The sequence below is a fragment of the Lissotriton vulgaris genome, chromosome 5, assembly GCF_964263255.1.
Source record: "Lissotriton vulgaris chromosome 5, aLisVul1.2, whole genome shotgun sequence".
NCBI lineage: Eukaryota > Metazoa > Chordata > Amphibia > Caudata > Salamandridae > Lissotriton > Lissotriton vulgaris.
Genome location: NC_141693.1, coordinates 786847290 through 786919378, shown reverse-complemented (window position 1 = coordinate 786919378; position 72089 = coordinate 786847290). Strand labels below are relative to the sequence as shown.

Below are 72089 nucleotides of genomic sequence, written 5' to 3'. Positions count from 1 at the left end.
AACCCAGACAAGACGGAAGTGTTGCCCATTTCCATCACGGGCAACGCCTGGAGCGAGAAATTCTGGCCTGTGGAGCTGGGTGTGCCACCGAAACCGGCGACCGCAGTCAAAAGTCTGGGCCTGTATGTGGATGATAAACTCTCCATGGAAAAACAAGTCACTATGGTGGTGGGTACCTGTATAGGCCTGATGCGTCAACTGAGGAAGATCTCTGCATTACTCTCATTTTCCACCTTGAGACACGTGGTCTCAGCCACAATCCTGGCTAGGCTGGACTACGGGAACTCCCTGTATATAGGTCTACCCCAGCGGCTGCTGGACAAGCTACAGGGCGTTATGAATGATGCAGCCAGGCTGATCTATAAGAAACCCAGGACTGCCCACTCTTCCCCTCTGATGCAGGAGCTACATTGGCTCCCGATTCGGCAGAGGGTTGTATTTAAAGGATTGTGTATCGTACATAAGGCGCTGTATGGTAATGCACCAAAATATTTGAAATCCCGCCTATCCCCATATACACCGAGTAGGACTTTGCGCTCGTCGGACGCTACCCTCTTGTCCCAATCCCGTTTCAAACTGGCCACGGTGGGGGGACGTGCTTTTTCCAACACACTCCCAGCTTTGTGGAACAAACTGGCCCCAGAACTAAGGAAGGAATGCAATCTGTTATCCTTTAGAAAAAAGTTAAAAACTGTATTGTTCAAGCAAGCATGGAGCAGCCTCTAGGCGCACTGCTAAGATCAAGTAATGCCAAACCCCACTACGTAATCTGGACAAACAGCGCTTAGAGACCCCGGTGGTTATAACGCGCTATATAAGTTAAATAAATAAAATAAATAAATAAATAAAATAAATTACAATTCTTTTTTAAGTGTAACAAAATTTGACAATCCCTTGGAATATTTACCACCCCATGCAGGAATATTGTAAAACATTGTGGATGTTGTGCACATTGGAAGCTTAATGTCAGCCTCTAACAATGTTTACTAGCCTCAGTTTCTCTAATTTTGCATATGTGTGGGTCACGCTTGTGCACTCCCCAACATTTCATTCTTACTAAACACAGAGGGATTATGTTACGGTAAATGTACCTTTCTTCTCATGCCGCGAGGACCCATAACTACAGGCTGTCAAATCCATGCATTATTTCCTACAACCCCCGAGCAGTTGTCTCCTTTTTAGGAATGAATTTAGTGTGTGTAAAGTATTTTGTGCACATTTCTAAATAATGAGACTGCCTCATGATATGATTAAAATTATGGCTCGCAAAGGAAAAACAAATATATTTAAAAGGTTCCTGAAAAATACATTTATAATAATCTACTTTTTTATTAACTATGTTTACGAACGATACAATTTAGTATAGTGCTCTTCCTACACTACAGCTGCGTAAAGTGCCAGAAGAGTTGTCTCCAGTGACCATGTGTGTCACGCCGAAGGGCGCAGGGGTCCCTTGAGTGAGTTGGGCTTAAAAAAAATAATAATCAGACCGCTTGCGAATTCGCGAATTTTCGGCAATTTCGCGAGATTCGCGGATTGCGAAATTGCCGAAAATCCGCAAATTTCGCGGGCGTAACGGATTTTTGGCCCATGCTTAGTTCTTTCCTCACACTTCAACAAACGGTGTGACCTGATTAATTCAGCGAAACACATTGTCTTTTATGGCATGGTATTTTTTAACTATTTCTCGAAGAGGCTTGGGGCCTAAAACTGCTTGAAAGCTTTGTGTGGAAGTTGCAGGCCTCAACTCTGTGTGTGTTTGGATATAAAGTATCCTATTTTTCCCTACATCAGAGGTACTATTCATATGCTTCAGCTCATCTGTGAGAGAGAGAGAGTAAAGCTTGCATGGGTGCTGTTTGTACAATACCTGTTCCATTTACATGAGAGAAACGCTTGCTCTGAGGATGGCCTTTATTCAGTTACTCTATATCAGTTCTCCCATGTGCTATCATATATGAAAATAGCACAGTGGAAGCTTTTGATTCCAGCAAAGTCACCCAAGCTATTGGACATCACGCGCTGGAAAACTTATGCTGCTGACATTAACCCAAACAGGATCTATAAGAACTTATAAGAACTGATAGCAGTGATGAACACTGCGAGATCTCATGAGGTCTCGTGCAGCTTGATCTAATTATAGTCAAACTCCAAGTCTAGAGTCGTAAAATACTTAGCATCTGACATTGTAGACAACATTTTCACAAGATTGGTATAGGAAACTTGCCAGTCACAAAATCTTTGTTAAAGACCCTAAGTCCATTAGACAACCCTTTGTCCCAACTGGATTTGCAGACCACAGGAGCCAATCACTTGGTTCTTTCCACTGCTAATATACAGGTAGATTCATCAAAGACCCGTTTTGCGAGTCTTTAATAGCGATTCATAAGGAATCGCTATTACAGACTCGAAAAACGGGATTCATGTAGGAATCGCAAAATAAATTGCGATTCCTACACATTCCTTATTTGCGATTAGCAATTTGCTAATCGGAAATAAGATAGCGATTTCAAGGGTGCCAGGGGTGTCGAAAGGACACCCTGTAGCACCCCTGAAATGCAAATTTACACAGGTGTTGCGCACACACATGTCCAAAGGACATGTGTGTGTGTAACACGCAGCAGAGAAAAATGCACTAAAGGGCTTTTTTCTATTTTTCGCAATTTACCACGAAGTCTGACCAAATATTGCGAATTCGCAATTTCAAATTGGTTAATGAATTGCATTTAAGGAATCTCTAATAGAGATTCCTTCAATCCAATTCCTCGCAAATATGCGATTTCGCAAATAGCCATTTTTGCATTTGGGATGATGAATCCCAAATGCAAAAATTGCACTCGCAAAGGGCCAGATTCTAAGAATCTGCCCCTTTGCGAGCACAATTTAGCTTGATGAATCTACCTGATAATGCCTTGTTTATAATGTTTTGTCAATTCACCCTTGGCACTCACCTGAACAATTACTGGCATATGTTTCACTCTTGTAACAACGGATGAAGTTCTCTTCTTTACGTTTATCTGGTGGGTATAGTTTTTAAGACATCCCAAACCGAATAGAAAACACTAGAATATTCCTTGGGAGAATACTCACACCTGTCAATTACTTGATTGACACACTTACTGTTACTCATTCAGATTATGGTAAACTCCAAACTCCTTCTGATGCTGCCATCATAAAATGTTGCCCATTTTGACCCCCACATACAACTGCCTTGGGTTATACTGACCTTGTGTTCAATAAGTGCAACAAAGAAACCAATCATTTTAATGGAATGGCTTCCATACCCACCAGGACAAATATCTATTCTCATCAGGATCGCACAACTTTTACTAAATTTCTGGAAAATATTTTGCAAGATAATGTTTAAACATCAACATGAGCCAAATCTAACTTCCACCGTAACGTCTTCAAATCTGACCTTGTCAGCATGATTAACCACAGACCTTTACCAACCTGAACAACTACTTCTTCACACACATCCTTGATGTTCTCTTTTACTCTAACGTCACTCCCGCAACAGTTCAGAAAAATGTATTTACCGCTAAATAATTGCAAACAACTTTTAATCCAGAGCAATTCATGCTATTTGTTATGTGACCACGCAACCCACAGCAGAAACAGCTGCCTTTGACACAGGAGAAGACGTATGTATCTTCATGCTACCCTCCCAATAGACCAACATCAGCTTTATCATTTGCTTCTTTTTTCAAATCCCCCACGCAGCACATCATGTGTTCTATGCCTTTTGCAGTGGCAATCACACTAGGGTAGCTTGTCCTCAAAACACAATTTTTTTTCACTCATCTTTCAAAGAGAAATGTTTATAATACAGTACTCAGTCTTGGAAGATAATGTAAATCAAGTGTTTTGACAATATATTAAGTTATTCCACCCTTGCACATTCTCCGGTTCAAAATCAGGTAGGTTTTCCAACGCCTCTTGCCCTTCAGCTCCTAAATAATGGATTAGAAGGGCAAGCTCTCTTTCTGCACTCAGGCTGGACCCACTTAACTCAAACAGTACTGGTTCACCAGACTATGAAAGCAAAACCTGAGGAGGAGACATGGTTTGCATGTTTGCTTGCATCATTGAATTTTTGAACACTTGCACAAAAAATAAATATCTCATGAATCCCTAGACTAATGGAATAGTTAACAGAGGTCAGATACAACCAAACATGAAAAGCATCAGGTGGTAACTACAAAAATGTCAAGGTCAAAATTGTGAATTCTCAAATACAGTTGATAAATAAAAACAATTGTTACATCCACACTTTAGTGCATTTCAAACACTTGTTCAGTTGCGTATTATTGGTGCATTGAACTTAAAACAAAGACAACAGGATCTCTGAACTCTTAAAATTAACGAAAATTCAACAGAGTAAATTGCTGGTCAATTCCCTTCATCAATTAAAAGTATTCACAGTTTTGTTGTATTCTTTCAAAACTGCACAGTGCATTAATCAGTGAGTTAAATTATAGCTGGAGACTAGCCGGGAAAGTTGTTGTCCTTTAGATCCAGTGACAGTCACTCACATTTCAACTTGACTTCCTCTATCACAATACCTGGACCGCAGAAAGTGAATACACTGAATTTCAAGCTCTCCAGTCATGACTGTGAATCAGTACCATATGCCTGGAACTCATTGTGTGTTGCTCCACTGCAACTCTGAATATACTATTTTGGCTTACTGTATGGCAACGTGCTTCCGCCTTACTGTGTGCTGTATACTACTGAAGACGAGAATATTGCGGTTACATTTTACATTCGGATCTCTAGCTTGTGCTACAAAAAAATCATCACACTTCTCCAAATCCACACCAAGATGCTTCTAATCGAGTTCTCAGTCGTGTTGATTGTTCCTTTCCACTCCTCGCCATTGTAAAGAAGTCAGAACAGGATGCATGCAGGTGCTCAAAAGAGACGTTGTGTAATCACCCCAGCCACCAACAGATCTCGGCCAACTGTTGCCACACTCTATCAGGGATCACCAACCTAGATAACATGGCATGGGATGATTCTGGTGTTCTGCATCAAGATAGTAAAAGGCCAGAAGAATAATTTGTAATTTCATAGCAACTCATAATTAAAAAATATCATTTGAAGAATAACGCACGAGACAAAAATAACTGATGAATAACAAACTGGTAGGATCAACAATATGAAGACGGGTGCCATTGTTTTTAACCAAGTTAAATAGTTGCATTATACATTTATTTACTGAATTGTTTACGTATTACTGACTTGTGACTGGGATTTACTTTGTATCCCAATGAATTATCAGATATCGGGATGAGTTGCCCATTTGTTCCAAGCGAATAAAAGTTGTAAAATCTCAGAACAGGGATGTTCACTTATTTTCACAGCTAGTCCTCGAAATATTTGGTCTGTGATTCTGTCTGAATCATCCTAGTGGCGGCTAGATTTGAAAAGATTATTTCCCTAAATTTTTTAGACATCATCTGGTTGAATTGGAAACTCTTGTGTGGGTGAAATCAGTCCCAGAGTTAGGGTTCTATGACCAGGAGAATTTTGCCTCCGAATTTTTCATATGAACATTGGTTATGTGGGCAGATGCACTCTGATATGATGATCAAGTATGATGATGAGGGTCTGGTGTCCACCCCCTTATTCTCTAGAGCTCTAGGGAGGGAGACGTTACAATTTGCAAAGGTGACGTAGGCTTTTGTACTTTTAGCCTCGCTTCTCAGCATATTCTGGGTTGTGAGCAGTGAGTGTCTCTAAACTTTCATGGTGCTATTCTTCGCCCCCTCAAAGTCCTTCTATTGATGAGGGTTCCTCCAGAAGTTTAACATCAGCATTAATCGTGTATCTGGATTACACCAGTGCCTCCTAATAACCAAGGGGGCATATCATCAAGGGGCGACAATAATATCATCGCTGCTTTAGAGCCCATTTTTGGGCGAAAAGCAGCGATAATATCGCATTATCATCAAGGACACGCTAGCGCGTGATTCCTTGACTTATCACCCGTTTTTCACACGCCTCGCATCGATAATGAGATGCAAAGGAGGCGTGGCTGTGAAAACAACATGGGATAATATCGCAAAGGCAGCTTTGCGATATTATCAAGGAGGGTTATTAATATATAAAATCGCGTACAGTATGCCTTAACGCAGGAATTTAACAACTGTTAACTTCCTGACTAAGGCATACCTAACATGGCAGGGGGGATTGTGTGGCTGAAACCACAGGCCCTATCATCTAGGATATCGCCGTTTTCCACGGAACATCACTGGAAAACTAGAGATGTTCCATGGAAAATCGCAATATCCCCACTATCTCTGGAATTTTTATTGCCTCGGTGATGGGCGTTGTTGATAACGCGCTAACCAGGTAATAAATTCCAGAGATAGCCGGCGATAAATATGTAAGCGCTAAGCACGCTTTGCGATATTTATTGCCGGCCCTTGATGATATGCCCCCAAATGTTTCAAGAGTTTGCTCTGGGGTGGGTGATGATGTCCCCCCATGCTGAGGACTCTATTTGTCGCCTTTCTAAGATTTGCTTGAGTGTCTCCTCTTCTGACCTTCATCTTTTGACTATGTGTGCATGTTCGTATGCTTAGTTGTATAGTGTGAAGCCGCCAGAGAACGTTGCCATGCTAAACAAGGGAAGTAGCCCAGAGACACCATTGCAGATCATTAAAAAACAAAAAAAACGAAAATAGTCAGTAGTTATATTTCTTGTCCTTTTGAAATCCAGTGATAGATATATTATTTCTCAGTGCAGTGCAGAAACCAAATTTCTTCTGATCTGTTGCGCAATGGCGAGAGAGCAGTGCAGAGCCTTGTTAAATAAAATATATTATGCTGCTGTCATTGCTTATGCAGGCTCAAAAACAGGCTTTTTAGTGCCATGCACAACCTTTCCAGCATGGTGTGTGATGTATACTGGTGTATACCTTTCCAGTACAAAATCCTACAATGAGACAATTTCTATCGCCTTCACACTTTGAATGTGTGCTGTAGCATATATGAAATATGTGGAATGTTTGGAGACGTATAAACATCTCTCAAAATCTGCACCTGTTTTTAGAAGGCGTTATTTTGTTATGCAAATAATGATCTACTTCAGTAGATTTAACTATGCGTCAAAAAGTATGGGTGTTTGTACTGATCTACTCAGGTACCACCTGTTTATACAAAATGACGCTGAGCAGCACAAACTGCAATTTGTATTGAGAAAAGTGCACCTTCCCTGCACAAATACCTTTTTTTGCTAGAAAGTAAATACTCTTACCATTATCTGCATCCATTTGCTTCACTTGCACTGGTACAAAGTCTTGGTACATATACCCGTATTTTCCACTCAAGGGGTGAATCTTTAGCTCTTTGAGAAGAGTTGGGGTAGTTGTGATGTTGTGATGGGAATGTTATGTTTCTCAGAGCAGAGATTCCAATCCCTCCATAAAATCTAAATTCTGTTGGTCTGTGATAAAAGTGCATCTCCTAGAGTGTCAGCAACACCGGGCAGTAATATTAAAAAATAAGCTAAACCCAATCTAGATAATGTAGGAGCATCTAAACTACAGGATGTACAAAGCCCGAACTGATATCTTGAAATTAAATAAAGATACGCAACTCTCAGAGTTACGTTTAACAGCAACTGGTAACGTTAATCTGTATTGCTTTAGTCTTTTCTCTTTCTCTATTGTTTGTGTTCAGTGCATGAGCATGGATACTTGTTTGTAGGATGGAATGTGAGTTTCGTCTGTAAGCATTTGCTTTGCATTTTCTGTGGGCACTTTTTGAAACTTGTATCTGCCTTTGTAGTTGCATGACATACTGCCTTAAAAAAAACCACTCTTTTCGCAATACTGTTATTTCAAAGATTCTCTTCCTTCTTGAAACACCCACCTGGGAAGAAGTATCTATTAATCACTTATATTATCCATCTTGCCAATCACATATGAATTTATGGACTTGGAACTAGTAATCCAACAGGGATGGGTAGACATATCCAGGCATATCCTATCAATTTCTTTAAAATTTCGCGTTTTTCCATGAAAATATGACTCGATGTCTGCTTTCAAACTTGCACTCAGAAGATGTTCCTACGCACTCCATTGACAATGTCTTGCTTTCTCAAATGCACCCCCTGAATAGTGCGGGAAATTACAGACAATTGACCTGTAGTAGACCAACTGAGGGTAGGGCTCTCTCTGCCGTTGTTTGGTGACCAGTAGAGGAAAAGGCAAGGTTGTATTTTGGTGCAATTTCTGTTTACATTGTATATTAATATTTTGAAAAGATTTTTATTGGAAATAGCAAAGGATATGCCACAAGTAGGATTTCGCCCACTACCAATACTTCTGTATGCAGATGACTCTGTCCTGATGGCTTGTATGGAATTTGCCCTTCAGTGTTAAATTGTGCCTTTTTCTTTTTTTATTGAAAATGTGGGTATGCCTGTGAATTGTGGGAAATCCTTTAAAATGTGCATTGGACATGGAAAGAAGAAGGCGGGTGCTCAATTCTTGAAGGGTAACAAAATAGGATCTACAAATATGTTTTCTTATCTAGGTTTGCTATTGAGTACCCAAAACATCTGGAAACCTTTGTTGGAGAATAGAAGGTTGTACTTTGATAACTGTACTTCTTTGGTGTTTAGATTTACTCCAAGACTGGGCACCAAGGGCTAGATGTAGGTAAATAGTATTTACCGATTCGTAAATACCGAATTTTACCGATTCGGTATTTACGAATCAGTAAATGCTATATAGCTAAAAATTCGGTAAAAATTACTGAATCGTTAAGATTCGGTATTTATTCGGTAATTGCCATTCATTCCTATGGGCCTGGAGGTCCATAGGAATGAATGTCAATTACTGAATCGGTAAATACCGATTCAATTAAAGGGGGAAAACATTGAAGAGTGGCAGGGTGTCACTTTGACACCCAGTTGCACCCCTCAATTGTTTATGGGTGCACATGTTTCAGACATACATGCCCTAAGGGCATGTATGTCTGCAACATGGCACTGAAGCAATTTGCATTAAATTGCTTTTTGGGGGGTTTAACCCTTTCGATGCTGATGACGAGCTCAGCTCGTCATGATGCACAGTTGAGCTGTGCTGATGACGAGCTGAGCTCGTCATGAATACATAGTAAGAGCAATTTCCAGCACAGGGGGGGAAAACGCCTAGCAGCCAAGGTGTTAAGTTATTTACCACCAACTTGTAGTTGGTGGTAAATAACGAATCCTAACATGGGATAAGCACGCATTTAAATGCTCCCTACATTAGGAATTCGGTAATTTACTGAATCGGTATTTAAGAAATCGGTAATTTACTGATTCCTTAAATTACCGATTCGATAAATTACCAAATCCTTAATTTCGGCCCCCTACATAAGAAAAGCCTATTAGCGGTCGGTAACGGCCGAAATCCATTGATTTTGGCCGTTACCGACCGGTAATGGGCCACCTACATCTGGCCCTAAGCCTCTAAAAGAAGTAATTACCATATATAAAAGTAAATGTGTAGAGGGGGCAAACTATGGGAAAGGCATCTGGGGGTGGTCCAATGGGGTTGTGATTCAGCATGTTGAAAATAGGTGCCTGAAAAGGATGCTTTCACTCCCCTTTAGCTGCTCAAATTACTTGCAGACCTCGGTGTTCCTTTATTAGAAGATAAAATCCATGCTGCTCCCACTCATTGTGAAGAGCAGTTTGGATAACACAGGCTGCCTAGTTGAACGGGAAGATAATAGGAGACGTTTTGGCCTTGGAAGACTTGTTGCAAATTCCTTGGCTGAATTACATCACGATCTTAAGCAAAAGATTTGGTCCGCCTACCTTCTTTGAGAACCCAGAATCACTGAGGGGAATTAATAAAAGGGTTCTCTCAACTAGGATCATTAAGATGAGAATTGAAGAGAGGGAAGTTAGGGAATTTAGCAAGGTGACTGTGGTAGCACACAGTCCTTCGATAATAGTGCCTGGTCTACATTCCTACCTTAATCGATTCAGAATGTGCAACATCGTTTTTTATTGACCAAATTTAGCCTAAGCACTATTTATTATTTGTATGCATTTAGGGGGGGAAACAGGAACAGTAGGCAACTACCACAGTGTCCTTGTGATAATTTCTCAATGCAAACTACTCTCCAACTTACCTTTTTGTGATTTTTATGTAGCACTGAGGAAAAGAAACATTCTGCAAATGATAACATCTTAAAAATGTGTGGGGGCGTGGCTTGGACGCCGATCGGGATGGCGGCGTGAGCTCGCAGCTCCGCGCGGAATCCCACTAATTCTCCTGATTTTTGCACCCTGGGCGACCCGTGGTCGACACTCCTGCCCTACGAAGTATAGGGGGGCCTCTGGGCATCGATAAGAGGTGGCTGGGGGACCGCTGGCCCCGAGGAGACCCTGATGAAAGACGGCCGAGGTGTCGCCGAGAGTGAGAAGAAAATGGCGGCGGAGCGGACCGGCGGCTCCGGACATCGACATTGAGCAGCTTTGGCACCAACTGGTGGGGGGTCCTGCAGCCGTGAGATAGATGCTGTGGGGACTGTGGCAACAGTCCTGAAGTTCGGGGGACAGGGACCCCGGCGCCGCTCGGACATCGGGGATAATAGCTGGCTGCTATCCCTCCTCCTTCCCCTCCTCCTCCGGACACCGGAGGGAGCTGATCGGACAGTGCTAACCCACTTGGCCCTTGGAGCTGCGGCATCGGCGGTGGCATTTGATCCTGTTCAATATTGGGAGGTTTGCGCTGTCCCAGAAGTGCCGGGACCAGACGGTTTTCTTGGCCTGTGACGCAGTACCCTAAGATGGCGGCTACGGGAGGACCGGTGGCCACGGAGCACGGACTGGGAGACCTGGCTGCGTTGTCCCAGGTGGGCGAGACCCCTCCGCCGGTGCTGGACCAGGAGCAACGACTGAATCGGCGCCTGGATGCTATACTGGACGCAATCACCTCGACTAAGGAGGCGTTGCAGCAGGACATTGCCCAAGTAGCCACGGGGCTGGGGCTATTGCGAGCGGACCATGCGAAACTGGCGGATAAGGTCAAGGACCATGATCAGCTACTATTGGACCTGAAACTGTCAGTGGTGACCGCAGAGCATAAAATCACGGACATCCTAGCCCGGTTGGATTCGCTGGAGCGTCGTGCGGAGGATGCCGAAGGCCGCAATAGGAGGAATAACGTGCGGGCCGTAGGCCTGCCGGAACGAATTGAAGGGGAGGATGCGGTGGCCTACATGGAGGACTGGTTCCGAACTGTGGTGGCACCGGAGGGGCTTACTCCTTTCTTTACCCTGGAACGAGCATACAGGGTGCCGGCTCGCCCGCAGGGGCTTGGCTGCCCCCCACGGCCAATGGTGGTGCGGCTCCTCCATTATAAGGACCGGGACCTCCTCATCCAGAGGGCTCGGTCATCGGGCCCGTTTGAGGTGGAGAACAGCAGGGTTACAATATTCCCGGACTACACCCAGGCGGTCCAAAAAAATAGAGCATCGTTCCTGGCGGTGAAGAAGGAGCTGCGAGAGGAGGGCATTCAATACTCCTTGCTCTTCCCGGCCAAGCTGCGGGTCATTTTGGATGAGACCACGCACTTCTTTCAGACTCCAGATGAAGCATGGCAGTGGCTGGAGTCCTACAGAGCGGGGACGGACAGGTCTCACAAGAGCAGGTGAGATCGGCCTAAACCGCCTCAGGTCAGACAATCGCAACGCATCCGGTCCCGCAATAGGCGCCAGCGGGAGAAACGGGAAGCCCAAATGGCGGCGGACAAGAGGGACGCGCTAGCAGCGACGGCGGCCATCACGAGGTCGCAGCAAGGAAGTGAACTGGCTGAGACGGACTCTGGCGGCGAAGGCAGCAGGACGGGAGAGGACCTTTCGGAAGTGGAGAGCTCCAAGGGGCCGGTGGTGACCCCTCAGACTTCTGATGGGATATTCCACGGTTAGGGCTGTGTTGGGACTTGGTCAAGCTCTGCTGGTAGGGCGGTATCCTGTTGGCGATGGGGGGGTTGCCGGGTAGGGTGCAGCGTTGGCAGGATGGGATGGGAGCGCGGGGTGTGGGCTCCGCTAGCTGGGGTCGGCGATAACTCACCCCCTCAGGGCCCTTAAGGCCATCTGTGGTGGCGACCACAGGTTAGGACAATGCGTGGTTTGTTCAAGGTTTGGATCGGGGCTGACACTGGGTTTGTAGGCTCTGTCCTGGGGAGTGGGGTTTGGGGTGTTTTTCTTTTCAGAGTTCGTTTCGGGGGGGGCAACTGCTTTGGTGGGGATGTGAACTGGCACTGTTTGACCTGGACTGTTCTCTGTTGGTATGGGGACGTTACCTAGCTTAAAATGCCTAACGTGGAATGTCCGGGGGCTACGAACCATGATCAAGCGCCATAAGGTGCACGCATATCTGGTGCGGAGGGGGGTCCAGATCGCTATGTTGCAGGAGACCCATCTGGCAGAAAAGATGGAGGGGCCAGGTGTTCGGCACCACTTACTCAGCGTACGCCAGGGGGGTATTGATTTGGGTGAGAGCGGGGATACCGTTTCAGGTGCTGAACCAAGTGGTGGATCCTGAGGGCAGGTTTGTGGCGGTGGAGGGACGGTTGCATGGTAGGGATGTGGTACTCTGCTGTGTGTATGCGCCAAATGCTGAGCAGGCCCGATTTTTCGATGGCCTTTCCGGGTCCTTGGCCTCTTTCCTAGCGGGCCCGGTGATACTGGGGGGGGGATTTTAACTCGATTACGGATGTGGTCTTGGACAGGTCTCACCCTCCCCTTGTTGATTCCCCGGTACGCAAGTTAGCCATGCACAGGAAGGATTAGTAGGATAGGTGGGGGTTGCTGGATGTGTGGCGGGAACAGCACAGGGACACTAGGGACTATTCCTTTTACTCAGCTCTCCATGCACTACACGTGAGGATTGATTCGGTGCTCTGTGGCGGATCCCTGGCTCCATTGATCTCGCACTCGGAATACCTAGCTAGAACCATATCGGACCATAATCCCCTACTAGTACATGTCCAGTGGCAACGGGAGCGCTCGGCGATTCCAACATGGCGGCTTCGGCCAGACACGTTGGCGGACCCGGTGTTTAGTGCAGCTGTCCAACAGGGCATCGATAATTATTTCGGCGAGAACGAGGGTACTGCCTCGTGTAGGTCCACTGAATGGGATGCGATGAAAGTGGTGGTGAGAGGGGTGTGCCTGGGTCGGTTTTCGAATGCCCGTACGACTGTGTTGAATGCACTTGCGAAAGCGGAAGAGAAACTAAGAGATTTGGAGCGGGGCAGGCCGGCCAGACCGGACTTGCAGGCCCAGTTGCTGGAGGCGAAGGACGTAGTCGCTACCGAAACAGAACGGTTGCGGGGCTACGACTATAAGCAATACGCCATTAGAGCGCATGCGGAACGGGATAAGGTGGGCACGCTCCTGGCCAGACTTGCTAACCCTGAAATTAGAGGCTGCCCGGTCCTTAGCATCAACAACGCACTGGGGGAGACGGTATATTCTCAGGCAGCAGTGTTGGAGTGCTTTCGAGTGTACTATGAGGAATTGTACCGGAGTCAGCTGGGAGTGGAGGCCCACGACATTGTGGAGTACCTAGAGGCGAGGCAGCTTCCGGTCCTGGACGAGGAGGACGCGAAAGAGCTGGGCGGGCCGATCACGCTTACTGAAATAAGGGCAGCCATTAAACATATGGCTCGGAATAAAACACCCGGAGTGGACGGGTTACCAATAGAGTTCTACCAGCAAGTTTGTAGATAGCTTGGCACCCAGACTGCTAGTGGTGTACACAGAGGCCTATGAGTCAGGGGGTTTGCCCGGGTCCATGAGGGAAGCTTTGATCGTGCCGCTCCTAAAACCCGGCAGGGATGCGACGGATGTGAGGTCCTATCGCCCGTTGTCCATGTTAACGGTGGACTACAAGATCCTGAGCCGGATTCTGGCCACCAGGCTAGCGCCACACATGACTGGCCTGGTGCACAGGGATCAGGCGGGGTTTATCCCCACGAGGAGCACGGCGTCAAATATCCAGCGACTGGTTGGGATTATGGACGCTGCCCTGGATGAGGGTGGGTCCCAGGCGGTCCTATCAGTGGACATTGAGAAGGCGTTCGACAGTCTGGAGTGGGTTTTTCTGGATGGAGTGATGGAGAGGTTTGGCATAGGTGAAGGGTTCCGCCGGTGGACGAAGGTTCTATATTCCTCGGCGACGGCGCGAGTACGCTTGGGTGGTTTGGTGTCTGCGGCTTACCCGGTGGGCAGGGGCACGAGACAGGGGTGCTCCCTTTCCCCCCTCTTGTTTGCCCTGGCGATGGAACCCCTGGCGGCCCATGCTAGGACGGGAGACAGATATGCGGGGATAGACAGTGGCGGGCGGCTACATCATATCTCGCTGTATGCCGATGATCTGTTGCTGTATTTAGACGATACGGAGCACGCCTTGGAAGGAGCGATGGACTTGTTGTCGGAGTTTGGCCAGTTGTCGGGCCTTAAGGTTAATTGGGCGAAGACCTGTGTGTTCCCGCTGAGGCCGGAGTCGCCCTGCCCTGCTCGCGACTTAGGGGTAGTTTGGGAGCCATCTTGCTTCACCTATTTGGGAGTCCGGGTCTACCACGTGACCGCGGACCTATTAGAAGGCAATATTGGAAGGTGCATACTGGCACTGAGAGGCAGTATGTCCTTTTGGTCGACCCTCCCGCTCACGGTATTGGGTAGGATTGCTCTTTTGAAAATGGTGGCGCTCCCCCGACTCCTGTACTACTTCCGGACACTACCCATTTGGATCCCTCAGAGGATCTTTAGGGACCTGAGGACGATGGTTATTGGCTTCTTGTGGGGACATGGCCGCCGTAGAGTGGCCTTGAGCACGTTGCTACGCCCCAAGATTGAGGGGGGGATGGCTGTTCCTGATTTTGAACTATATTACTTGGCGGCGCAACTCCAGGTTCTCACGCAGCATGTGGCCCGGGTGTTTAGGGGTCCGGAGTGTGATCGTGAGTTGGGAATACAGCGCCATGTGCTGTCCTATATCGTTATGCAGCAGAGGTTGGAGATACGGGGCCTCACTATGGAGGAACGGACGCTCAGGTTGTGCTGGCAGAGGAGTCTCAGGAGGGCGAGGGCGACTCGGCCTTATGCGCCGGAAATTCCGATTGGCATGCTGACAGCCCTGCCGCATGGGGGCGATTGGTCCCCATTGCTGGAATGGGAAGAGGCGGGACTTCAGGTGGTGGGAGACCTGTATGTTGATGGGACTTTGGTGCCCTACGGAGTACTTCAGGATCAGTTCGGGCTGTCGGACGGGGGTTTTCTCTTGCATGCGGCGGTGGTAGCGGCCATACAGAAGCATTGGAAGGGAGGGCTCATTGAACCAGACACTACCATGGCATGCCAGTATGTGGTGATGGCAGCGGGCACCTTTAAGGCGGTGACCTGCCTCCATAACAGGATTTTGCACGAGGGACTGGAACCGCTCCAGGGGCTCAAAGAGAAATGGGAGGAGAGTGTGGGTAGGCCCATTCCGGACACGGTATGGAGCCATATTTTACGGCGCACATGGAAAGGCACAAGGAATGCACGTTTCCAGCAAGTGCATTTCTTTGTGCTGCATAGGGCCTATCTGACTCCAGAAAAAATACGGCGGTACTTCCAGGTGCAGGACGCGAGGTGCCCGAGGTGTTCGTCACCAGCGGCGGACATGGACCACTTGTTTTGGGGTTGCCCGCACTTGGAGGCCTATTGGGCAGAGGTGGGGGACCTTCTGAACGAAGTGACTGATAGGGAGGTGGACTTCGACATGGCGGCGTGCTTGTTGCTCTGGTTCCCGCACACCAAACACACTAAGGTGACGAGCAAATTTATTGACCTGGGTTTGATACTGGCACAAAGAGAGATCTCATGGCATTGGAAGTCCAGGGGCGGGCCGTCTGTAAGGAGGTGGAAGAATGAATTGCTGCGGTGGTCTGAATGTGAGAGTGTGCTCCGAATGAGGCAGGCTGTCAAGCTTGGTAATGAGAAAGCCTTGGATACAACGCGTGCGTGGGAATTAGTGGTGCAAGCCTTGCGTGATTCCTTGGTGGAAGATGAGGATTGAGTGGATGGAACCTGTGGACACCGCGAGGCATACTAGCTCAGAGTTCTCATGGACGCTGTAGCCGGACCCATACTACATTTCAGAACAGGACACACACCATTAGCGGTTGCCGGGGAGGGGACACTGGGGGTTGTTTAGTGGGTGTTCGAGGTGGGTTGGGAGCCTGGGAGTTGATTGGCCGCGGTAGTGATTCTGGGCTGAGAAGGGCCTGTGGGGCGTAAGTAGCGAGCGGGAGGTACCAGAGGGAGCGGGCCAGGCATGGTGGGCCCCGCAGGGCAAGGAAGGGGCTCGGAAGCGGCTTGTAGCACTGACCTGCATATGTGGGATGGCTGATGTTGTCATTTGTTGTGGAAGGGGGGGTAAAACGCAGATACGTAAAACGCTCTTGTCGACCATTGTCCCATAGGGACACTCACCGTGATGCCTCCCTGCTACTCAGGGCACTACGCCGCCCGGCCTCCGGGATGCGGGCTGAATGGCTGTGTATGATACAAGTTTTAATGGTTGAAGCGGGGGGACACCATGAGTGGACTGGTTGATTAATTGTATTCTGTGGTTTCTAACTCTGCAATAAAAACAAATTAAAAAAAAAAAAAAAAATCTTAAAAATGTGTATAATATAGACCGGCCTTGCTGTACCTCCTGCAAATAACTTACTGATTAGTTGCTCTTCGAATGTGAATTTTTTCATGCAAGTTAAGAAAATTGGAAAGAGGCGTATTTTATTTTAAATTGAAAATGTTTATTTTTTTATATATTTTAGGATATAGTATGTATTTATGGTGGAACATTTATGAATGTGGGATGTCAATATTCTCTGAAATGTATTGAGATCTGTATGATTAGATATTGGTTGGTTGTACATACATTTTGTGGAAGGGTAAACAAGATATTTATATGCCATTGTTAAGTAAATTTCAAACTTTTATGAAATATGATCTTGATATGTGACTTGTATGACTAAGTTAGCTGAATTAAGTTTACTTGACTGACCAGTAGTGCACTCAGACTTGATTACGCACACTGAAACATGCAGGTGGTCACGGCCGAGAGAGTCGGAGGGCGGATAGAGAAGGGACAGGACCATTTTAAAGTGAGCAATGACTGCAAATCAGAAAATACACTGGATGGCAGCCTTTGCTTGATTTTCATTTACTTCTTAAATTTGCTTGTGTTACATGGAGTGGGAGTTGTCATGATTTGTTGATTGCTGTTTTCACTAATGCATAGGATGAGAGGGTGTCAGGCGGGCATGATACATTAAGGTACTTACCTCTGCTCCTGTTTAAAAGTGTACTCTGTAGGTTTTTCGTTTGTTGGTACTTTGTAACAGATTGCAGGGCTTGCTTGCACACTGTTTGGAAAATGTTCTATTGTAAAGAATATTTAACTTGTAGCACGGTCCTGCCTGTACTGTTTGTAATCGCATGAAAACTGAATAAAGAGTTGTTTTTTTAAAGTGTCTTGCTTCTCCTCTGAAAATAAATGGGCTCAATTTGACGTTTTTGACAATTAGGACATTTCCTTTTGAACAACAAGGAGGCAGTTTTGTTTTTATATCGATTTTATTGATATACCAAAATAAGCAAACGTGTTTCACAAATTTAACTTGATGCTACAACTGAAGATTACACATTTTCTGTAAATATCCATTTTACAAAATAAGAAAGATAAACGTTAACTACGTATAAAATATGATAAAATATGTTTCAAAAAGTGCTAACTCAAATAAGGGCGCACATCAAAAGGTCATTAGACACATTCTAGAGACAAATGCAAATGCATATCGTTATCGTCTTTTGTGTTAGTCTTACATTCTGTGTGTGTTTTTTTATTTAACAAAAATAACATTTTATGAGTTGGCAAATTTGAAATTTGGCAACATTAAAAAAAATTCTCCTTACCATTACTGACAAATGAGAATGTGTTGGTTTCAGTGACTGTAAACATTTTGTTACATTTGTATAAGGTGTTTCACTAAGGCATAAGCCCATTTCAAAGGGCTAATATGAAATATGAAACTACAGGAAATGCTAATACACATCAATATTTATTCACAGAATTAATGGTGGTGTATTCAGCACAGGTGGCAGCTCAGACAAACAAATTTATGAACTATGAAAGTCTTGAATTAATGTATGCAAGGTAATTCCTCACTTGTCTGTGCAATAAATAATACCATTAATGTATAGAAGGGGCTTGTATGTATGGGACAGGGATAAAACTAGTGATACAGAGTCTGTGTATTGCTGGAGGTGTTCAATGACACTTTGACTATGCCACAGGATGGATTTAGTTAGGCTGGTTTCCATAACAACAGATTTAAGTGCATTGGCTAATATATTTCTTTGTAGATATTTGAATTTTGAATTCTGTATGATTTCTGCCTATCGGTGAAGACGAAACAGACCAATAAATATTTACCTCAGCATTATGGCTTACATTTAATATTGTGTTCAATCTTTGATGAGTAGATCAGCTTTTTTTCAAAGAATTATGCTGCAACATCAATTCTGCTGAAAAATGTAAATGTATAGGCATTTATATAGCGCACTACTTACCCGTAGGGTCCCAAGGCGCTTCGACCGCTGCAAAACCCTTCCTGGCTTCCCTGAGAGATGGTCCCTTAATGGGTATCTCCAGGGTGAGACCAGGCATCCCCGGCGGTCTGGTGGGGCCGTTAGTGAGGATGAGGCAAGCTAGTGCCCAGAGTTGCCGAGTGTGATTGCTGATCAGAGTGGGCACCGAGGCGAGAGAATTATCGAGTCCGCTGACCCTGGTCCAGAAACCTGCCGCGCCGGGAATCGAACCCTGGTCCCGGTCCAACCTCTGCTCTTGGGTCTGCCGCCTCTAACCAGTGAGCCACACTACCTCATGTACCTTACTGCTGCAATTTCTCATACAAATTAACTAGGAGGTAAGGGTTGTTGTCCCCTGATATTAGAATTACTTGTTAAGTCTTCATGAATAGCGACATCTAGAAATCTAACCACCAGGTCATCTAAAGCGGGGTCATTCAACATTGTTCTGTATTATTCAGGATATCCAAATAGGATTAATTTACGGACAGCAAATCTAAAGGTAAGTAATTTATATGTGAAGTAGTTTTACTGATTGCTCCCCCACTGACGCTTCCCCAATGGACCAAGACTAGAAAAACATCGTATAGAAATACCCCTCCTATGTGAAATACATGCACCTAAAGGAACTCTTTATCTTCTTAGAAAGCATTATCAACATACCTGGAACACTGACATGCTCGCTGCTGTCTCATGGCCCACTAACCTGTTTGTTATGCTTAAAGTTACATACAAGTAACTTACAAGTAACATACAAGGTTACTTATTTAAGTTTGCATATTTAAAACGTCTAAGGGGTGCCAGCCACAAGGACATTTGATAGAGTGCAATTTGACGTTTTAGGGATTGGTAAAAGGGAAATGGAACTTTTTAACATGAAAGCTGTTTAATAGGTTCCAAACCTACCAATTTTATTGAAATTGATTGGTAATTTCTAATGCAATGTAGCAGGTATTTGTATTGTAGAAAACATCAGTATGAATTAGTTCCGTTTTTTTGTCAGTAATTGTTCAGAACAATTTCAATCTAGACAAATAAATTCGCATTCTGTTGGGTTGTAAGAAGCCAAAGGACATTTAAAAGAAATAAATAAGTACTAATGGCACAGGTGTTATGGGCACAGAAGGCATTTATCTAGTTAAGTCTGAATTACTGAGCATTTAGACATTATGAATTCCCAGTCGACCTATGGCACTGTTGGTCAGTGAAAACATGGAAGCTGACCTGATGGCAAAAAGATTAATTTTCATGTGCATGTTCATGCGAAGTGACGAATGAATGCAAAGCGTGAATTTCACTTTAATAAAATAAGAATGTAATTTATCAGAGTCCAACACTTCAGTTATGCCACATTTAGAATATTTTCACTTCAGTTATGCCACATTTTGAATATTTTGAACAAATACTATTTTTCTGTTGCTCTCATTTACTTATCCATACTTTGCTCACTTGTTTACTCCCTTTATAATGTTGACAGGAGGTAGAACGCATTGGCTATTATAATAATGAATTATTTCACCTGAAAGGCAATGTGGTTCAATGTTGCTCATTGCTCTGGAATTATGTAAAACAAGCCAAGTTTGAACTGTTACCTTTTTTGCAAGTAAACTGTTGGTGTCTCTTTGAGACTTGAAAAGGGGAGATCCAAATTCATTCACAGGATTGCTAGTGAAGTGAACTTGAAAAATGGAATTTAGAAGTTTATATTAAAAAATGGACTTCTATTCTATATACTATTGGTGGTGAAAGCCATGTGATGATAATAATAGAAGCAAAGCCCACAATTCCATATGTATATTTCTTCTGCTTTATATTTGCATTTCTGAAAATCAGTTAGTAAATTGTCTTCTTTTGAATTTGGGAACACCACTTGTGTGCGGTGACACGCCCCTACTCGATTTGTTGATATGTGCCTGGAGAGGTTTTGTTTCCATATCAATAAGATCTTGCACTGCAGGTAGACTGCACAATTTTGAAGCAGATCCAGCATTTGAGGTATCAACTCTCTCGACATTATGAAACTTCTTAACATTTGCAAGGAAACTGGCAGCTTGTGATATTACAGGACAAGACATGAGGAAATATAATGATCTTTTTACATTGCTCTGAGTACTGATGGGTATCTTGTTATAAGGCTGTCCTTTTTAGTAGACAGCAGCGGCCTGTGCAGATAAGAGTGGTGGGGCGGGGTTGGAAGGGGATTCGACAGACAACTACGAGGGAAAATTAATTATTTATTTAATTTTCCCTCATGGTTGTCTGTCGAACCCCCCCCCCCCCTCCCCAACCTGGCCCCACTGCTCTTACCTGCAGATAATCATTGATGTCTAGTGCACAAATAAGGAATGAAACATGAGCCTTCCAGGTTCCATGGTCAACTACATGCCAAGGTTAAGGTACCTTTTGTTAACACATTTAACTTAGGTAAGCATGTTTAACATAAGCAAGCATGATTATCTTGTGTAAGCACATAATTTAGTTGAATTTCTTTTCAGCGTCCTACAGAAACGGTTGAAGATATAGCTGGAGAAGTCATTCAAGATCTATAGTCTGGGTGGATATGCTAATTGATTTGAAATTCATAAAACTAACCAAATATGTTTGATCTTCATATTTTGAAACTACATTTGTCTACTGTGTAACATAAAATATGTTTTTAATGCTCAAAAGTCAGTTTAGAATCATTGCACAGCAAGTTAGCTTAAGGACCGTTCTATACACTAGATATTGCCTTTCCTTCGAAGTACTCTCAATTTGTCGATATTTTGTTTGTTTTAGAATTATTTGTGTCACAGGTTTACTAGGCCCTCAATGAACCTTAACGAGGGGCATGTTTTATTGTGCATGTTATATTCTACAGGTACACATTTTTTTGAAAGAATACATTCTGGTTCTCTTTCAAAAATTCAATTTAACAGTAATGTCATAAAAGTGCACTGTTCTTTGTTATTTACAAGTTTTTTCATCTCAAAGTGTCTCTTGAAATAAGTTGTGACAGTGTGGTCTCTTGGCGTCAAGAAGCCATTCAGCACAATGAGAAGCAGCAAGTTCATGTTCTCCTCTCTTGGCTCTGTTGTGCTCTGGTTCCTGTGGTCGTAGCATGCCCCTTCTTTAAGTGCTAATAGATGGAAAAGGGAACTTCAGGGTGGAGGGCTAAACTGGTGCCCATTTTGTTTTTCTATTCTTGACTCAGTGACAACCGCATTCCTCCACAACCATGTCCTCGTGGTGATGCACCACAACTTGTTCCTCTTCATAGTAGAGCAAACTAAGTGGGCTGGTTCTGGTTGGGCTGCAACAAGGTGAAGGGACTCTGTCTGGGATATACCATTTTAGCAGACTCTGTGGAAGAGAAGGCAGGGGAAAAAAAGATTGAAACAGTAACTTAGACTTAAAAACACAGTTTGGTGGTTCACCCTGACCAGAGTGGATTCATGACTCATACGGCAACTACATCATATTAGGACACTTTCAGGCCCTAAGCCAATGGCACAGCCTTTTTTCTATGCATTTGCCACCATATTAATATTCATGTTTCTCCTATTTTGCTCTCTGTTTACTTTCCACTTTTAAATGTGTCATATTCCACTTAAAAGTTAGTCACTGTGTATATCCTCGTGTAAGGAAAAGCTATTTTCAAAGTTTCTCATGTTGATGCAGGGCCATCCGAACCTCTACGCAAAAACACGTACCAGAGCCAACCCAGAGAACTGGCAGTCACAGCAGGGTGTGCTTGATTCAATTCAACTGTAAGGCTATGGACATTCATAGTGGTACGGACAGGAGTGCCTGAGATTGCATACCAAGAAATAGTCAGAATTAATCAACTAACTTAAATCAATTAGTCATAAAACTAAAAGGAGACACCAAGAAGGAGAATTTTTTTATAAAAAGTGGTTGATTTATATATTGCTTATTCAATTTAAAAAACTGGGTACAGATCAATAATTTCCGGTCAAAGACACAGATCGAAATAAATGAAATAAAGAATTCTTTATTTCATTTATTTCGATCTGTGTCTATGACCGGAAATTGTTGATCTGTACCCTGTTTTTTTAATTGAAAAAGCAATATATAAATCAACCACTTTTTATCAAAAATGTCTCCTTCTCCGTGTCTCCTGTTAGTTTTATGACTAATTGATTTAAGTTAGTTGATTAATTCTGACTATTTCTTGATATTCATCTATTATTGCAGTTTCTGATTAGTCAGCCAGGATTATTGAGAAGTATTTTTCCTTACTCTGAACTGGAAAGCAATTATCAAAAATAAATCCCATGCTGGCAACATTACCTGTCCTTCATAGACGCCCAAGCACGCAAGGGTTGATTGGGTTTTCCCACCCCCCTCTTTTTTGAGATTGCATACAGCACTAGCAGAGGTACTAATGGTAGAGGTACCAATATTGTTATTGATGACATCCTCTCATCATACAAGTTTAGTACATGATCAGCTAATTTCACTACTCCCTCAGTTTCGATGAGTGATCACTACACCCAGAGTGTAATGTTAGTTTCCTCTTTAGTATGAAGAGGTATAACTCAGAGCTTACTGTTGATAATATTGAAATATCCTCTAGTGATAGTATCTCCTTACGCTGGACCTTGGTTGAGACAGTCAGTTTCCTTGAAGTTTGATTATAGATCTAAGGGACGCTTTTGAAATGTGTTTGGATGATTTTTCCAACAATAATGAAATTAAGGAAGCCTTTCTCTGTATTTGTCAAGGGATTAAAGAATGTTTAACAAGACCTGTACCCCACATCACTCGTAATGGTTCTAGTGGGTTTGATTCTAAGGGCTCAGTGGCCCATAGGCGTCTAAAAGCAGCACCTCTGAGGTCAAGCCACATTGACTGAACTACATCTTGATGCTTAAAGAGAGGTAAAAAAAAGTTCAAGAACGCTGATTGGGAGTAACTGCTTGAAGGAAGTGAGACTAGAGACTGCTCAGCCTTCTGGTGTGTGATTAATGACCCTCTTTTGAAGGACAAAACTGCCCCATCGTAGAGATTGCTATTAATGTAGCTGACTGAGCGTCTCATTTTTCAAAGATCTGTTGTGCCCCTGAATTGATATACCACTGATGCCGGACCATGCCACTGTTGAGGCACTACCAGGAGACCATAGTTGTCTATGTTTTTCTTTATAGGGCGGTAAAACACCGGGACCAGACAAATTCCTATTAACCTTTTTAAGACTAATATACCATTCTGGGGTCTTACATTGACCAAGGTACTAGGGACTTGTTGCAGATCAGGTATTTTGAACTCATGGTCGGATTCTTTTATAGTTCCCATTCATAAGAAGGGGGAACGTTCTAGTCCAGTCTGTTACCAATCCATTTCCCTACTAGATTTTCTGATGAAAGCCACAGGTAGAGAATTATTGGGAAGCCTCAAAGAATGGGTGGGAAACAATGATATTTTGTCCTATCTACAGTATGGCTTTCCTAGGGGAATGTAGACAATTGAGCAGGGTCTTAATTTAAACCTGTTAATTGGGAAATATACTAGAATATATAAAGGCCGACTGTTTTTGGCATTTGTTGCCCTATTGAGCACATTTGATTGTGTGATGCATGACAAATTGTGGAAAGTATTATCGGAGTAAGGGGTTGACATACCAATAATTTTCTTTTTTAGGGAGATATACAAAGGGCGCAAGAATAGGGTACGCTATGGACTCAGGGGTGAATGCACTTGCAAACCGGATATAGAGAGAGGGGCTAGGCAGGGCCGTGTTCTCCTGCCATTCTTGTTTTGTTCACTCTGTACATTAACAGCTTGGGTACAGTCTTGACTGAGCAGTGCACGGAACTCGCTCTGATTGGACATCGCCCGATGCCAGCCCTCCTCTACACTGATGATTCAGTACTCATGTCTTGTACCCCCATGGGGTTACAGCGGTTACTCATCTGCTTTGTCAGTTATGTACAGGATTTGGGTTTAAATGTACTTTTTAGTAAAATGTTTATATTAAATTGCAGGCCTAAATCTATCTTGATTTCAAGGTTGGTGATTTTAAACAACATTTTTCTCCCATATTTTCTTTCTAAGGGGGTTATTTTTTTGAGGCATACAGTTAATATAAATAGGCCATTGATTCCAGAAAATTGCACCTTGTAAAAGCTTCATTGGCGCTGCTTAATTTCGCAACTAAGCTTGACAAGAGGCCCCTGAGTAAAATGGTTTCTATTTACAAGGGTGTGTGTGTGTGTGTGTCTTTGGCATTGTATGGGGTGGGAGTGTGGCGATACAGTAACATGAAACCCCTCTGATTGGCAGGGAATGCCTTTTTTAGAAGACTCCTTGCCGTTCCTAAAGGTAGCTCCTTCTTTGTTTGCCATATTGAACTTGGTGCTCCAGTTTTAGCCAATTTTATTAAAGTTCAACCAATTTTGCATAAGATCTGTACCTGCGAGGACACCGTCTTAAAATGAAAGATTGCCAAAGACAGTGTTATCATAAGTCGGCACTGTCTATACAAATACCACGGTTAAAATGCATAAAACAGACCTGTTTGGAATTAGGCTGACCAGAATATTTTGATAGCGCTGACGCTTTACATCATATAAACAGGAGGAAGTTAACAGCTATGGAACGTCCAGCTCCAGTGCTGTACGTTCCATTGCGCAGGTGCAGTTGGAACGTCCAATGGCCGACGGCAGCACTCCCGAGGTAGTGGTGCCGTCGGCCATTGGACGGGCGCAGCACTTTCCTTGTTTGAAGGCCAAAGGCTATCTGTTGAACTAGCTAAGCCCAGTGTCATCAACAAGCAAATGACTATTACTACTGATGGTATACAACCCTGTCTTAAATACGTTTACAATCACCAACACAGGTCTGTTCTGACAAGATTCAGATTTGAAATTGTCTATCGACTTGTAACTTTTACTAAAACCAAGGATTGGTCTATCACCTTTGCTAAATTTTTGTGTGATGGTTTATCTGATCAATGCACTTTGCATGTAATTCTTTTTGTACATTTTATAACACACATAGGAAGCGTTTTATCCTGCCTACTTTTCGAGACCCCTAATTCAACCAATTACTTGCTTTATTGTTTTTACAACAGATGACATCTTGACCAATCTGTTGCAATGTATCTAGTTATTGATGGCCAGTGATTTATAGCAGGAACATTTTGGAATAGGAGTATTGACCAGGATTTGGTGTGGTGGCATCCTCTTTTAAACCATGTGGAATATTGCTATGCTGTAATTTTTAACATATTCCTATTATATTTTATTGCATGATTTTTAATGTATCTGTGCAATATTGCTCTGCTTTACTTATTAAATATTTTTATAATTTATTGTATGCTTTTAGTATTTTTTACCAAAATTGAATAAAGTATTGAAATGAATGAATACAGCAATAGGTGACTTCTTTTACACAATATGGCTAAGACCCAAGTTAAAACGTTTCTGGGAGGGAAACTACAAGGTTTTTAGTGCTATACTTCATAGATCGATTGACCTTGACCCAAAGATCACTCTATTAAACATACTTGATGACAAAGGCATCACAAGACAGGACAAACCCTTTGGACAAGATGAATTTCCCACAAATATGGAGGGATTCAGCTCTCCCTAGTATCCTAAAGTAGAGGAGGGGCAGGGACTGTTGTCATATTCTTGAGATTCCCATATATAAGGCCAGACAGTGTGTCCCTGTCCCTACAAACACTACTGCATATGCGATGCACAGGTTAAATACGTTAATAAAATAACCAAGGATGAATAATGTGAAATAGTTGTGGATGAGGGTTATTTCATATGGATTTTAAAATAAATTCATATGTACCAAATATCATGCATGGTATGAAGTCCCTAACTTGGGGATAAGTACTCCTGGATGCTTTGTAATGGTTTCAAGGATTATGAAAACTGCCAAACGTTTATTATGATACTTTGCTTCACAAAAATCAATAAAGAAAGTTATTTAAAAAAAAGCACATGTAGTTTGCTGTCTTCACGGAATAGAAACAAAGACCTGGGCAATCTGTGTGTCATGGGAAAACCACAAAAAAGATACTTTCAAATTACAGATGTTGTGTTGGTGGTGGACTTAGTCAAAGAGCTCATTCATGTCGGCACTTCTCTGAAAACTTATGTTGCAGACAGTAGATTTTCTGTACCAAGGCTTCATAACCATAATACAGGTTCCAGCATCAACAATCAAGCATACATGTTGTGTAGCAAACCGAGGGAAACTGACAGTAAATGTAAATGTATGAAGCTTATATAGCGCATGACTTACCCTGGGGCATCTCCACGCTTGCTTAGGGAACCCGTCCTGGTATTCCCCTGTGAGATAACCCTGGCAGGGTATCCACAAGGTGAAAGCCAGGCATCCCACCGCGAGGGGCCGATGTGGAGATTAAGCAAGCTATTGCCCAGAGTTGCAGTGTGACCCCGTGAGTCAAGAAGGCACCGGAGCGAGAATTAACAAGTCCGTGGAATTATTGAGCCCAAGACCCGCCGAGGCGGGGAATTGAACCCTGGTCCAGGGCCGAACTCAAGCTCCAGGTCTGCCGCCTTTAACCCCTGAGCCACACTTCTCCACAGTGATACTTGAAGAGATTTTTCCATCCATTCCAGTTTTGTTTTTCAGGGAATTTGGGGACATTACTCTCACGTTCATCTCTACGTCATTTTATAAAAATAATAAACAGAATACTGCCTCAAAGCCCTCAGCAAAATCCTTGTCTACCATAATATTCGTATTACTTAGATACATGTCTTTTCTCATGAGTAACAAATCTGGGCTGATTAGTTGAACAAGACCTAGATTTATGCTAGGGCACAACAACAGTTTGCCATTGATGGGCAATATGCATGTACACTTCTCCTAAAAATAGCGACCATATTATTTCATGATAGAAAAGTTAGACCTAGTTATATAAATGTGTACAATTTTGGCTGTGAAATATGGTGAACAACCAGGACCATATATCCTTTATCTCATCAGTATCAGCATCAGATCTGATTTTCAAGGACTTCATTTGGCTCCTTAAATACTCTTGATCGCTCAGGCCCCTAGCTTTTAGGTATGTTAAATTCATCAATCATAAATTATTTTGGAGATTAAAAATTCTTTACAATGTATTTCAGTGCTTCTTTTGCAACTAGTTTTTCTGATGAGTAATTCTGATTCAAATACTATTTATCTACTTAGATAGATGAAAAAAATATAGATTATTATTACGTTCTTTCAGTACTCATTGTGTGGAGTTTCACCTAACCCAGATTTACCTTAAACACCCCTGTATATACCCCTTTCCTCTTCCACGCACCCCCCAACTCTTCCTCACTATTGCCTGTGGCAGTTTTAATCAGACAATGATATTACTGTGTGTACCGTCCAAGTCCTCCCACAACTACATCTGGTTGTCATGGGAAAAACGTAATATTATGGGATAGTTCAGTCCGTTGGAATTCAGCAGTGGAGTAGAAGAGCTCCTGAGTGTTGGGGTGTGCATTTCCATAGAAATAAATCAAGTTATCTCATTCTAAACGTCTTCACCTAGCCACAGGGATAAATGTTTGCATGTATGGACATTCCAACCATGTATTACATCTGTGCCAATATTGATGATCAGATTTTATCAGAAACTGAATGGGAATGAGTGGTCCTTGCGATGTCTGGTAGTGCATTGTTGGACACTGCACTGAGCACATAACTGAGTGTCCTCATCCCCCAGTCCTCTCTGGCATCTCCGTGCTCACTGCCACCCATAGAGATGGTCCGTGAACCGCCTGGAGCATCGGGCATAAAAGGCGATGGCAGGACTGTGAAATTCAGGAAGGACATAGGATGTTAAAATTAATTTACTGAAAGGACATCATGATATCCAGGAAAGGGCAAGTATGTGCCTTATAAAGTACTCTTTCCAAGATGGGTGCAAGGTTTCTATAGAATGTGAGGTTCCCAATCCAAGATGAAGTAGAGTTGTTTACTATGTTGCCAGTTACTGTTTGAATCATGTATAAAGAACCATTTCCAAGTGAAGGGTGAACTGCTACACATTTGGGGCCATATGTATCAAGCAAATTAGCATTCGCAAAGGCCGAAATTCTGCGGATTTCGGCCTTTGCGAATGCTAATTTGCTAAATGGAATGTATGAAACATTTTCGCAGCAAAATAAGGAATCGCTAAATTTGCCATTCCTTATTTTGCGATTGCACTGAAGGAATCGCAAATTTAGCGATTCCTTAAATGCAATGTATCAAATAAAAATTAATGCAAAAATGCCCATAAGGAATCGCAAATTACCACCAACTTCTAGTTGGTGGTAAGTTGCGAATTCTTTTGAAAAAGCAATTTATTTAAAATCCAAAGGTGGCATATGACGCTCATACATGCCCTTAGGGCATGTATGTACGCCATATGCCCACACATGTCATTTTCAGGGGTGCAGCAGGGTGTTCTTGTGACACCCCTCCACCCTTGAAAATATTCCTAAATTGCGATTAGCAAATTGCTAATCGCAAATTTCCCCTTCATTTCTATGGGCCTCCTGGCCCATAGAAATGAATGGGAAATTTGCGATTAGCAATTTGCTAATCGCAATTTAGGAATGTTAAGGAATAGCTAAAAAGAAGCGATTTCCTACATACATACCATTTTGCGATTTCTAAATAGCGATTCCTTAAAAATCGCTTTTTAGAAATCGCAAATTGGCATGATGATACATATGGCCCTTGGTCCTTTATTTTTTGTCAGATTCCTTGCCTCTTGCTACTATGTTTAGTCCTGATTTTTGCTTCTAGAAGTTGGGACCTCCAGTAGATTCTATTTCTTGATCGTTTTGTTATTTCTGTTCCCAGATGTCTGAATTTGCTGTATGACTTATCACACCATATTAATCTTTATCTTCAATTAAGAACTACAAGACTGTCAAGGAGGTCTTTGACCCTCGGTGTGTTTTTTACTCATAAATAGGGCCTTCTTAAAGAGACACGACATCTTTCACATGTACAGTCCTATGCATTGTGGTTCATGGCTATGTCGACCAGTTGCTCTTTCCTCCAGTAGTCAATAAGGTGACTACACTGGTCATTTCTGCCTGTCAACAGTGGAATATTAGTTATGAAAAGCAAAGGAGATGTTTATAAGCTGGTGAATGGAGTAAGGAGAAACTATTTTAGGGTGGGAAAATAAAACATCCCTAGGACCAGGTACCTTTCATGGTTGTACAAATTCCTGTATTGGTAGGCCCTAGTTTGTGCTATATCACCCTGAATATGTCATTAAGCTTAAAAGTGTAGAAGGAATTCATTGCAACCACAGAACTCTTTTAGCAGATGTACATGTACTTGATTGGAAGCAGCAGCCATGGTAAAAGAATTAACTTAAGTGTTCCAAATAATATAGGTATGTAAAGATGATTTGTTTGTTATGATTGCGTATAGAAAGACAATCGTGGCAACAGTTTATATACTAGACGTCCTGATAAGTGCACAAAAACTCATATCAAAAAAGGTAATTGTGTGATGTTAATTTAAAAGAGCTGATTGAGGAGTTAGAGTGGTTAGCACCAGTTATCATTTCAGTTATGTTTGGTAGATTTACAAGAATGGTTGTAGACTAAAAACGTCCAGTGACAAGAGTTTGGCGGGCATGGTTTCCCAGTTTAATGTTAACTAATGTAACTATAAATTAATTGTTAGAGATCTTACAAAAGGTGGACTGGTTTACAGAATGTGATAATACTTATACCCCTCCACTAATGGCTTCACTTTTTTAACTATTGGTGCACATTGATCTAGACTGATGCAAAAGGGCCACGAGGAAGGTCTGTGATGGGAGAAAAGGCATAGCATATTCTCAACATGACATCCTGAGGTGTAAGGCTGCAGAAAAAGCACAAAAACAGAAAGCTTCTCGTGCTTAAGAAGCTATGTTCTCATGCAAATAATCGGAAATGCCAGCATACTGCTTATGTGGTTTCATACTTAAGCTACTCTATTTAAAAGCAGAAAAAATAATAAAAAGTTGATAGTAGTAACGATGAAGGTTTTACCACCCACCAACAAATCATATTTAAAAGATCATATCTAATTGAGTTCTACTCAAACCTTGTAGCAAGGTTTGTAGTGATGACCAAGGAATTGGAAGAATGTATAAAGAACGCTAAAATGATGATTGGTGTGAAGGGGTAACAGGGCATTTGAAGCTAAATGAAGCTTTATTAAGGATACAAATGCTTTAACATGTTCAAAATCAACAGCTTGATTACACTTACCATTGATGACAGCGCACAAAGAGGTGGAGCTTTGTTAGGTTAGTGCAGCATCAGGAGGGTGTTACTTCTTTTGCTTCCAGGGCTTTGAAGATATTAGTGTGGATGCATAGCTATTGAACATGAGACTCCATGTGTTGGCCTCAGTCAATTCCAGGATATAAGTATGTGGCCTACCATTTAAAGTGAATGCCCCTTTTCCAAGTGATTCAATTTACTCCCTGTGTTACATAGTTGCCCTTCATAAATCACAGAAGAAACATTTTGCTTGTTTTGACTTATTTGTATTTTGCATATATTTTTTTCCTCCAGTAAATTATCTTTTCATATTCCTGGAGACAACTGATCATAATAATGAGCTATTTGTTATAATGACCATGTTGGATGCGGTTGAACAAAGACATCTATGATGGTGTTCCAATTTGAAAGAAACAGCCTTGAGAAAAAAAAAACAAGGTTTTGTAGTGTAAATCACGTAATAAAATACAATAGATTTAATGGCTATTACCCGACTCAAAATTCATAATTTGTTCCTCAGGTTAATAGATAAAATATTTCTCACCTGCATGTAGGCATGGTTGGTGGGCTTGAAATTTTCCCCCAGAGGGCTGGGGCACTGCCCCTCACAGCGGTATGCATTGTATCTTTTAGGGTAAACGATCCAAGATCCCCACCCAATTTTATCAAAATCCACATAGAAGTCTACTCTGCGGCACTGAGTCCTGGAAACCATGCTCTGGGAGAACCTACGTACTCCCATGAGGTGGCCTTTGAGTTTTTTGTTTCTCCTAAGTCTCTTCGTCTTCTCTAACAGAAGTGAGTTCTTTTCTCGGTCTTTTGGCTTAGGAATTTCTAGTGAGAGATATTTGGACTGCTCCGCCGCCTGTTGCAAAGTGGATTTTGTGAAAGTGTGACTTTCCTTTGAGAAGGTAGAAAAAACAACCATCAGCACCTGCTTTTCCCAAGCATAAGGGTTTGATTGAAGACCTTGTTTATTCCTGAGTTTTGATGATGGTGGGCTTTCCTCATTGTGAATTTTACGGCCAGTATGACCTCCACTTGCTGATGTTCTATGCCAAGGAAGCCTGGCTGCATCCATTAGAAGATGGGTGGAATTCACCACTATCCACCCAGATGACAGAGGCTGATGTGGTAAAACTGAAATGGAACCCAAATAGATTTGATCAGGGCATTTTGAAAATTTACAGTCACATGGTTGATCCTGCTGATGAAAGATATCCATTATCATTTTATCTCCATGGTGTAGCGATTCTGAGAAATTAGGCCACTTAAGCCTCAACTCTGCCAGCTGTACCTCCTCTTCTTGATTAAGAGATGATAAGTCAAAAATGATGCTCCAACGATCTTCTGTTGTATTTATACCTGTTTTCAAAAAGACAACATAGGTGTAATCAGCAGGTGTTATCAGGTTATTTAGTAGCCCCACAGTGTTAGATAACAGTTATTTCCTATCCCACAGCATGTAATAAATACGTGGTTACGGTTCTTAGTGATGCATATGCTCAATGTATTCAACATTACTTTAGATTTGATGTAGTTCACATGGCAGGGGACAACTCGAAGAAATCTCTGACAAAATAAGGTGTGTGCAAAAATGCTTCTTTACTGCCTTTGGTTAGCAAAAATGACAACATTGGCAACTTCAAGGCGTTTGTCATCTGCAAAAGGTTTAGCCTACGATTGAAATTTCCCCAGCTGAGATTTTGGTGAAGAATTCCTCCCAAACAAAAAGCATGTTTTTGTCCGGTGAAACTTCACCAAGTTGACAAAGTAATCGAAAAAAAATCAAATAGGAGAGGGACAGAGACTCAAAGTGAGGACGGTAGAAGAGGAAGGCGAAATATTGGGGTTATCTATGTAACGGCATTACCACATTGAAGAAACAATTACATAACATTAGGTCATGTAGAACACATTTCCACAACAGAAATAATCATATTACAAAGAACCATTCCTTATAGGTTTTATATTGTTTCATGAATTTGCAACAATAAGCTTGTCCACCCATTGAAACTGTACTGTCCTGCATTAGGCTTCCTTCTTTAAGATATTACACATTGCAGACAACGTGGAAGTCAAGACTAAGATCCTCCAATACTTTTAAGAAATTGCAATGTAATAGCTTTTAAATAGGTTAAATATGTTAAAAACATTCCCTGTTAATGCGCATACACATTACATATCAAATGGCCCCTGAGAGTGGTACAGAAATCCGTGAATGCACTGTTCCTGCGGTAAAGCGGGGGGCGCAACAGCCTTCTCATGGAACTCTATAAGTTGGCAACCAGTACGATAGCTCCATACCCGAGAGACATGTATGTTGAGAGTTGGGACTGTGGTAAACTTCCTATTGGCCGGCGATTGGCCACAATTGTGGTCATCCAAAAAAAGGGGAAAACCGAGAAGTAGCTGCTCCTCATATCGCCCCATCTCCTTACTTAATGCTGAAGCTAAAATCCTTGCCAAGTTACTTGCCCCTCGTTTAATGCAGATCACTTCAAAGTTAGTACTTCCCAACCAATCCGGCATTACCCCAGGAAGGCACACCTCACTTAATCTGTGCAGACTACATGGAGTTCTGAGACAAATAAGAACACTAAGAGAAGATGTGGTAATAATGTCCCTAGATGCTAAACTGGCATTCAACATCATTGAATGGCCTTATTTAGCTGCAGTTCTGGGTAAGTTGGGTTTTAGTCCCAACTTTACAGCATGGCTTAAACTCCTCTATAGTGAACCCCTATATCAGGTGGTGGTCAATCAGACACTGTACTTGTCCTTTGCCCTTCAAAGAGAAACGCGACAGGGATGCCCCCTGTCGCCACTACTCTTTGCCTTAGTATTAGAGCGTCTTGCTGCATGGATTTGCAGAGATCTCTTGATAAGGGGGCTTCGGTGGATGGAAGACTGGGAAGACCAAATATCTCTTCATGCGGACAATATACTCTCACCTGGCCTCACCAAAATCCATGATATATAGAGTAATAAATATAATTACCAACTTCTGGAAATATTCAGGATACTCAATCAATAGGTCCAAGTCTATAGTCTATGTAGTGAGCAGCGAGACTCCCCCCTCTCACTAGAGACTGTGAGGCAACAGTAGTCGCAGAGGGATTCCGATATCTGGGAATCTACATTACCACCGACCCATGCAATTTTACAATCTGATTCTTCTACCCCCACTGCAGTACCTTAAAAGCAATTTGCGGCACTGCAAAAACTTCACACTAACTTTATTGGGGCGCACCGTGTTATTTAAAATGATGGCACGTCCACACTTTCTTTATGTATTACAAAACTCTCCATTTCCGGTACCTACCTCTTATTTTAAAACTATTGAAAGTGAACAGAGAGAACTTTTAAGGGTCTGGAAGCCACCCCAAATTGCTATGCAAACACTGGTGAGTGGATGGTATGATGAGGGGTAAGGCTCCCTGACATGCGTAGGTACTACTGGGCAGCACAGTTGATGTCTATCAATCACTGTACCCACCGTCCATTTGATGAGCCAGGATATAGAATGGACAAAATGATCTTTCCCGGGGGAGGTATGAAAAGGTGCTCTATAATACACCAACACGACTATGCCTCTCAGACCCTACTAAGCACATGGTACAGTCTGGCATGCAGCTAACAGAAGCCTGCACAGGCCACCCCACTATTGGACACAGAACAGTAGGAGACATTGAGGAATAGCAAGGGATTTGAGAAATTGACTTAATAGGAATCTCTCAGGTGGGAGATTTATGGCTCAAAGAAGGAGTCCCGCCTCCTGTTAGGCCTCAACAAACGGCAATCAGCGACCTTGGCCCTGAGGAAACTGCACTGGCTTCCTATTAAAGCCAGAGTTTTGTTTAAATCTCTGTGTATCATGCACAAAGCCATGTGGAAGACCGCCCCTACTATGATCTGCTCCCTGGCAAAACCCTACCTTCCTCACAGATCACTGCGATCTAGCACTGCTTTCCTGGCTACTTTCAATAAGATCAGACGCACCAGATGGGGTGGGCGTTCCTTCTCTTGGAATGCCGCGAAGGAATGGAACTGTCTGCCCACTCTCCTTCGCAGTGAACCCAGCCTTCTAAAATTTCGGAAGGATTTGAAAACTTATCTGTTCATTTAATTTTCTTCCTTTTAATAGTATGACTGTACACAGCGCTACGAGGCCTCCGGGTTGTTTGCGCTTTATAAAACCCGATTAATAATAATAATAATAATAATAATAATAAGTAATCCCTTTGCGCAGATACAATGCGAGTATGATCTAGCTGCCACAGAAATATTTACATACATACAGATTAGACATGCTGTCCATGCGTCAATTCCCTGGGGCAAAGTGCTCCCTGAATCCTCTCCATTGGAGGTCAGAATTTTAACAGACTACATGAGACGGAAGGCAATCTCCTTAACCTACCAAAAATTGATTAACAATGCCCCTGACTCCCTCTCCTCACTTAAAGAAAGCTGGGTCCGAGATATAGGAGAGCTGGATGAAGAAGACTGGCGGAAAGCGCTGGCCTCCACACGGGAGGTGGGGATCTCGTCCAGGTTCAGGGTAGAGAAGCTCAAAATTCTACACATAATGTATTACTCATTTCAAATGCTGGTCAAAATGGGCTTCATGGAGGATTCAAAATATATGAGACTATGTAACCAGGAAGGCAGGTTTTTTTTCATATAATGTGGTCGTCCGTCTACATTAAAAGATACTGGGAGAGGGTTGTGGACTGTCTAGGGAGGTTCTGGGGATTAAGTTGGAGCCAGAGGTCAAATGATGCCTCTTAAATATATGGGCGGGGACACAGATCTAAAAAGAAAAGAAAATATGTGGGTGTTGCTTGGAATGGTTATAGCTAAGCGTAATATAGCTCGAGCATGGGGACCCCTGAAGCGCCTTCAGTTCAGGTTTTGCAGAACGATATGGACTGGTGAATGTAGGCTGAAAAAACAGTATATAAAGCTGGGGCTGCCCTAGGAGATGGGAGCTGGTGTGGGGCAAATGGAATCTATATGAGGGGAACATATGTACTCCACTGCTAATTGATGCTTGCCACTGAAACAGAGACCAGTAGGTCAATACAATGGAGAATTGATATACGTACAAGTTAATGTAAGATGTAACGAATGTGATGCCTACCGAATTTGCAACTGATCCTGGCACTTTACCATAATACAGCAATGTATCAATGTTTTTCTTTTGTAATCAATAAAAAGAGTTTATTAAAAAAAGAATGCTTTCAACTTAAAACATACTCTACAGAAAATAGCAAACACTCAAGGCCCCAATGCTCTGTCCCTGCCCCCTGGGAAAGGAAATAAGTCTTTCAAGCACAGTGTGAACTCCACTCTGGCTGCACCTCATCAAAGATCCAAGAGCAACTGCAAAGCAATTGAAAACGTCTTCAGGACAAGACCAACAAAAACAGATGGCACAAAGACATCGAAGAGTATGCATACTACAACACAATGAACCTGCCCTGGAAAACATCTATAGAGACATCCTTCAGCAGCCAATCTGCTGGTGAGTTGACATGCCTCCTCCGCTCATTTAGGCCACCTGTTATGAAGACTCATGACATCATACCACGGTTGATTAAAAAAAGCATATTACTGGTAAAGTTATCATGTCACTACTTAGGATCACCCATTCTCCCAAATCAAGGGCATCTTCCTGGACTCCCTCAAGATTGGACAGATAATTGCCTTCTTGATGAAACTCAACATACACCCCAACAACCTCCTCAATTGCCAGCCGACCACTCATGTTCCATTCCTGAGGACTACTGATGACATTCAGCTGTACCTGAAAGTCCCCTCTGCCCATTGAATCATGTGCCTGAAGGACTACCTCCCTCTATTCAAGCACAGATTTCAAAGTCTTCCCTCACGCCAATGATCCAAAATCTGAAACTGCATTTTATATGAGTCGCAGCAAGCTCAAAACAAGTACAAAGATGGCTCTTAGCCATGAACTTAGATTGCATCACTTCACAACTCTCCAGCAGTTCCAAATCTCTCACCCACACCAAGACAACAACCTCAGCATTAGCACTCAGATCGCACACAAAATAAAAACTGCCTGGTAATAGCAGTCTCTCTTGCACAATGTGAAGCATTTTCTTCCCGAGGTGCAGTTAAAGAAAGCTATTCAAGCACTGGACCTATTATATCTAAATGGAGGCAATGGGCTGTTGTTTCACACCGACTGCCCCATGAGTGTTCTCCATGCACTGTCGCCTGCTCAAGGGTATCCAAAAGTATGACAGAATCCTCCACTGCCCTCAATGCTCCACTGGCTCCCTTTTCCCACTGGCAACACACTTAAGACCAGTAACATCTCAACACCCCACCATTCCTGCCAATCAATATCAGTACCTCTGACAGAAGGCACAGTACCCCCCAGCTTGAGACCAGAAAGTGAAAAAAAAATCTAAAGCAAGTATAAAGTTATTTTCTTGCTTTTCAATGTAGGTTTGGAACTCTGTTCCAGCTCAGATGTGGCAAGCCAACTCTTTTCTCCTCATCTGACAGGAGCTTAAGACCAATCACCTAGAGCAACATCTCTTAATGCAAACAACTTGCTAATGATTGCTCCTTGAAAAGAGCGACCCAACTCACAAGCTGCTATCACCTGTAGCACCCATGCTCCTTTCCTGTTTCCTCTTTTCTGTCCTGTCCAAGTGATGTATAGCACCCTGTTGCTTTTTTGTTGGGTGCACAACATAACAAATATATACATAATGATAACATCGCAAATGACATCACTGACGAGATCACTGTTTTATCACCAAATATTATTTATGTTACATGATGATGCAGCTGAGTGACTGCATTTATTCTGATAGTAACCAGTTACTACAGTCAGCAAGAAGGTGTCCTCACAGAGGTTGCATCAGTAGTAAAAAGTTCAGTTCCATCAAACTGATATCTTCATGGAGATCAGATGGCTCTGAGTACCTCATTTGAAGTTTGGCAGGACGTCCACCAAGCAGTGGAGCTTCTTCAGTCCCGGCGTGTAGAAAACATAAGGGTATAGCCAAGGGTTCGACCAAAAACCTGGGGTAATCAAAGAATATAGCAAGAGTGGTTCCTGGAACTGCTTATACAATTATTGCTTAGCAAGACAACGTATATCATAAATGCAAAAAAATGTTTCATTAGATTCAAATGGAAAAAAATCTATTAGAGAAAACACAAAATGCCAAGTATAAATATGTAAAAAGAACACCTTTAATGTTATAAGTCACTATACATCAACAAGTTAAGAAGTGGGGAAAAAGTTCAAGGTGCTCCCGCATTGTTACCACAAGTGTATAAAAAGATTCAATTGTGAAAAGAAGAAAAACTTAAACTGCACCCAATATTTCCCATTACAAAACGTTATTGAGAGCACATCAAAGTTGGGTTTGAGAGGTACATTTAAACATCATTTCAAACCAGCCAAATGAAAGGGTCATCAACAGTTATACTAAATATATATATATATATTCATGACTAGGCACCATACTTCTCATTATGGTGGACAGGTCAGCAATTTTGCTTTGTTTTTCACAGAAAAACAGCCAAACATGGGTTTGATAGGGTTTTTCTTTATAGAACAAAAATATTTGTGACATGCTGCATAGTTGTGTCATCAATAACGGTATTTCAGATGTTACAGTCTTAAATGATGTAATATATGAGATAACTAAAACTGGTGAATTTCAGTGGTTTGTTCATTTGACATTTATGCCTATCTATAAAGTCGCTTTAACTTTTGTTTCTTTCAGTGGATTTCTAGGTTGTTGTTTTTTTGTAAAGTAATATTCTATTATCTTATGTAACACCAACACCACACCATGCGCTATTTTTGCCCACGCCCTGCGTCCAACCGCTCGTGGGCAGGCAAACACAGCCACACACAGGCTTGGGCTGTTGCCCTGCATAGGGATTGCTGCAGGCCAGGCCCCGTGCCCATCCCCATCTGGTAACCAACCCCTGTGCCCTAGACATGGGCAATAGGAGGTTGAGCGCACGGCCTGGGTGTAATTTTGCTTAAGGCAGTCCTACTGGCTTTGCAAATGATCTGAACACCGAAATATAAAAAATGGGCCCATTGGCTTTATGAAGGGATCAGGATACCAACATGTATGAAGCACATGTATTATCTCTGTTAAAAAGTTACCAGTAATTATAACAAAATATAGATTTCAACCATTCGCACAGTGCCATGTTTAATAAAAGTGATTATCCAAAAAAGGTAATAAAGTTTCATTTAAAAAACAATGTCTTCCTTTCGTTTTTGAAAAATGTTCACGCTGCAAAGTGCAGCCACAGTACCAACCACAAGTGGGCTATGCACTCCAGCTGAACAGCAGAGAGTTCCAGCTTTGAGTGCTATAAAAAATATATATGGTAAACTCTCCTAGGCTCATGGATTTATTGACCCTGGAGACTTGCAGTCTTATTTTAACGTTGCTGGGGGGCTGCTCCACTCCCCGCATCGCCCCAAAACAATTTTTAAACTGCTTGGTAGTGCCCCTGCCCTTTCTAGGGATATCACCAAGCTCCACCAAGCTCCACTGCTAGAATCCAGGGATATGGTGATTGCAGCTGGATCTCCTTGACTTTTAGTCCACTCAAATGTATGTTGTCAAGCCTCCCTTTGAGCACACCTTTGCTGTATGCTTGACTGCACAGTTGTTATATTCAATTAAACCAATCAGAGGTGCACCTTCCTGCACCCACATCTCTTTCAGTAGGATGATATGCTGCTCACGCCAGAAGATGGTCACTCAGAGTGATTCCAAGGCAGTTTTTATATTGCCCACGTTCCAGGAACAAATGTGCATGGTGGTGAGATATGCTGTATTGTCGGTGGGTGTGTCCTGTAAGCTCAGAGGTCATACTTCTGTTTGGATGGTTAATGTCTGAGGCAGCCAGCTCCAGTCAATGCCTAATTTCCTTCCTACACTTATAGTCAGAGCTGTTGATGTGGTGTCATATGTGTTAGGTTTTTCTGATTGGATTCCTCAGGATTGAACAGATGAATGAGTCTCGATTCTTGATAGAAAGGCGTATTTCTTTGACGTGGAACTTTTTAGCAGAATTTGAGAATAAGCTTCATCATGCTTGTTCTCTGATGAGGATGCCGCACTTTTCAAAGTACAATTTGGTTGAAAATACGGCTTTTGCTACCTCCTGCGAACGCCAGTTAACTAGCAGTTTATCCGGCACCAATTCTTTCTTTGATCTGTGTTGGTAATGAATTTTGCATAGTCTGTGTATGTTCACTCAATGTCGTTTCAATGCTTTTGACTAACTTTAAAATATTTCCACGAGGCATATGTTGGTGTGAAAGACAAATGAGTGTTGGCTTTGCTTGGTTGTAGCACCTCTATCTGCTAGGCAAGTCAATATGTAGAATTTCTTTCAGGCATGTGTTCTTTCTGGTGGTTTATGTGATGGTGTACATTCATTTCTTTAACTGTATCTTTAATGTGTTGGAACATCCCTCTGTGTGTATTCCGATCTCGCGTGAGATTCTGGAAGACATGGAGGTTCCTGTTGTCAGTTGAGAGCTAGACCTGTGGCTGAGGTTATAATTAAAGCTTGCTCTGAAATCAACTTTGTTCCTGACTTCTCAATTCTGTAAACAGATACTACATTATTTGGCGACGATCGGGTGAACCCTACCTCAACACAGGCGGAAAAGAAGAATAACGCTCCTGCTCCTCCAGCGGCTGTTTATTTGAAAAGGAAGCGGAGTCTTACCCGCGGCAGAAATTTCAAGGGAGAAGATAATGCGGTGAGGAGTTTGGTTGGGAGCGTGGATCGGAACTGTGTCAGTTAGGAGTTAATTGGGAAAAAAGGGAAATAGAGATTTGGAGAGCGTTGGATTCTCGTGCTTGGTCTCGTGAAGAGAGGGAGACTCGTGAGCAGCTGACGCTGAGCCGCGTGTCAGAAGCGGTGCGTTTCAGCTGACGCTGAGCCGCGCGTCAGAAGCGGTGCGTTTCAGACGTCTTACGTCTGCGTTTCAAAGGTCACAAGCGTAGGAAGTGCTGCGTCCCAGACATAAAGCAAGGACTGCGTTTCAAATGTCACAAGCGCAGTGTTGTAGAATTGGAATGTAGAATTGTACGCTGCGCTCCAAAGACTTAATATTACATCATAAAGCTTGTAAGTCCCTTTGTTTAGTCTGGAATAAAGAAGGGAAGCTTTGGATAGTCTGAATAACTACATTGTGATGTGAGAATAAAAAAAAAAGAAAGAAGGAAAAGAAGACAAGAGGGATTGTGATGCAATAGGAATCCATTGAGTTAAAAAAAAAAAAGAATTGAAGAAGAAAAGTCTGGAAGGAGGTCAAAAAGATTGTTTATATATATGAAAACATTTCTAGTTAAAAGAGATAAGGAGAGAAACATTTAATTGCAGAATATTTAAATATATATATATTCACTGAAAAAAACATAGGTTATAGACCATATATAGTTAGGAATTCGCATTTACAAAACCTTATTTCACTCACACATAACCATTGAAATTCCATATATAGTTAGTTGCACTAACTATATATCGCGCACCCGCAATCCACTGCTGATGATGTCACATATTACATCATTCATGACATGGTCAGTGACATCACTGATGACATCACTGATGACATCTCAAATGACATCACTGATGACATCACTGATGACAACATCCAGTGACTGTATGTTTCTGTAAAGTTAAAATATGTCTTACATATAGAAGAATGAGTGGATGTATAAGTGTCTGGATGAAGGATTTAGTAGGTGCATGACTGACTGTATGAGTGAGTGATTAAATGTGTCTCACTGAGTGCATGGGTTAGTGACTAAACTGTCTTAATTTGTGCATCATTATGTCTGTTGTTCGGTAAACTGTTGCATGTGTTGATAAGTAGCTATATGAGTAACTATATGGGTTATTGATTGGTTGCCCAAGTATTTGTATGGGAGACTGAGTGTGTGTGTGGGTGGCTGGGAGGTGTATGACTCTGTGCATAGATGTGTGAGCAGTTGATTCACTAGATGTATGGTTTCAAAAGTGCATGTGGAAACAGCTGTATGGGCGGTTGACTGTGTGCATGAGTGTATTGGTGAGTGAATGGATATCTCAGTGCTACATGTCAAAGTAAGTACATATGTAAAACACAGTACATGTGAGAGTTGACATATATAAATAACTGTGCATAAGAGCCAGTGAATGTGTGAGTGGCTGTATGGATCATTGTGAACTTGTATCAGGGATTGTATAAGAGAGTAAATATGTGTTAGTATATGTTTGAATAAGTAAAGTTTGTATAACTGTATAGTTGAGGAAATGGAGGTGTGATTGATTCTTTGCATGACTGACTAGGTGTGTGAGTAACTCCATGGATGAGTGACAGTCTGTGAGTGTCTGTTTACACTGATTGTATCTAAGGTTATATTAGAGTCTGAAGAGGTTCATCGTATTATCACATGAATTATATCATCAGTGATGTGATCAGTAATGTCAAATGAGATGTCATCAGTGATGTCATCAGTGATGTCATTTGAGATGTCATCAGTGATGTCATCAGTGATGTCACTGACCATGTCATGAATGATGTAATATGTGACATCATCAGCAGTGGATTGCGGGTGCGCGATATATAGTTAGTGCAACTAACTATATATGGAATTTCAATGGTTTTGTGTGAGTAAAATAAGGTTTTGTAAATGCGAATTCCTAACTATATATGGTCTATAACCTATGGTTTTTTCAGTGAATTTTCAAGGTTTTGTAAATGCTAATTCCTAACTATATATGGTCTATAACCTATGGTTTTTTCAGTGAATTTTCAAGGTTTTGTAAATGCTAATTCCTAACTATATATGGTCTATAGCCTATGGTTTTTTCAGTGAATATATATATATACATACATATATAAACATATATCATCTGTATATCTATATAAATACAAACATAAATGCATGCATACATATACTTATATGCATACAGATGCATGTTATTTACATGAAAGTTGAAAAAACACTAATAAAAGCAAAGCTAAAAAGCCACCTCATTACAAACAGAATGGCTTTAACTTAAACGAGGGCGAGATCTATTGCATTTTCAATGCTTGTTTACTTTGGTTCCATCAAGAAGGCATTCAGATGTGTCACACATTTGCCATAAATTTTGAATGTTAGCACTCTAGTTGCTCATTAGATCACTGTAGTAAAGCTACTGCTCACCAGGGACGTCTGCTGCTGGTATTCAAAGTGCATGTTTCAGTCTGCATGTCAGAATTTTTTTAATGAAATAGAAGAGGATTTGAGAAGTCACTCAAAATGATCCCTAATTTTTCTTTCTGAAGCACTAATCATACTTTCTATGGCAAAATTAACCCCCTCATGTTGTTCCTTTTTAAATTGAGTGTTTTCAGACTTACCACTTCATTCCAATCAAGATGGCTTCTGGTGTGCCATACTTTTGTCATAAGTAAGACTGTTAGCGCTCTAGTTGTTCTTTAGAACACTCTGGGACATTCTGTCATTGGGCTATACTTGGGGTACATCTGGGTGATATTTGGGCTACATTTAGGCTCTTTTGTCTCTGGTGGCCATCTTGGGAGACTGTATGTCAGAATTTTTTAATGAAATTGAAGAGGGTTTGAGAAGTCATTCAAAATGTGCCCTAATTTTTCTTTCTGCAGCACTAATCATAATTCATATGGCAAAATATACCCCCTCATTTTGTTCCTTTTTAAATTAAATGTTTTAAGAGTTACCACTTTATTCCAATCAAGATGGCTTCAGGTGTGCCATACCTTTGTAATAAGTAGGACTGTTAGCGCTCTAGTTGTTCTTTAGAACACTCTGGGACATTCTGTCATTGGGCTATACTTGGGCTACATCTGGGTGATATTTGGGCAACATTTGGGCTCTTTTGTCTCTGGTGGCCATTTTGGGAGACTGCATGTCAGATTTTTTTAATGAAATAGAAGAGGATTTGAAAAGTCACTCAAAATGTGCCCTAATTTTTCTTTCTGCAGCACTAATAATACCTTCTATTGCATAATATACCCCCTCATTTTGTTCCTTTTTAAATTAAATGTTTTAAGAGTTACCACTTTATTCCCATCACGATGGCTCCAGGTGCGCTATACCTTTGTAATAAGTAGGACTGTTAGCGCTCTAGTTGTTCTTTAGAACACTCTGGGACATTCTGTCATTGGGCTATACTTGGGCTACATCTGGGTGATATTTGGGCTACATTTGGGCTCTTTTGTCTCTGGTGGCCATTTTGGGAAACTGCATGTCAGAATGTTTTAATGAAATAGGAAAGGATTTGAGAAGTCACTCAAAATGTGCCCTAATTTTTCATTCTGCAGCACTAATCATACTTTCTATGGCAAAATATACCCCCTCATGTTGTTTCTTTTTAAATTAAATGTTTTAAGAGTTACCACTTTATTCCAATCAAGATGGCTTCAGGTGTGCCATACCTTTGTAATAAGTAGGACTGTTAGCACTCTAGTTGTTCTTTAGAACACTCTAGGAGGCTGCAGTAGAACACAAAGGAATCAACTGACAGTCTCTGTCCTTGTTGGATGTACATGTTTTACTGAGAATGTCAGACTTCATTTTCACATGACTGAGAAAGATAATGTGAATTTACAGAAAATATGCTTTCAGTTTAGCTTATAGATCCCCTTCCAAACCACTGTGGGAAAATCATGAGATATTAGTTTTCTTTCAAACAATATTCATGATATCACAGCAGAAGGTTTTTTGACATGGTAAAATCACCTTAGAACCCACCACAATTCCTAAAACGAGTATGGTACCATCAACAAATGATTTATAATGTAACTAAAGTCCTAAAACCCTCTATTAACTACAATGCTTTTTAATGAGGTGCTATCATGTATATTGGTCCCAAGATGGCTGCCAACACTTCTTGGATGAAGTGCTGACAGCCAATCAGATCAGATGTGTGGTTAGGCTCCGCCCAGATATATATCTTTTTTTGAACCTAAATTACTCAAAATCCACTGGAGCACATATATTGAGACCTAGCAAAGGCACATCGGGCTAACAGTCCCTACAATTTTGCCAAGTTTCGTGCAAATCTATTCAGCCGTTCGAGCTAAAAGTGAGGCCAACCGCCCTATGGAAATTAACATGGGAAAAATGCGTTTTGGGACCCCCCTTTTTTCTCGGCCCCCCCTTGATGAAACCCCCCCAAATATTCAGGGGCTGCTCAGAAACAAAATGTTCCATTTTCCAGAAAATTTCAGCCAATTCCGTCCACAAACGCCAAAGTTATTAGACATAGAATTTTCAAAAATCCCATAGAGAAAAAATCCTAACTATATATACCTACTGGCGACCGCTAGTAGGTAATATATATTAAAGGAGGTAATATTTATATAAAAAAATGCAGAATGTAACTCAGCCTGCTTTCTTTTTAACAAGTCCAGGAGAACCGAATATTACATGGAAAAAATGGAAGAAAATATTTGCTAACTATGCAAGGGTGTGCGGAACTAATTTGAGTGCGGAAAGGAAATTAGCTCTTCTCCTTCATTGTTTGGGGGGGAAGGTCAAGACGTCTTGGAACATCTACCTGACTTGTCGGCTGGAGAACAACGGAACTTGAATGAATATGAGATTGCAATTGCACAACTTGATAAACATTATCTGCCAAGGGTCAGTACCATTATGGAACGGTATCATTTTGGATTGAGGGAGCAGAAAAAGGATGAGACTGTTGAAGAATATGTTTCCTCATTGAGAAAGCTATCCTCTTCATGTAATTTTGGTCAGACTCTAGATGAACGGATTAGGGATCAATTTGTACTGAGGTGTGCACATGATGACATCAGAAAGGAACTATGGTTGAAGGATGAACCGCCCCTTGAGGAAGTGTTGGTAATAGCAAAACAAGTAGAACATATGACTAAGTGTGTTGGTGAATTGAAGAAGGAGAATGAAAAAGGATCTTTAAATGAGAAAAAAGAAGAAACAAAAGTAGAAGATGTAGTTTGTCAAGTGAAGAAAAATGAGACTTCAAATAATTTTGAGAAGGAAAATTCAGGATCTAATCTTGCAAGTCAGAATTTGTTTGCAGGGCAAAGTAACAAATTTGCCTGTTTTAGATGTGGACAAATAGATCATTTGGCGAATTCAACAATATGTCCTGCATTGAGGATTGTGTGTAACTCGTGTGGAAAAAAAGGTCACTAAGCCAAATTTTGTAGAACCAAAGTGTTTAGGCCTGAAATAACAAAGAAGAGATGGAGTCAGCCACAAGTTAGAACAATTACTTTTGAAATAAAATGTGAAGTGGCTGATCATCCATCGCATTTGGTAAAAGTGGAAAATGTAATGATAAACTTTAAGTTTGATTCGTGTTCACGCATAACTTTGATTGATGAGGAGTTGTTTAAAACACATTTTGCGGGAAAAGTAAAACTGATGAGATCTGATTTGAGACCACTTGGATATGGTTATAAACCAATTAAGATGCTTGGTTGTTTTATGGCTGAGATAGAACTTGGGAGTAAGATTATAGTTGGTAAGATTTATGTTGCAAAGAAAGGTGATACATTACTGGGCTGGGTGCATCAGGGTCAACTTGGAGTGAGCTTGAATCCGCATGCTAATCCCCAGGTTCAGATTCATCAAGTGGATGTAAATGAAACGAAAGAGGGTGAAGTGGATCTGAGAGGAGAATTAGCAGGAAAATTCCCAAAGGTTTTCAAGGAACGATTAGGATGTTTGAACCGATATAAACATCACATTAGATTGAGGGAGAATGCTGTTCCTGTAATAGCGAAAGTAAGGAGAATACCCTGATGGAGCAAGAGAAAGTGAAGGAGGAGATAGATAAGTTGTTGAAGAGTGGTGTGATTGAGCAGGTGGAAGCTACTGAATGGTTAGCTCCAGTAGTTGTCGTTAAAAAACCAACTGGTGAGATTAGGCTTTGTATTGACCTGAGATCGTTAAATAAAGAGGTGGTAGTGGATAGATTTCCTCTGCCAAATATTGATGAGATGGTGAGTACGTTGGAGGGGGCCAAGTTTTTCACTACTCTAGATCTAGCTTCCGCTTATCATCAGGTGGAGTTGGATGAGTCTTCTCAGGATCTGACAGCATTTATCACTCCCATGGGCACTTATAGGTATAAAAGGATGCCTTTTGGGCTCGTGTCTGCGGCATCTGTATTTCAAAGGATAATGGCTAGAATTTTGAGAGGGATGACTGGAGTGAGATGCTATCAGGATGACTTACTGATTTATGGGAACAGTGTTCAGGAACATTATAGTCGGGTGTGTGCGGCTCTGAAACGTTTAGAGGATGCGGGCATGACGCTCAAGAGAAGTAAATGTAAGTTTGGTGTACAAGAAGTAAATTACTTGGGACATAGAATAACTGGGGAAGGAATTTAACAAAAAAAGGAGCTTGTGGACACTATTAACAAAGTGAAGGAACCAGAGAACAAGGAGGAATTAGTATCCTTTCTTGGCATGGTAGAGTTTTATGGTAAATTCATTTGTAATTTTGCAGATAAAACACAGTGTTTGAGGAGATTGACCTCTAAGAATGTTGAGTTTGTATGGACGGATGACTGTAAAAGAGAATTTGAATGCATTAAGTCTGAGTTGAATAAAGCGCCCTCTCTTCAGGCATTTGTACCGGGTTTGCCTACAATTTTATTTACAGATGCGAGTGAGAAAGGACTTGGTGCTGTCCTGGTTCAGAAAAGGAATGGTAAAGACTTCCTGATTTGTTGTTCATCAAGGTGTTTAAGAGGATCAGAATTGAATTATTCTGTTATAGAAAAGGAGTCTCTCGCTATCTACTGGGCTTTGAGGAAGTTGAAGAATTTGATTTGGGGCACGAAGGTGTTTATTTTTTCAGATCATAAGCCATTGAAAGAGATTTCTAATAAAAAGGGCTTGGATGCAATTTCGTCAAGAATTAGGAGATGGGTAGTTTCTTTACAAGAGTTTGACTTTGTTGTTGATTACATTCCGGGTGTGTCAAATAAATCAGCGGATTGTTTGTCGAGAATGGTAGGTAAGGAAAATTTTGATGACGAAGATGATTTTGGTGAGTGTGATGATTGTATAAGCGTATGTGAGATTACAGAGGGGGCAATTGAAGAGAAAGAGTGGAGAGATGAGTTGGAGAAGGACGAGGAGATTAAAAAAGTAATGCTGTCGCTGGGTAGTAATTCACGCTTGGAGAAGCCTTGGATATTAGTTTCTGATGAGCTTTCAATGAATGGTGGTTTTTTGACTCGTGGTACAAAAATGGTTCCACCTTTGGGTATTAGAAAGAAATTATTGAGTCATGCACATTCAGGACATCTTGGTATTGTTAAAACAAAGGAGATTCTACGAATGCGATTTTGGTGGCCTGGAATGGACCTAGAGATTGAGAGATTAGTGAGAGATTGTCCTGAGTGCTGTGCTAGTGATAAGATCTTAAAGACGAAGCAAATGCCCATGGTGAAGAGATTGTTACCAAGACATCCTTGGGATGAAGTGGCAATAGATATAGTTGGTCCTTTGTCAGGTGTGTGTGATACGCCTTATCTTTTGGTGTTAATGGACTTGTATTTGAGGTGGATTGAGGTCTCTGCTGTTAGGGAGATTACCTCGGAGGAGGTGATTAAGTTTCTGGATACTCTTTTTAGGAAAGAGAGTTTTCCTAATAGTCTTCTTTCGGATAATGGGCCACAATTTTGTTCGAGGGTGTATGAGGAGTTCTTGAAGAAGTGTGGTGTGGTACATAAGAGATGCTCGTTGTATCATCCTGAGTCGAATGGGGCAGTTGAGAGAGTCAATAAAACGCTGAAAGAGTCTATACAGTTAGCTAGATCATCAGGGTTGAACTGGAAGTCTGTTCTTCAGGAGAGGATTAATGCTTATCGCTTTGCACCACATTCAACAACTGGGAGAACTCCATTTGAGTTGTTTAAAGGGAGGACTCCCAACACTTGGTTGTGTCCTGGGTGGATGAAAGTTAACAAGGGTTTGGTGGATAATGGGATTGGTGAGTGGCGTTGCAAGGAAGAAAGGAAACTGGATGAAAGGAAGCAGTATTATGATAAAAGAAAATGCGTGGATATGCAGAAGATTTTAGTGGGAGATCTTGTGAGAATAAAAGCTCCTGTTGGTTGTAGATCATGGTCAAAGTATACTGATGTAAGAACTGTGGTGAAAGTTTTTAGGAATGTCATTAAAACGGAGGATGGGAGGATATGGAATAGGAGTAGAGCAGTTGTGGTTAGGTCACAAATTCCTGCTCAAGAATTACATCATTCATCTTCTTCCCATTTTGTCAATGGTTCTAATATTTCTTCATCTTCCCTCAGGAGTCAAAGGGTACGTAGACCTCCTGTTTATTTGAGAGATTATTCATTGTAAGTCTTTTCTCCCTTATGCTTCTTTTTGTTAAGTTTATCATTTAATGCTTTTGTTTAGAAAGGAGATGTGTGATGGTGTACATTCATTTCTTTAACTGTATCTTTAATGTGTTGGAACATCCCTCTCTGTGAATTCCGATCTCGCGTGAGATTCTGGAATACATGGAGGTTCCTGTTGTCAGTTGAGAGCTAGACCTGTGGCTGAGGTTATAATTAAAGCTTGCTCTGAAATCAACTTTGTTCCTGACTTCTCAATTCTGTAAACAGATACTACAGTTTAAATTCGGATTTTGTTCTAGCTGCACTTTGTTTGAACATTGGCTAGTGGAACCAATGGGTTGAGACTGAACATTTCTGTCTTGATATGAAGAGTATGGTTTCAAGGACTATCAGTCAATACTCATGTAATGCCAGTTGGGGGGTTACTGCGAAGGTCTTCACTCGTGGCGAGGTCCTTATCATGTGGGTCCACATTATTGAACCTTTGCTAAGAGGGCTTCTACCATCTGATACTGGCAACGCCTGTGAAGTAGTGGGACCCTTGTTTTTCACCAGAGTTTCTTACACCGCTTCCGTTTGCTTGAGCTGCTCCTGGCGCTGATAATTATCAGTTTGAAGGGGACCTTGAGCAATTTGAGCTTGGGGTGTTTTCATTTTTTTTTTAGTTTAAAACATCACGTTGTCTCTGAAATATTCACCTAACTATAACGTTACACTAACCTTTGTGTTTTTTAGTGAACTTCTGTGGTATTTTTACCATTTATAAAGACACCCCATGTTTTGCACGGCTGAAGGCCATGCGTGTTGTCGGGTTGGCCACAGGGCCTGGTCTGTGGCCTGACCTTGCATCCAACCCCCATAGGCAGGCATGCAAGCGACCCCATAGCTGTATGTGGCCAGACCCTGCGAGTGCCCTACTCCCTCCCCAATGCATGTGAACTTTCCACCATGAAATAGTGTGGATTTGGGCACAATGCCTGGTCTGGCTCTGTCTGCGCTCTGTCTGGCACATAAAGCCCTACATGTAATTGGACCAGCATACTTAAAGGATAAAATGGTTTGGTATTGTTGTATCTTAGCGACCTCTGCATCTGATTGCCATCTCCACTGGATTCTGGAGTATAGATTCCATGGGCAGAGAGCAGGCAGTTGCTGAGGGAGAAGGGCCTCGGATTGTTTTGCCTTGCTAATAAACTTGTTGTTGCAATACAACATGTCTCCTGTAGACCTTAAAAGTGGCGATGAGGATGGGATGTCATTAACTGATGCTCCATCGAGTGGAGAGGTTTGGAACCGGATTATATCAGTCTTAACTGGAGTCTAACAACCCCTGGGGCATGTTGCTGCTGTTTACGTTGATGGATTAAATTTACAAGCTGCGCCTTCATGAGGAATATGGCCAGTACTTCCTTGGTTACCATTTGGCAGGAGCTTTACCGATCCAGGGAGGCAGGTGTATGAGTAGCCTGAATTTGGTCTGCATGTTTTGATTTGAAGTGACACGAGGCAAGGACATGCTCAATCGCGCGCACCTACTTCGTCATCGTTAAGCAGGTCATGGCTGAATATTGAGACCGTGGCCTTCCAGTCTGAGTTGATGTTATGATGTAATCCTGCAGAGACGCTGCACCAGCGGAACACTGAAACGTTGACTCTGCGTTCTGCTCTGATGTTGGTGTGTGACCAGTCACATAGAGGCGCATCAGGCCGAGAGTGCAGCAATGCATCTGACATTGGCTGGCGGCTGGAGGCAGTGTGCGGCGCGGATCAGATGGAGCTGTATCTACGGGTGCCGCAGGTGTATTGAGTGACCGATATTGTTTAACAACGGATTCTGGAAAACGCAGGAGTCATCGATGCTTGGCGGACTGGTGGTTGTTAAAACACAATTTAGGAGTAGAAGATGGGAAAGTGTTAAAGACACTACCAAACCCCATATGTGCCTTTTCTACTAATCAGGAGGGTGAAGGTGAGGAATATGAAACAGGTGTGATAGTTTTTTAAATAATTTGAAGAAGAAGAGTATTCAGAGGGAGAACAAGACAATGGTGTAGAGGTGTTGGTGATTTGTGAAAATGTAGTGAATGAAATATCTAAAGGGTATCAACCGCCAAAGTGCACATTGACGATGAACAAAGTAAATATATCAATGTGGGCAGGTTCATGTTCTCCATACACAATAATTGACAAGAGGATGTGGGAAAGTATAGGTATGTATGAGTTATCACCACCAGATATTGAACCTGAAGGGTACTGTGGCACTAAATTACTGTTGTTGGGGTATTTCATGTGTCGCCTGTTTTACAAAGGCAGGAGCGCACATGGAAAGGTGTAGGTAGTAGAATATGGTAGAGCTCTATTAGGATGAAGAGAGCAAAGAGACTTGGGCATAGTACTTGAGCCCAATCACCCTGATCAAGTATTGTTAACCCAAGATGCCGAAAGATCAAAGTGGCATATGAAGTATCCTGAATTATTTAGTAGCAAACTTGGAAGTCTAAACAAATGTGAGCACCCCATAGTGTTGAAGGCTGGATGCATTCCTGTCGTACACAAAGTTAGAAATGTGCAGTTTGCGTTGCGTACACAACTTAAGGAAGCGTTTGACAGATTGTGTTAGGCCAAAGTTATTGAATCAATAGAGGCGTAGGAGTGGCTCAGTTCCATAGTTTTGGCACGCAAATCTAATGGCAAAATTTGCATGTGTGTGGACTTGAGGGACTTGAACCGTAACATCTGGGCGGATCGTCATTCTTTACCACGCATTAGTGAGATGTAGCTAGGATAAAGAATGCCAAGTATTTTTCCTCAATCGATCTATCCAATGCATATCACCAAGTAAAGATACATTGTGATTCCAAACACTTGACATTGTTTATAACTCCTGAAGAAGTATTTCAATTTTTACGTATGCCATTTGGGTTGGCATCCACAGGTTTTCAAAGACTCATGAGCAGTATTTTAAGGGATATTGCAAATGTAAGAGTGTTCAAGGTGACATTTTGGTTTGGGGCGAAAACATGAACCATCGTGATGGTTTGTTGAAAGATGTCCTAAAGAGGTTGCAAGATGCTGGATTGACTGTGTGTGCTGAGAAGTGCAAGTTTGGGGTTAAGCAAATAGATTATCTTGGGCATATGTTATCGGACGACGGCGTCAAGCCCAAGAGGAATCTGCTTGATACCTTTGGGGGTAACCCTTTGCCATCAAACAAGGAACAATTGCATTCCTTCCTAGAGCTAGCTGAATATTACTCAAAATGTGTTCAGCATTTCGCAAACAAGGTGCATAATATGAGATTTTAATAAAAAAGGGAACACTGTTTTTGTGGTCTGATAAGTGTCAACAGGCATTTGAAGGAATAAAGGCAGACATAGTGAAGGCAGTGGCTCTCAAACCATATGATCCTCATGACAAATCCATGTGGTAGTGGATGCAAGTGCATATGGATTAGGCACTGTACTCATGCTGAAAAAGGAAGGGATGGACCGTGTAGTAGCTTTTGCTTCATGTACACTCAAAGATGCAGAACTGACTTATTCTGTCATTGAAAAAGAAGCTTTTGCCCACTAGTGGGGTGTCAATTTCTTTAAAACCTATGTATGGGGAACACATTTTGAGCTTAGAACTGATCTTATCGACATCTAGAATTGTGAAATAGCTATACTGTTTGCAAGAATATGACTTCCAACTGAGATATGTGCCAGTACACAAAAACATTTTTTCTGATTGTTTATCTTGTTTTCCATTACAATATCAAGAGGAAAGTGGTGAGAAGGAGAAAGATGAAGAATGGTTGGTTGGTGGCAACTGTTGAAGAATCCTGTAAAGGGGCTGTGAGCAAGGATGAGTGGATCGGGCAGTTGAGAAGATGACGTGATGAAACATATAATAGCATGTTTGACCAACAACACAGGACTAGAAATGTTGGTAAAACGGGGTCTCACAGATTATAGAATGGTGTGGCCAGAATTATCGGTTGTGGGTGGTGTCATTATAAGGGTGGACAAGTTAGTGGTACTTCAGGACTACGCGTCAGACTTTTGGAATTGTTGCACGAGGGACACAGCGGCATGTCTGGCATGAAGAGGAGAGCTAGATGCGATTTTTGGTGGCAAGGTATGGACAAGGAGATAGAGAGATGTGTATGTAATTGTGTGGCATGCATGTGCAGTAATTAGTCGCATAAGTCACAGGAAACGGCTATATCATCCACCACTATGACAGACAGACCCTGGCAAAAAGTGGCAGTGGATATTGGTGGTCCCTTTAATGCTAGGAGCATTGACAACAAACATGCCATAGTTCTGGTGGATTATTTTACCAAGTGGCATGAGGTTGCATTTGTGAGGGAGACAAAGTCTTCCAATGTGATAGACTTTTGTGAAAATGTGTTTCGCAAGGAAGGATACCCCAAATGTCTCATTACAGACAATGGACCACAATTTCTTGACAGTGAGTTTGAGAGATACTTGGTAAAGTCAGGGGTGGCACAACTTACCATGGCAGTCTATAATCCCAGAGAAAATAGTCTGGTGGAGAGATTCAACCATGTGTTAAAATGGTGTGTACAGTTGGCCGATTAAGGTGGTAAGGAGTGTAAAAACACTGTGAAGGAGATGTTGTGGAGTTATCGGAACACACCCTACACCGCCACAAAGCAAACTCTGTTTAGTCTTCTTAAGGGTGGTCTAGCTGGTACCAAGGTGACACCAGCATGGATGTGCAAATCAGGTTTCACGGGTGTAAGAAGGGACGATTTAGTGTGCATGATGCAAAATGACAATGTGGATGCTGGATTTACATTTGGATGCTTAGAAGGTTTGAGCATATTCAAAGGCAAGTTGTAAGCCTTGATGCCCAAAGCTTGATGTGTCTGAAGGCGGCAGGCCCGACATACATCCATTGTCATAAAGTAGAAGGGAATAGTCGATGGATACCCCTATCACCAGACGCCGGAGATTTGAGGGCACACAGTGCCAGTGACGTATCTCTCAGCAGGAAATTGGTGAAACTTTTGGATCAGGTCAACCATCTCAAGAATTTTCACAAGTTGCAGTGCAGTCGTAAACCATAATTTGGTATCCAATTGGAACCGTATTTAAGGCCACACACAGACCTTATCTTTAGTCCTGAAGAAGACCCTCCCAGACGATAACATTTTTTTGGGGTAAAGTTTTATATTACGCGAACTAGACCCGAACTTAATCGGGTATGAGCGATTTACATAGCACCAGTTACGTTACATGAGGACACACATTCATTTTAGGCATGGGGAGATTAAGTGATTTGCCCAGATCCCCAGGTCCGAGGTTGAGCGCCCTAGGCCAACAACGCTCTATTGTCCAAGGGGTCGAAACGTCGACCTATGCCATCAAGTGTCAATGATCACCCATAATAATACAGAATAAATAGACTATTTACTAGTTGGGTTGAATCACTTTTCTATATATTTCACACTATGTTTAAATGTGTGTCTTGAGTATGTTTATTTGTTATGTATATATTGTGCTGTGATGTGTAAATATATTCTTTGTTTTCACTTCACATCACCAAATCAAGTGTAAATATCTAAGTGTATATCAGTATGTGCATATATTTGTTTTGTTCTCATGTTTTGAGTTCATTCCTTCCATTTAATTACTATAAAATCATATACTGATTCAGGAGTACATGATTGTCATTTGTTTGGACATAAATTGGATATGCTTCATTCAATTCTAGTCCCATCTTAATAGAGGGACCTATTTTACAAATATTTTTTCTCGCTTTCTAAAGTTAATAGGTATCAGAACCACTGTTTACATTACCTATATATGGCAGCGTGATTGCAATGAAGTTCACCCAGCACTACAACATTGCCCACAAATTTGAAATTATAGATTGGGTCTTGAAAAAGTCCCATGAGTATTAGCGAAATTGAACGTTTTACAGTTTATGTGACCATTCGTATTTACGATAGCTTTTGGCCCTAAAGTCTCGAACTAAATGGAATGTGTAAGTGTTTGGCTCTTAGGGCCTGACTAGGAGTTTGGCGGTCCTGTGGTGCGAACCCTGGACCGCCAGACTGATGGCCCGCCAGCCATATTACGAATATGGTGGTGGGACTGTCACAGAACCGCCGCCGCTGCCGGAGATCATTGATACCATGTCTGTGGCGCGGCAGTCAGAGGCCTGAATATGTTTGCCGAGGTCGTTGCGATCCCGCCAAGCTTATTAGGAGTTTTCTGACCGGCTCACTTTCAGTGGTGGTTAACCCTCCATAAAAAGTGTGGCGGTGAGGAAACTTAGCCGCCTGTTGCCCCAGGGCAATTGGATGAATGCAGGGGAGCACATGGTGTGCCTCCCTGTATGCATGCACCCCCTTTCCTGCACATCATGAACTTTACAGTCCATGCTTTGTAGGAAAAGGCTTTGGCATTCCCATTGTGGTGCCTTCTGAATAGGGCAGACCAGGAGAAAACTCCTAATCTGGTGGATGGTCTGACTACGGGTTTAGTGGTCCTGGAGTGGGGCTTTGTTGGTCCTGTCCAGGACCCCCAAATATGACCACACTCTTAGGGTGGCAGCTAATTTTCTGATGGTGACCTACGTTTCCTGACAATATGTGCAACTATATCTGTATTTCAGGTTGAAGTTATTTTTAGGACTAGCCTTTAATATAGCTTAAGCTGCCTCTCCCGACTGCTGCTTTTTTTTATTATTAATCTACAATATACATATATAGAGGTGCTTTTGGTCAGTGGTCTTCATCCATTATTGTGTTGAACGTTCATTCTCACTTTGCTTATGTTCACCACAGCCTACAAGGAATTGGGTCTGCCCACTCCAGCCATTGGCTCCCCTCTCTACGAATGATGACATTTTGTTTGTGCATAAGGTGCACATCAGACATAAAAATAGTCCACTTCAGTGCTAGATTAGAGGGGCATTGTGTACTTTATTTTATTTTAAAAGTGTATTTTCTTTCTATATTTTTTCCACATGTTTTTAGGACTCTGGGGCTCCCCAAACACTGTTACTGGACCCTCACAGCCATTTGCAGTGTGCCACATCTCGTGGGGGCACTGCTAGTGGCAGTGATCTTGAAATAGGCTTTGGCATACTTTGTTAATAAGAAAGAATGCTAGACACCAATCAAAAATGGCCAACCATGCACCAGGTGTGCGCTCAGCTGTTCTCTGCAATATTGTCAGTTTCATGTTCAATATGTTTTTCGGAAGGAAATCAAATATGTTTGGAAGTCATTTACCTTTCATATTTTAAGCATGAAAGTAGTTAGATTCCCAAAAACATGAAAGGTCTTCCAACACTGTAGACATTGAAATTCCTCACAAAAATAACTGCTGTTCCAAATCATCATCATAACATGAATAATAATGCCTTAATTCATAGCGCCTACAATGGCCACTTCTGCCATTTCAATGCGCTTTACAATAACAGGTCCTGCAATAATTCTAGTCAGAAAAAAGCAGCAAAAAAATCTACTCGTGCTCCCGCCAAAAGGCCTGACAGGTTTTGCGATGTCGGGAAAGCTGCATTTCACTTCAGTACAGAAATGTTTTACACTTTAACGAACCACTTTGTGTCTTCCTATGTGGGAATGCATTGTTCTAATTTGTGTGTAAATGAGTATGGCATTCACAAAGTCAAATTACTTTCTATTGGGTTTGAAATAGGGCCACCTCTGGGATTCGAAAGCATCCCTTTAAACCTCCATAATTTGAATTCATTTACAGGGAAATTAAGCGGTCATTATAAGCCCCACAGACCCTTCCGGAACAAGCGACGTCACACTGTGGAAGTGTGAACTGGGCGCGTTTTTCCAGCGCGAGGCGACAGGTCAGACCCTTCAGGTAAGGTGCCCCGGGCGGGCTGAGGAGAAAGGAAGCCCCAGGAGGTAGAAGAGGGCGACTGCACTGCCGCGGGGCATGTCTGGGCTTGAGGTTTCCCCAAGCCTTAGCTTTTTTTTCTGTTCTTTCCCTTTAGTTTATTTTATTGATTTCTTTACTTGCGCGTTAGTGCTAATAATATTAGTTTAAACATTTTGTTGGCTATTATTAGTGTCGCTGAATGTATCCATGGTTGCCGCTACATGTACTATAATGTATATTTAATTTTCAGAGTTATTTTATGCTTTTCGTGAAGGTGTCATGTTGATTTCCCATATGGTCGCACATTTTTTCCTTTATAACTCTATTCGCAGTATATATATATGTGTGTGTGTGTTAATATATAGCTTGTAACTTGCAGTGTTTAGAAACAATTATTATATATATATATATATATATATATATATATATATATATATATATATATATATATATATATATATATATATATATTTATATATATATATATATATATATATATATATTTTTCAAACAGGGTTTCCCTGATTCCGGGGATGCGTGGAGTCGCAGAAAGGAACGGACTGTCAGTCGCTTAGTTCGTTTTTGAAATATTTATTTTTGCTTTACAAATCCATGGGGGGGTCAAACAGAAAACAACTGACGCGTTTCGGCAGCGTCCGCTGCCTTGGTCACTGTCAGTTTGGTGCTAGAAACTCACAGTTTTAAAGGGGACAACGTATATTTCGAAACACACCTTCTTTTTGGCCAAGTCCACCCACTTACGCTAAGCATTTTGGGACCTGTAGTTTTTGGCCATCCCGATTGGTTTCTAAGTTTTGTAACCAAGGTTTTTAACAAAATTAGGGGAGTGTGCCGTTGTACCCATGGATAATACAATTCATTTGTCAAAATTCAATTTATAAAACAAGGCAATCAATTGACATTCATCATTCACGATGGAATATAGTGCAATCAATGATCGAACTGGGAATACTGCCCTCCAGTGGGCTATTCATGAACAGTTATCACATGTGTGGTGCCATGATAGTGCAACAGATTCCGGTCGCTCTTATGTTTAATTAAACATAAGAGCGACCGGAATCTGTTGCAATACTTTTGCTTGGATGCAATTTCTGAAAACATCAGGGGTGGGGATAAACTACAGAAACTCCGTAGGTTGGAATCCCGTTACATTATAGACTGCCAGACTAAGGCCCCCTTGGGACTCAACAGTGGGGAGGAACTTACTGTGCATTTAGGGAGCTAGAAAGCCAATATTGCAGTATCCGAGTTGGGGACTATTTTGTTGATATTACAGCTTAAGGACTCTAGTTTCCACAATTTCAGTTCTTCTGTGTATTGGTGTGCTTTAGGATGAATTAAGAACTTTTTTCACTATCATGGCACCACACATGTGATAACTGTTTAAATGCTCTTGGTAACTTCTGGATTATAGTTTAATTCTTGGCAACTTTTTCTAATTTTTGTTAATCAACATTCAACACTGTTGGGGATTGAATTCATGCACTGGGTTTATGGAAATTTAAAAGGCAACCTTCGAGTTGCCACAAGCCGATCCACGGCGAGATCACTGTCCATTACCCACTGCATCAAGGAGAGGGTTACTTGCCGATCCACGGCACAATTATGTTGGAAAACTCCTCGTTATAATACATGAGGAGTTTTATAATTGTTTAATTTAACACTCACTAAAATAATGTGTTATTTATTTTCATTTATGCTAATACAGGGATTGTGTGTACTAGCAAGATGGCGCTCTCGCGTCAGTCCTCTCTCTACACCCACCAACACGTGTTGTTTGTAAATGTTGAAATAAAATGGCGCCAGTACGCGCATTACGGTGTAAACATTGAGGAAGGGAGCTTTGCTTCCGAAACGCGTCTGTTGTGCGAGTAAAGCTGCTAATAACGAAATTCCCACGAGTGCTGTCATTATTTTCCACCCGGGACCGGGAGGGAGAGAGCTTTCATATATATATATATATATATATATATATATATATATATATATATATATATATATATATATATATATATATATAGATATATATAGATAGATATATTTATATATTGGGCGTGATGTTTATAATGACAAGCCGGTTTGATGGCAAACAAATGGAGAGTATTTCTTCCGCTTTTTGTGGAGAGACATTTTGCATAATCATACCATCTTCACTGAATTTTCAGATTGAAAAGGCCACTATAGTGTCAAAACGCGTCTATGTAAATGTAAGGCAACATGTAATAAAGAAAGGAGACTCTTACTCCCTAGAGTGCAAGGACTCTTTGGTATTCAGAGGAGGAGTGGTTAAATTTAGACGCACAGCAGTAGCGTCCTTCCTTGCACCACCTGTGCTCAGGTGCAGTCCGGCAACCGCAAAAGTGAGTGGAAATATATATTGCCTGTCTCCATGCATCTTCCCATGGATTTTGACGCAATCCCAGATTTACTAAAGGTATTAAACCTGGGGTTGGGTTAAAATGCTATACCCTCCCAACTAAGGCTTAACAAGGAGAAATATCTTAATTTCTCCGCATTGCTTTCTCTTTCTACTTGGGCAGCATTCTGCAGCACATGTAGAAAGAGGAAAAGGCCTCTAAGGATTGTTTTCTGCAGAAAGATGTCCCTTTGTGCACAAAAACAATCCTGCGTGTAACACAGGCACCCTTGCACCATGGCACAAGGAAGCCTGTGCTGGCGCTAGATAGCACTCAGTACACCAGCGGAGTGGGGGGAGAGAGAAGGATTGCACCATGCCTTAGTAGATACGGCACATTCCTGATCTCTCCCTGTCATGAAGTACAACGAAGCCAGATAAATCTGCCCCTTCTGTCTCTTTGTCTCACTCGTGCAGGTTATTTCTCATCTCTGCCCTCTTCCTTTATCAATGCTTTCTTATCTTTCTCCCTTCCTCTCCCTTTGGCTCTGTGTCAAATTCTGATGATGAGAAAAATGTGCTGATGCCCAGCGCCTGCCCCACTGCCACAAATGATGTACCAGTGGCAAGATCACAAAGCCCAGTTTTTGCAAGTTCAAAGGCTATCACCAAGACCAGACTGTGCATTTGTAAAATGAAATGTAATAAAGGGATGTAATTATGATCTTAAACACTCAACCCGAAATAAAATGGCAGAGTTAGAAAAACAGACAACATGCTTTAGTAGATACATTAACCCGTTGGCTCCTGCCATCGGCCAACGGTCGTCGCGAGCACTACCTTGGTAGTGCTGCGCACGTCCGTTGGCCGACACTGGCCCCACCCGTTTTTCGAACATTCAGTACTGGAGCTGAACGTTCGACGCAGCCAACGGGTTAATGCTGAAATGCAGTAATGCTGTGTAGAATGATGCCGGTCTGGAATCTAGATGGGGCACAGCTTATCGCTGACATGCAGGCAATAGGACTGCAGCAGCTAGTGAGGGGCCCAACGCACAATGCTGGGCACACACTGGATGGATTATTTACCAACGATCCCAACATTGAGACACCAGTAGTACTTCCTTTGACATGGTCTGACCATCAAGCCATTATTTTTAGAATTACACTGTTACCTCTTAAACCTTCTCAGACTAAAGTCTGCCCGTTGGTGGGAGCACGGATGTGGAATAAGGCAGATATGCCGCATTTTACTAATCTCCTGATATCATCTATTCCAGAAAACATAGGTGATACTGAAACCATGTCCACGATTTTTCAGGAATGGATTTTAAAGGCAGCTAACCAAGTTGCACCTGAAAAATGTTATCGCCCCAATAGAGCTACTCCATCTGCTCAATGGTACACAGAGGAACTGCGCCTCCAGCGTCAGTACTGTAGAAACCTTGAAAGACGATGGAGGAAACACTACAGTCCCTCTGCTAAGCAAGAGTATAAGAGCGCCCTAGCAATTTACAAAAAAGCTATTAACATGCAAAAAAATCTCTTTTACACTGGCCAAATTGAGCAAGCACACAACTCAGCCAGGATGCTCTTTCAAGTGGTCAATTCTCTCTCCAACCCAAGTGGACCTGTGATTGAGAACTCGCAGGAACTATGTGACTCATTAGCCACTTTTTTTAAAACCAAGGTGATGGACATCTACTCTACTTTCTCTAGTGAACAGGCAGGAAAAACTGATGCTATACCCATCATTTATCCAGTACTCAATCATCCCTCCTTTGATCAGTTTCAACCAGCTACTGAAGATCAGATCAGTACACTGATCTGTAAGATCAAATCAGGTTCCCCGCTTGATCCTTGCCCCCCCACTATAATGAATAAACTACAGAATGTTATCACACAGCCGCTAACTAAAATATGCAACTCCATATTTAATTCAGGTGTCTACCCAGCAAGCTGGAAGAAGGCCATTGTTAAACCTTTAATTAAAAAGCCTTCTTTAGACCCCACCATTTCGTCCAACTACAGGCCTATTGCCTGTCTTCCCTTCACGTCCAAGGTCATAGAGGCAATCATGAATAAACAGCTCTCAGAGTTTATTGAACATCATAAACTCTTAGATGACACTCAGTTCGGGTTCCGGAGGGAACACGGAACTGAGACAGCATTAATAAAAGCCTCGGACGAAATTAGAGAGATTATGGACTCAGGAGGAGCTGCAGTTCTTATATTATTGGACCTGTCGGCGGCCTTTGACACGGTTGACCACACCATCTTGATCGACCGTGTCGCGACCCTTGGAATTAATCATCGGGCCAAAGACCTTATAGCCTCTTTTCTAGCCAACCGTAGACAAGCAGTAAAGCTGGGCAATTACTACTCGCCCACCACAGAATTGCCTTGTGGGGTTCCACAAGGATCCTCGTTAAGTCCTACACTTTTTAACATTTATGTTTCGGACTTGGCGAGGGTCATTAAATCTCATGGGATGCGTGTAACCACCTACGCCGATGATACCCAGCTTGTGCTGGCGGTGCACAAGAATGGCCCTGTGGTAGCAGCCAAGTTTCAGGAGGGACTACTGGATGTACAATCATGGATGCACAGTAATTGCCTGAAACTTAACGCGGAGAAGACTGAGGTTATGACCTTTGGCACGATCTCCCCAGAATGGTCAAACACATGGTGGCCCAGTCAGATGGGCCCCCTCCGGTGCCAGTCACTAAGGTCAGAAATCTTGGAGTGATTTTTGATAACAGGCTATCTTTTGGATGCCATGTTAACAAGGTGGTTTCGGCGGCTTTCTTTGTACTGAAGAAAATAAAAAAACTCCTGCCGTATCTACCAGTATCTGCAGGAAAAACGCTAGTTACCACTTTAGTATTTTCAAAATTAGATTATGGAAATGCTCTCTTTCTTGGTACACACAAATATCTCTTAAACAAGCTTCAGTCCATCCAAAATATGGCAGCACGGATCCTGCTTAACATCCCTAGGCGACATTCCACCTCTGCAGCCATTCGCCATCTCCATTGGTTAAGAGTCGAAAGCAGGATCAAATTTAAAGCTCTTTGCATAGCCTATAAGGCCATTCACCAGACTGGACCGAAGTTTTTAAAAGAGGCTTTCCAGGTGTACATCCCCAAAAAGAATCTAAGATCAGCAGCTAGCTATCTTTTGACCGTCCCCCGGACAAGAACGGCCACTTGGGGTGATAGACGATTCTTGGTAACAGCTCCCGTGCTTTGGAACTCACTTCCTTTGCACATTAAAACTGCTCCCACCCTTATTACTTTCCGCAAATCACTGAAGACTTGGCTTTTCAATCAATGAGAACGTGCTCTGATTGGTGCTGTAATCCTGAGTATTTGCTGCGCCTAGACACCTTAGGGTATTAGTTGCGCACTAAAAAATTCCATAAATAAATAAATGTACTAAATGCAGCAACGCCAACCTTGTTTACTCACTTGCTAGAGTGGGATGTAGTGTCAGAATAGTGGACAGAATTTCACATAGTTACACTTCATAACAAAGTAGATGGTAGGATGTGTTGAGCACCTGGAAGCCCCTTTGCCTGATCTTGGTGATAGGGATGTTAATTGAATAATGCATAAAGTAGTTTTTGGAGAATTACCTTGAAGCAGCTACAATCAGAGGGAGAGTGTGATTTAAATGAAAGAAGCAAACATGTTGTGTTCTACGTTGATTTCGGGATCATCTCTAATATAAATTGACCAACCCAGTAGATGCCTATGCAGGGGCGTAGCTATCATTGGGGCAGAAGGTGCCGTTGCACTAGAGTCCACGACCCAGGAGGGGGTCATTCAAGATTGAAAATTGCCTAAATACTACCTTAATGGCAGTCAAAGGGGCCATTTTCCTTGCTTGCACCAGGGCCCGTGGAAAACTCACTATGCTAATGTCAATCAAACTAAGGTTTTTTGATTCAACTTAAGCCTCAGAGATTGGTAGCCGGAGATACATTGGAAGTGCAGGGTCTGCACCAAGAATCCTTGAATGGCAGACACAAGAAGTAAAATTAGTATCGGGAGGACAGGCAGGGGAAGAGGTAAATAATAAAGGAACTGAGGTATAAAAGGACCATGGGTAACTGTATTCCCATGCAGTGCAATTGTGATAAAATGAGACATGATGGCAGGATGCTCAGGTGCCTTACAATCCAATTCTAGGTGCATACCTGTATGACATAATAATCTAGAAACTCTGGTGGGGTTTGGGGAAGTGACAAAACCACAAACAGATTGCAAAGGGGCGTTGAAAAAGCACAGGGAACGCAGACTTGGAGACAAGCTACCCTATGATAACACAGCATGCAGGTCAATGGGCCCGCTAGATGGGACTTTAATTTCTCATGTGCCTTCAAATAACATTCATCTGTCAAACATCCCGGTGGAGACTTGGCATGTATTCCAGATTGCTGAATTCTCTCCAGTCCTGGGCCACGTTACTGAATGTTCAATATCTGTCAACGGGGTGACATGTCGTGACTATATGGTGATCAACAGCAATTTCACTCTCCATCAAAGTGGAACTGCAGAACAGTTTATGATATCCTAAGCTCCATGGAGAGACATATCTATCCATCTATCTATCTATCTATCTATCTATCTATCTATCTATCTATCTATCTATCTATCTATCTATCTATCTATCTATCTATCTATCTATCTATCTGTCTGTCTGTCTGTCTGTCTGTCTGTCTGTCTGTCTGTCTGTCTCTCTATCTATCTATCTATCTATCTATCTATCTATCTATCTATCTATCTATCTATCTATCTTTCTATCTATCAGATCTCATCAGAAAACAGCAATATATACAGTTTATAAATAATCACATAAAACAGCTTATATGTGATGTGGGGATCATAATGCAAACGTACAGTTAAATCATAGAGCAAAAGATTTAAAACTCATACAGATTGTAATATACAAATTCATGGGAGAGATCATAATGCAGACGTACAGTTAATACATGGGTAGAATTGTTTTTAAAAACGTAAACAGATTGTAACATATGAATTCATCAGGGGTGACTTCACTAAGGCAATCAAATCAATAGTTTTAAGTACATTATATCTAAAGGTTTTAAAAAAAGATTCCTAGCTTCCCACTGTCTTACAAGGACAGACAAAAAGTGCATGCTTAATGTGCTTACAGAGTTCACACGCTCAGGTCATATTTCCTTTAGGAAACCAATGCTTTTTAGAAGTGTTTAGAGGTGAAATGCTCAGTCTGAGGATAATTAAAAAACGCCAAGTTCTCTGTTCCAAAGTAAATGACAGATATTTTTGATTCTGCTTAAAAGATTGGCTATCATCATAGGGCTTGTAAATTCCTAGCTGTGAACAATGTGTAATGTCCTTTGTGTAACAAAGTCTGGCCTTCACATTTTTCAAAAACAGTTTTCATTGTTCTGTGATCCATAACTTCAAAAGAGCAATATAAAACTAAAATGTTACTAGTGCAATCTTAAAATGATTACTAAAAGTATAAATTCCTCTTTCATCTTTGAGAGTTTCATACCTTAAGAGAGCTCTTAGTGTGCCTTCCGTTGGGTGAAGTAGATTGTAGGCCCATCTAATGACATTTGCTAAAGATCTGATGTGGACGCTAGGGAGCGAAAGCTATAGCCATAATGCTTGGATGGGGCTGTTTGACGCATGGAGACTGTCTTCTGTGAAATCTTCCCTTTGAGTACTTTTAAAACCGCCTATTTATTTATTGGAATATATTCAAGGGCATAGGATAGAATGGGAGGTTTCTTTGCTCGATAAGTGTCTAAAGAGTAAATGTGTAAATGTAAATGTACATGTATTTATATAGCGCAAATCACTGACCCGGTATCTAAGCGCTTGCTTAGGGAACCCGTCCTGGTATTCCCCTGTGAGATAACCCGGCAGGGTATCCACAAGGTGAAAGCCAGGCATCCCACCGCGAGGGGCCGTTGTGGAGATTAAGCAAGCTATTGCCCAGAGTCGCAGAGTGTGAACCCGTGAATCGAGTAGGCACCGGAGCGAGAATGGGCGAGTCTGTGGACAGGACTCAAGACCCTGCCGAGCCGGGAATTGAACCCTGGTCCCGGGCTGACCTCTGCTTCCAGGTCTGCCTCCTCTAACCAGTGAGCCACACTTCTCCAAGAGTCTTAAAAAGTCGCCTGTCTGAAGAGCAGTAAAATCTTTTTAAAGCACCGACGTGAGCAGTGACCTTGAGACCTATGTGAGAGATGTGGGAAGTATTTTCTATGGTCTGGGAGAACACCATACCCAAAAATGTATATATAGTTGCCACCTCTACGGGCCTTCCACCCAACCTCTAGTTAAAAGGGCAGCACCACCTCTGTCCTCTAAAAGATAGTTTTGGAAATATTTATCTTCAAGAAATCATCCTATGCATATTTGAAATCGACATCTAAGTTCAGCTGAAGTCCAATAGCTGTAAGTTCGAAAATGACTACATCATTAGTGTAAATTAGAGTATGCACATTATGAAGTTTATCTTTTACTCTATGTATTAACTGTACGGTTGAATTATGATCTCCACGTCACATATAACGAAAATAAAAGTTGGGCTAGAATAGCTTATTTGTCAGTCCCTTGTTCCCCCTCATTAAGAACATGCGCCAAATACCTAGGGATCCCCATTCTCACTAGTTACCTCTAGAGGGTTGGTCTATCAACCCTGTCAAAAGCAGTAGAAAAGTCTACAGATGTCTGTCTGTCTGTAATGCAAAAGTGGCCCAAATACATAGGATCACTTTACAAGAGAACAGGAATTGGGTTACTGATGATAGTCAACAAAAACACACCTATAGGTATCACAACAGTGCAGTCAGTTTAATTCAGTGGATCAGAATCAGAATGGAATGGAACAGGCACAACCTTAGGTGAAGTATGTTTAAAGTGGATGATTGTAAGTAATTTTATGAAGGTAGTGCGGAAACTGGGTGGGCAAAGAGCTGTTGAGCGCCAGCTTCTTTCTGCACTTCCTAGGCCTGGGCGTAGTTCGCGGAGTTTTGCTACGCAAAACTCTGCGAAGTTACAAAATAACTCAGCGAACTTCCGCAAGTGCAAACGTGTGCAGGGGTGGTCCTCAGCACTCATTTTCGGGGACAGAAAATTATGTTTCATATTAGACTTTGAACTAGAGCAAGAGAAGGAAAGGTAAAAAGGAGGAGGAGCAATCTACGAAAAAAGGGAACACAGTGAGCGCGCATGGCCAAAAAAGGACCTGCGAGTGTGAGGTAAAGAAACAGGAAGTGTACGTCGTGGAAGGAAGAAAATTGGGCGGAATCAAGGATAGACAGCCTTGGGGTTGGACAACCACAACGGGCCAATCAAGAAAATCTTGGACCCCTATACTTAATTTATTTACATATCTATTCAAAATCGGCACTGATACATCTGTAAAGTGCAATATAAATAATGATATCGTTTTCACAAGATACAGTTGTGGAAGACCTCACAGGAGAGAGAACTGCGTTAAGAGACAACCATTTTGGGGCATGTAAAAGTTCGCTCCCCTGCTTTACAATCTTTATGGTTCAGGCTAGGGTGGGTATGAAATGGAAGTGTCCCAATATGTATTCCCTTGGAGTGTTTTGCCCCAGGCACTGTCTGCCTCACGAGTCCCCATCACCAGGGAATCCTTTCCAGCCCCCCAGGGAGGTGGGCCTGCGCCTGACATAATCCAATCAAATCCGCCCTGAAAGGATGTGGATTGCGAGGCGAGGCTCTCTATAGGCCTGTCTGGCGGGTACCCAGAATTGGGACGAGAGCACAAAGGCTGGGAGACGGCCAGGGATGCGCTGCGGGCCTGCAGGCCCCGTCGGAACAAGCCATTCCCCCATCATCCTCGGGGTGCGGACCGGGCAGTGCTTGAGCTGTCTGGGGCAGAGGGCACAAGTTCATCACGGGTCAGTGAAGAGAGAACATGGCGGCAGCTAGGACAAAGGTGGCACACGCTGGGCATCGCGTATAGACCAGTCTGAGTAATGCCGAACCTGAATGACAACATTCAGAGCTTCTCAGACACTGGGCAAAGCCAGGAATGCGGCCGGATTTCTGTGGCATGCGGTAGAGCGCACAGTGTGACCTGCTGCTAAAATATGAGCTCGCATATCATGGTCGGGGTACTGGGGGTCAAACACCCCTCGCCCTTTCTATCGTTGTGATTCATCAACAGATTCCCAACCACGATCCTACTGAGCAGTCTTTAAGGCAGTCTTGACTTTATTCATGGAGGTGGGTGCTGTAAAAAGTGTATTTTATGTCCCATAGGCCACTCGCCCATCCCTCCACTTTCTGTACACCTGTGTCTGTCGCCTCGCTAGGTCTGTCCACAATAGCGCATTTCCTATTCTTTAAGAAAATGAAGGGTTCTAAACCCCATTACTCATAAGAACATCACATGCGAGAATCACTTCCCATAATTCACTGGAGGTCAAATATTGAACCAAAGTCTAGAAAAATGAATGTTTGCATTTTTGTAGTATAGCATTTGCATAGCGCTTGCTATTACTATCCCTTGGTGAGGCGCTATAGATAATGTATAATGTAGATATTACCATGTAATCCTGCAGCCTTGTTGTTCTGATGATACCCACTTTGGCTCAATTATTTGTTATTTCAACAACAGTATCCCGCTGTGGCTGTATTGGTCTTTAATCCAGACTCCTCTGTCTGCCTGTCTTTACTACATTTGGCTCTTATTTTTGTACGGCTGTCTTTCAAACCTCCCTTAAAACAAATCTTGGTATATGCTGGAATCATTTTCCAAAATTCACAGAGTCAAGCCGACTCTCGAAAAATGCGCGTTTGTCTTATGTAACCTGGGATTCAGCATATTCTATGTGCAGTGTGTGTATCCTGGTCCCATAATGCAGTCTTGGAGCCTGGTGGTAACTTACTTCATCCTTGCAGTAATTGTTTAGTATAGACTGAGCGCCATTTCTCTGCAGCACCACAGAAGCCTGAGACACGGTTTTCTATCCTTCTCTAGCGCTTTGGGGAATGTTGTTACACAGCAGGGTTTTAAAACCTATCATTCACGGGAATTTTGTCACATACGGTAATTATTTTTCCTAATTCACATTAAGTAAAATTTGTAACTGATATGTAGAAAAAAGTCGTAGTTGTCTTACATGTGCCATGTATACTTTATGATTTTTATGCTGCAACATTCGTTTTATGATGCCAAAGATCACAGCATTCCTTCTTTAGCCGCCCCTTTCTACACACATTGGACATATTTTAGGCCCAGAGTCACCCACTAATCAAATTACTGTACAGCATCTGGAACCCAACGACATAACATGATGAATAATTGAATGGGGCGTTCCACTATAGTTATTAATAGAAGATCTATACCCAATTGAGAGGTGGGGTGGGCTGTGATATTTTGTAAGCAATATTTCGGCAAAGATATGTATGTAGAACGATATTTCGAAGTCCAAATTTCTAAAACCAACAGGGCTGACATCGGCTATTTGTGATCCTCTGCCCCCCCTATCAATGGATCACACCGCCTACTTTACCTGCATGTAGAATTCCAAAGATATTTCAGGCACAGAGGACGTCCACATATAGGCGGGAGGGTGGTGGTCTGCCTCAGATTTTCTTAGTGTATTGTACCCTTCACGAGTTCACCGTTATGAACCGGATATGATTTCAAATCATATGGCACAGAACAGTCATAGACGGGGCAAGAAACCCCCACCAGCACGTCCCATCCCCAATCTCCACTAAGTCGTGATTCCCACCTAACGCTTCCAAAAGTAGGTGTGAAGTGAAGAAGCCAGAGGCCTCCCTCGAGGTCAGACCCAGAGACGTCATATGTCTGCGTCGGGCCTTTGAGGTCAGACACCGGCGCCACATGACCTGCAGGAACATGGCCGGCCTTTAGCAGGTGCAAGTTGGGCCCACGCCCAGGGCGCCTACCTCCAGGTGGGTGCAGGAGCTGCCTGAGGAAGTCTCGCGCCGACCTGGGACACAGATAATTAAATAGGAGATATGTGGTTTGACCCGAGACATAATCGGGCCAAAGGCCAGCTGTGTGTCCGGAACCAGGCACCCCTCTCGGCCCGTGGAGCTCGTTGGGCCTTTCATAAAAGCTGCTGCACTATGCTCACAGCACCTGGAGGACAGTGCAGAGACCCGGTCGAGGAAAAGGGTGCTTTGAATAGGAAGACATCATTCAAATTCTGTTATCCCTCTGTTCGGTTCTCCGAATACCTATCCACCCATCCACTGATCCCTCCTTCCATGCTCTTTTCTCTCCTTCATGCGTTTTTTCTGCTCTTCCTATCTGTAACGTCTTCCTGTGTCTGGGTTTCTGTCAGCCCCCGCATCTTGTGAACTTTCTCATTACCTAACAGCCGCTGGGGCTTTCTCTTTTTAGCTTTTATTCTCTCTCCCTAGTCTCTTTTCCCATTGTTCTGCCTTCCTCTGCACCTGCCCTCTTTCGTCTTTCCCCCTGCCTCGCTACCTCCGCATCTCGCGCCCTTTCTGTCAAGAGAGGAAAGATGAAGATACATTGAGAGAAAGAGGGGGCGCCGCGGTGAGAGGGAAGGTGTGAAAGGCATATCTCCTGCTGTCACGAAAGGGTAGACAAGTCTTAATGATAAAGTGGTTTCTGCAGGTGTTCTTGTTTCAATGCACTATATGCCTGCGTGTGCTCTGAATCGTCACACATTCTGACAGGGCCCCTCTTATTTTTGAATCGGAATCTGAAGACTAGAGCTGTAGCTTTGAGTATTTGCAGAAAGCGCCACATCCGCGTGAGATTAGAAAGGGTGTCGGCAATCCCATCTGCAGGCGGGGATATTATATCACCGGCTAATGTCCTGATAGCGCCGAGTGCGGCGTCTCTCCTGCACGTGTTCATTAAAGCGCAGCGTGTACAGCCGGCATGACCCCGCTTCAGCTCTCAGTAAAACCGCACTGTACTTCAAAGCTCCTCTTCAACCGACATAATGTCAACCAAAAGCCCTGGGATGCAGAAAATAGCTCAAGAGGCGAAGGCACCTGCTGCAGGGGTTTGTGTAACCCCGAGGTTTGCAGTAACATAGCTCAGCGAGTTAAACCCTGATCACAAACTGTAGGACTCAGGTACTTTACTTATTGGACATACTTATTTTCCAATCCTTTTTGATGAAAAGAGTACAATTGGGTTATGTAAGCAGCGGTACAAACTAAATGTTTAAAGACAGTATATTTTCTTCTGAGGCGCTCTAAAACGGGCCGCTTTATAGGATCTCTAAAATGGTCTTCGGTGCATAGGCAGTAATTAGAGCATGCATTTCAACCATAAATACACCTGACTGCAACACATCATTTCTTTAAATAACACCGCAATAATATTGTCGCCAGTGGCACCGCAGATAACTGTTGTAAATCATCACAGAGCCTTGACAGGGGCCAGTGAGTGGCTTTCACTTTCAAGGTATGCGTATACCGCCCACCTATCTACTGAAGTTCAAAAGCCCCATAGTGGGACGGCCTACTGGGTAAATTGCTGACTGCTGAACCAAGAACGACTTTATCTAATCTAACGGCGCATGCTTTCCCCTTCAACACACTCTGTGATCTTGGACAAGTGACTTGATCTCCGGTTCTCGCATCTGACAACACCCGAGAGAGCATGCAAACCACCTGAACAAATGAGCATTTGACTTTTTATGGCAAATAAATGAAGTGCGAGCTTACTTTTTGCTACCAGGCTCCTGATAACGTCTGCGTTCTGTCCGAGTGGCGTATGCTTTTTAGCCCTCTTCCCTCCTGGCTGCAAGTCCCGAAAGAGGTTCACCATGTAGCGGAGCGGCGGGTGACCCCTGTCGGTCCTCTGGCCCCCAACTTCCGGGTGCTGCTGCGCAGGCCGCCTGCCTGCCTCCCAGCTGCCCCCTGCAGCCTGTATCAGTACCAGGCTGAGGAGAATGGTGATAAAGTCCTGCATTGTGGCGCGAGAGGCTACAGTGTGGGGGGTCATGGCCCGCCGGACACCCCCGGATCTTTATACTAAAGCTCTTCACGGCAGCCCTGGGGCACTTTCAGAGCCTACGACCAATCGCGGGGCACTGTCCCGCAGTCACCACAGGCTTATCACTGACCTCTGGAGGCGAGGTGACACCTATTTTGCACTTGCATCTCTGGGAAGGAGGCAGAGACTTGTTGAGATGAGGCGAGAATTACACGTATCTTGTCGACGGTGCCCGTGTGCCATGAATACATTGATAGGTGTCTTAAGAACAGTATAACCACTGTAATTATAATCAGCGGATAGTAAGAACCCGCCCTGTGCACAATTTACGTCCCCAAACACCAACTCCGAACAATTTTCCAATTTGCCTTTTGTAGTGGAAACAGTCCTGAGCCCTGGTTTTATCTCATGCAGCTTTGACACGTCACCCATGTGTCAGTGCTTAATTTGTTTTTTTAAAAAAGAATAATGTCACCGCAGCTTGCACCACTCTTTGCCC

General features: G+C 42.4%; 1 protein-coding gene across 1 annotated transcript; it reads right to left on the bottom strand.

The window, feature by feature from the left end:
• Positions 1-21849: 21849 nt before the first annotated feature.
• Positions 21850-71566, bottom strand: NODAL (nodal growth differentiation factor). Its single transcript, XM_086919505.1, has 3 exons — positions 71320-71566; positions 31471-32291; positions 21850-22002 (listed from the first exon to the last, which is right to left on the bottom strand). The coding sequence occupies exons 1-3, from the start codon at positions 71564-71566 to the stop codon at positions 21850-21852; spliced, it is 1221 nt and encodes a 406-aa protein (XP_086775631.1).
• Positions 71567-72089: the final 523 nt, after the last annotated feature.

What these genes read in the sequence shown, in the direction of transcription:
- NODAL (XM_086919505.1), bottom strand. Translation starts at nt 71,566, where the DNA reads ATGCAGGACTTTATCACCATTCTCCTCAGCCTGGTACTGATACAGGCT. An exon ending in CAGGAGCCTGGTAGCAAAAA is followed by an intron (nt 32,292 to 71,319) that starts GTAAGCTCGCAC and finishes TTTTGAAAACAG; the next exon opens with GTATAAATACAACAGAAGAT. An exon ending in CCAACCATGCCTACATGCAG is followed by an intron (nt 22,003 to 31,470) that starts GTGAGAAATATT and finishes TCTCTTCCACAG; the next exon opens with AGTCTGCTAAAATGGTATAT.